The following is a 72,089-nucleotide window of genomic DNA, read 5'->3' on the forward strand; positions in this document are numbered from 1 at the left end:
GAAATCTTTTTGACTGTAGTTGTGCAAGGCAAATGGGAGCAGATATACTCAAGAAAATATTTTATTCCAATAGCAATAGTCACATCAGAGAAGAAGTGGCTGAAACATTATGTTCTGTTTTGACCTGTGTGACAGGAGATGATGAAGAGGATGGAAGTCTCAGGTTGCTCTCTTGCTTATTAATTTCTTCTTTTTCTTTTGGTGTTTCTTCCTTTTTTTCCAGCCCTTCACCTTAGCCTTCTTGGTTGTTATATGCAGAGTGTATTAACTAACTCTATTTATACAAAGATGAACTGTCAAGCCTTCATTAAGAATATCAGCTGCTCTATTCCTGGTCATTCCTCCACAAACAACAGCTAATAAATCCCCATCACTGAAAAGGGGCATTAAAATGCTGTGTAGAAGTCTCTGGGAGGTTTGATTTTGATCCCTTAAATTTGCTTGGTGACACGAAGGCTTACAGGGTGATCATATGGTCTGGAAGGTAACTGTCATGGGAGACTTTTGGCTCCTGAATTCCCATATGTTATTTGTGGTGGGTGTTCTACACATCACCAGCTGGCATCACAAAGAGGTAATGGCAAGCAAGGCATATCCATAAGATGCCATTTCCCTCGGTCTGTTCTCAGATAAGTTGCCACTAGCTATTACTCTACCATGCCCTAGGGGATCTAAAATAGAGGATTTTGGACCTAATCTCAAATTCTGTGTTTCATTCCAAGGAGAAGTGGCCCTTCTGTGTATCCAGTTGTACTGGACATCCAGACTGGTGCTAGAGCTTCACAGTAAAGGTATTATGCCTTTTCCAGAACTATTTGGCGTAGATCATGTACCTCTGCAGACATTTTGGTAGAAGCCAAAGGAGTTGCCTGTATTGATTTACTCATGGGGCTTGGAGGGGGCTGTGGGAGCTGGAGTGAACCTTTGCTTAGTAATTTCTTGGCCTCTGTAGGGGAATGTATCTGCCTGAAGGGAGAGGGAAAACTAGGGTTTTAAGGAAGATCACAATCTGACTTCTCTTCGATCTGTGAAAGTAATACACTTCTTGTGCAGAGCAGCTCTGTCTGTGGGGTTTTCACTTCCTTTGAAGATGTCTGAAGTGTTTTCTTTGTGGTACAGCATGTGCAAGGCTCTGTTGATGAATTAAGTGATGTTCAAATTTTATGTGAAAATGTGTGCAATTATCTCTCAGAGCTAAGGGGAAGGCCAACATGCCCGTCTTTGATCAAATGCACATGGTTTCATTTTCCACTCTTCTGCACATGCAAAATTGGATGTTTTTTAAATTGCTCTTGTGTGAAGGTTACTGTATGCACCATGCAAGCTTTTTGATACACGAGACTACTACATGATCTGGTGAGAGCTGTGAACCACTGATAACTTCTGCAATTTTTGATACAGAGACTAAGTGCCATGCCTTTGGAAGCACAATATAGCTGCATGAGTTTCAGTTTTAGTTTCCATAGTGTGCTAAGAGAAGATTCTTGTAAATACTGGAGATTACATCTTTGGCTAGCAGAAATTCTTGAAGCTGATTTCCCTTTGCAAACCACACTCTGGTGATTCAGACTGAAGAATGCTTTAAGCCTTTTGTCTGTAAGGTACATGTCTTATGTAGGCTTCTGTTTTAATTTACTGCACTTGTAAGCAGGTTTTTCAAACTAGTCACAGTGGTCTCTTTATATAAATCACAAGAAATAGTTCACCCTCAGTACCCTTTCCAGTCCTAGCCAATGAGTTAAGACTTGTCAAAGACCATTTTAGAAATCTTGAGTGAATCTGACATTATGTTGAGACAGCTGTTAAATATATTTTTTTCCCACCCCCCCCCGTTGTCTTTCCCTCACTATGAACAATGCAATTGTAGTGCTATTTTTAGCCCAACTTTTCATTTCAGTCATATGTATTTCTACCTTCCATGCACACTTAAGTTAATTTATTCTAACACGAGAAATACTGGGAAAGTCACTAACCTCCAAAAGAAGTTTTTACAAGCTGAACTGGAGGCTAGCTGTTGCTCATATACAGTCCAGATGCCCAAGCCCATCATTAAAAGAGTAAAATCAGATTTCAGGGTGCAGTCTGACTCTTACATATGTCTTCTCTGAAAACAAATGTCTCTTCAAAACAAAACTTTAGCAGAGGTACCTAAGATAACGTTTTGTCTGAGGGCAGTTGGCTTCAGTGTGGAAGGGAGACTGAAGTCTCTTGATCTTTCCTGTTTAATAGTATTTTACCTGGCAGAAGAGAGTAAGGGTATTGTGGTTTTTTTGTGTGTTTGTTTTTACTGAGAAACCTGATATGGAAAACAGAAGCCTGCTCCTGTTTGTCACCCAGTCTTTCTGAAGTTGTTGGGAGTGTCAGTGCTCCTCAGTCGTAAAGGGATCACTCTTAGGTTGGCAACCATCTTCTTCTTCCCTTTGGCAAGTGCCCCTTTCTACTCCTGGTTTTCCTTCATAGGCTGGCCTGGAGGTGAGAATTTGAAACTAGCGTGGTGTGCACATGGGGTGAGATCCTTGCAGTCTACCAGGGGCTTTTTCCAGCTCCCAAATGCTTGTATTCTTCAAGAGTGATCAGGAAAAGTGCACTTCTGCATGAGGGCAGGGATGCGTCTGCTGAGCTCAGGTATTTGGACAAAACTCTGTGTTCCCCAGTGATGGGCTGGGGACCAGTGCATCACTAATGGTGAGTGTTAGTGAGTCAGGAATGGGGCAAATGAGGTGGATAACAGTAACCCATCTGTGCTGGTAGTTAAGTGTATGGTATGGTCTGCTTTCAGCTTCTGAGTTAAGGAATAACATCACTTGCTTGGAAAAAAAGTGGAGAACTGTAACTCCTCTATTGTTGCCTTTCCAAAGGGGATTAAATAAGACAATAACTAATAAATAATATAGAGAGCTTACGGGTCTGTCTTCAATTGGAGTTTAAACAAAGAGGTCTGGGCTTTTTAAGTGCCTTCTCGAATGTGCAGCTTTCTGGAAATACTTCTTGCCAGAACATCCCTGGCATCTCAACAGAGACGGTGCTTCCTCCCTGAGCAGTGGTGGCCGAGCCAGGACAAGTGAGGGAGATGACGGCGTGGTGGTGACAAACTGGTGCCGCTGCTCCATCCCCGTCACGGCTGTGTGTGTGGCCAGCCCCGTGTGTGTGTGCGTGCTCAGGGGCTGCACGTGGGCGTGGTGCGACCCAGGGCCACCTTCCTGGGACACCTGTGCCCTCAGCTGCTGCAGCCCAGTCCCGCTGGCTGCAGGACAGGCTCCCACCCCAGCAGCAGTGGCACCGCTGGGGGCTGGCTGGCTCCCACATGAAGCGAGGAAACCGGGAGCGTGTCAGGCACACTTGACTGCTGGTCACTGGAGAGAATCAAAAAATTAGAGAATTAACCAAGGCTGTATATAAAAATTAGGTTTTATGTCTACTCTGGGCATTGAGAGGGATTCTTTTTTTCCTGTAGAACAGAGAGGGGAGCTCACCTGCTTTTTATTCACTGCCACCCTGCTCTCTGCACCAAAGTGCATGCTTTCTGTAACCCATTAGGAAGGGTGGAAGACTTAGGCGTTATTCATGTTGTGTCTATGGCCCTTGCAATTATAAACTTCCTGAGATCAGAGAGAATAAATCCTTGCCAATTAGAAGGTCTTTTAATGTCAAGTTGTGACTAATAAACATCTGAGCTGCAGATGTGGTACTGTAAGTGTACCTGTTGCCTCAAACTTTTCTAGCATTAATTACTCTGGTGATTGCAGGTCATGGTTATGCACCTTAGCTATTTTTGAGGATGATAATGCATTTTCTCTTTGTTCCTTGTCCATTGGTGCAATGCAGAGATGTCAGCCCAGTTAAAAAATCAAATTTCCATTTCAACCATAATTTTTAAGTTATGTTTACAACAGCAAAACAATGCTATATGCATGCTGTATGCTTTTAAAGGTGTGTTTCCGCAGTCACCATCACCAGAATTCAACATCTTAACTAAGGAAAACCTTACCATCTGGTAAAAATGAAAAATAGAGTCCCAGTAATGCACACAAACACAGCTTATGCAGAACTCAGGTGGGTTTGGATGTCAGCAGGTATCAAGGTCAGGCATCAGTGCTTCTTGTGAAGTTAAAACTCATTTTTCCCATGTCTAGAAACAGTTTTGAACATAATTGGAAACTCTGAATCCTAACTCTGAAATCTGAGACTGTCTGGCATCAGCACAGATTTTAATGACTTGACATGTCTTTGTTCACCCCAGAGTCCCAGGGCAAAACACCCCCATATGAAGCACTTTTTACTCCAAATTCATATCTTAGTTTCATGGCTGTGGTAATGACAGAAGTAGTTGATTAGTAATGGCCATCCCCTTTCAGTTTCCCCTGGCCTTGCTTCTCTCTTGAATAGAGTTTATAACTTTTTTTTTCTTTCTTTTTTTGTTTTTCCTTGGCTTTACAATAGTACTGCATCAAACATTACACATAATCTTTTGTCCTAAGCATTTCAAATGCTTTTCATGAAGCCAGGGCCTCCATGCTGTGAAACACTGACCCCAATGTGATTCCATTTGCAGTGTAGTTTCATCTCTAACAGCTTCTTGCTCTGTGTTTCCCCACTGCACAGTTGTGTGTGTGTGTGTGTGTGTGTGTGTTGGGAGGTGAGAGAAGCGACAGGGACCATTGCTTGAAATCTTGTCTTTTCTCACTCCTAGTTTTCTTCTCATCACCCCACTCCAGCTTCTTTGTAAAATTACCCAAAGCAACCCAGCAGAGTATAATGGTGCCTATGAATGAAACCTCACCTTGTATTAATGTTAAGTATTTCTTTTACTATGCTAATGTCTGGGAAGTATTCTGCAGATAGGCCACAAATTGCTTTAGAATATTTTCTTTGTGTCATTTTGCTCTCTGCTCTAGATCAGCAAGAATATGGTTCAAATATTAATTTTATGGTGTGTCTCTCAAGAGTGGAGTATAATGTTCAATTGTGCATTCCATCTGCAAGGCACTGGATGCACAATCCTGCATTAAATAAAAAACCCAACGTGTTTTAAAGAAGAAACAGAAAGAAAGGATATGGCACATAAAAACAATGGAAGAGCCTTCCATTATGCTTGCCTTTGTGTAAAATCAGAGGGAGATGTGTAAACCAGACAGAAGCCAAAAGTCTTAAAAACAGGGTTCGTACATGACTTAGGTTTTAATGGCATGACATAATCTTTCTGCAAGATACAAGTTTAGAAGTTGAATGATGCCTCAGACAAATATACTGGAGACCTTATGATGCAGACATTTCACACACTAATTCCACACACCCATACACATGTGTGTGGGTGTTCTACTTTGCTCAGTAAGTCCCTTAAAGCTCTGGCAATGCCTCTGGGAAGCATCCTGTCACTGTGGGCTGTGAGAAGTGCTTGAGTGCTTGCAATGGCATTCTCTCCTCCTCGGGGTTTTCCCTACAGCAGGAAAACCTGAACAAGGCTATGGCTTCTGTCACTGTCTAGAGACATAAAAGTATAATTATCTTGTCCCCTTACTCAAGGTTGGTGTTTCAGGGTGATATTTGCTTTGGAGTCAAATGGCTTTCTTTGGTCATTCAGCACAGTGTAAATCTCCCTGATGATGCTGCCCAGATTCTATGTGTCCTCTCAAGAACATCTCTATTTTTCTCACAGTGCTTTTTCATGTGGACTGTGAGATCTTGGTGGCTGTGTAACTTCCCACAAGGAGCAGCTGGAACCAGCCTTAGAACTTGCATTTAGGTAAGGAGTGGGCCTAATGAAAGCCCAGTGTTGAACAGGGCTCTGAAGCACGCCTGACTGGGGCAAAGGCAAATGCAGGGTACCAGGCTGAAATTCTGCCACCAAGGATGTCTTGCATAGAAAGAGATGGCCACTCTTCAATGCAGATGCTTTGAATGCCACTGAGAATGGGGCATGTTCTGGAGAGGGAGAAACCTGGTAGAGCCTGTTCTCTGCTCTCCCTTGGGATAGCAGCCCAAGTGCTTCTCTGCGTGGGCAGAGAACCATTCAGGTTTACTAGAAGGAGTATCTCAAGTATTCCTCCCCAGAGTGTCTGCTTTTTTCAGGAAAGCACACTGCTTCTTTCTTTGGCACCTCCCCAAGTGCTCTTGGCAAAGCTGTCAAATGTGTCATTGTAATGGGAGGCCTCTTTGCCGTGGTTTGAGCAGCAAGAGCTGGCTGGGAAGCGCGGGGCCGGTCTGAGGAGGACTGGTTGCAGAGAGCTCTCAGCGGAAATCCTTTGACTCTGGAACTTGTTTGCTCTGGCAAACTCCCTATGCCTGTCTGGACATAAAGAGGGTTCAAGACACATGGCTTTTGTTTGGTTTTCCTGGAGGGAAGGCTTTGCTTTTCATTTGGCTGAATTTCTGGGTGGTAGAGAAAGAGGGAGAGAGCGAGAGCGAGAGAGAGAGTGTGCTTCAGGCTGTATTGATCTGTGTCTTGTGTGAGGGTGATACTGATGCTTTTCAGTGACCTTTTGCTTTCTGAATCAGATGCAAGTACCACCAGAGGCAGGCTCTTCATGTGCCTTTGACAATGAAACAGAGGTTAAAGTACATGAGGGAAGGTTTCTCTAGTTTCTTAGCTGCAGGTAGTGATCAGATGGATGCTCTCACTCTGTAGCTCCCAGCAGCCTCTAGCTCTTTTTCTGCCAGCTCTGGGTCTTCTGTCACAGCCTCACATGGCCCTGACCCACCTAAAGAGCTCTCAAGCAGTTAGGAAAGGGAATTCATCAGAAGGTGTGGTGTGCAGAAGACCACAAGAACTCCATGAGGAAGAATTACTTGAGTGCACGGAAAATCACTGTAAGAAGACAACACACAGTCTCTAATGTATTGTTTAAAAAGTGGTTGTGGGGAGGAAAGCTTTGACTTTGCCTTCTAGAAAGATTGATTATTTATTTGTGAAATATAATCACATGAGGCAGTGCTTGTAATTCTATACTTGTTCTGAGAAGATAAGACACAACATTTTGTTAATCCATGGATTCTGGAGAGACTCTAGTTTTTAAAAACGCTTTGAAACCATGCCATGCATTGAATGAAAAGGCACACAAACTGAAACGCAATTTAGCAGCAAGTCTGATCATTTTGTCTCCCTAAATCAAATCTGCCAGGTCCTAGATCATTGCAGTATGCATTAGAGGCCATGTGGCAGGGAAAACTCTCAACTTGAAGAGCTTAATAAAGTGATGTTGCGCAGCCCCTACCAGCCAGGGATGTTGCTGAGAAACAAATCATCAAGAAGTATGTTTTCAGGAGCATCGTGTGAAAGGCTGAAGCTTTGCTATTCTGAGAAGGCTGCAAATGTACAGCTTGTAAACACTGACATGAAATAGGAGTCCTGGAATTTGAGATTTATTTTCCCCCAAACCATTTTTAGACTGTGGAAAAGAACTTCAAGAAAACATCAGCCTTGAGCACTGAACACCTAGAACTGAAACACTTCAGAGGGATTGATAACCCTCTGAAGGCACAAACTGGGGGATTTTTTCACGGATTTTTTTTCACTATGGGCAATGCCAAATTCTCAGAAGTCAGATATCAGCACACAGTAATTGCACCTTCCTCCTTGTAATAGCTAGTGTGATTTCTAACAAGTTTCACAAGGTGCTTTAAGCACACCTCTGCTTCTCCGAGCTACACTGTGGTTTTGCCAGAAATTTGTAAGTTAGATCACAGCCCCTGCTGAGCCAGTGGGTGCTCCAAGTGTGCTACCACTTCATCAGATAGTACAGAAAAGTAGGAAGAGATTAAATTACACCAGGGAAAGATATAAAAGTGCACCATGCATCCTGTGAAACCAGTCTAGGGAAAAAACAAGCCTCACCAGTGCAAAGGGAAGTCAAGTCTTTAAAAGGGATTGCCCATTGGGAAGTACAATATCTATAATAAGTCTTTAAATGTATGTTTAGCAAAATGCTTCTCACAGAAATGAATATGTGGGAACTAGGCCACGTTTTCAAATAAGCTGTAGTTTTCTTAACTATCTCCCCACAAATACATGCCTGGAAAGTGTCTTAGCTGTCTCCCTGCCTTTCCTCTTATCACAGTTCTTTGCAGGTCGATGTCTCTTGGAAGGGCTGAGATTCCTGGTTTGTGCACATGCAAGCATGGAGTGAGCTACAGGTGCTGCAGAGCAGCATCCCCCTGCTGAGCAGCAGGAGTTGGTCTGTCTGCTCAAGCCTTATCTCCCAGAGACATTTCTAATCGAGATCTTTACAGGGCAAGGGGGATAATCTGCGTTGTGCTTCAGTATCCTGGCTCAATTTGAGTTTAAGGAATTCCACTCTGACTTTTTTTTAAGGTCATCCTGCAGGGATATATTCCTTTCCAGGAGAATGTTATTCACTTCAAATGTAAAATTCATGCCTCTTGTGTTAGTGCACCTGCAGTGTTTCAGCCTATTGGAAGAAGAACAGTTTCTGTGCATGAAGTCAACCAGAGCGATCCAAACCTGCAAAGTAAATAAGGGCTATTCCTCCCAACAACAGCATCTTTGCAAAGAGTCTTTTATCTAGGAGCCTCACAACGTTCAGCCAGGGGAAATACAAATACCTGCACCTGGGGAAAGTCCCTGGGAACTGGTACATTGTGGGCTACCCAGGTGGAAGGCAGCTTGGTGAGTTGTCAGTGAGTGCTTGTGGCCAAGACAACGAAATGTAGCCAGTCTGCATTAGGAGAGATATTGCCAACAGGTCAAGGGGGTGATCCTTCTCCTCTACTCAACACTGCTTAGGACTCACCATGAGTTCTGTGTCCAGCTCTGGGCTCCCTGGTACAAAAAAGTCACAGATACACTAAAGAGAGTCCAGCAAAGGATCATGAAGATGATGAAAGGACTGGAACTCTCCTGTGAGAAATGGCTTTAAGAGCTGCTGCCACTGTTCAGCCTGGAGAAGAAAAGTTTTGGAGAGGATCTCATCTATACTTGAAGGGAAAGTCCATAGAACAGAGAGACAGGCTTTTTCCAGTGGTGCCCAGTGACAGGACCAGAGGCAAAGGTCACAAACTGAAACACTGGAGGTGCCTTGTGAACGTAAAAAGAAATTCTTCTATTGTGAGAAAGAATAAGCACTGGCAGAGTTCGCCCAAAGGGACTGTAAAGTCTCCATCCTCAGAGGTACACTCAAAATATACTGGATATGGCCATGGGCAACCAGCTCTAGGTGACCCTTTTTGAGCAGTGGGGTTGGACAAGGTCCAGAGGTCTCTTCCAACAGCAACTCATCTGTGATCTAGGACAGCTCCTACTTTTAAAAAAATATTTTCCTGAAGTGCTTTGAAACAAAGCCATGTGAAGAATGGAGACCCTGCTAGGAGAACAATTTTGCATCACATCTTTTTTGTCCCTCTGTTTTGGCTCCCCAACTGATATTTGCCAGATAGGCTGTTCAGTCTTGACTTTATGATCTTTGGTAGCATCAGAACAAGAAAGCAGATGCCACATAAATAATTGTGGAGTTTGGCTGGCTTTTCCCTGGTACCCAGCATGAGGCAGGTTGTAATGCTCTCTTCAGTCTTTGATAGAAAATAATGAGGGTTGCAGTCTGTCTGTTCTCTTTGCATTCATCTCATATGCCTGAGTCTGAGCTTGCCTGGTGTCTTATTCAGTAGCCAAATTTTTAATTCATACTGTACAAAGCAGACAAGTGTGTTTGGTTTGTGGTGGCCTTTTTACTGTCAAGAGTCCACCTGGACTGTGAGCAGGTCCTGATTGTTGTCTATATTGACAGTCTGATTTTGAGAGTTATCTTAGAGGATTTGTTAGGATGTTCTAGACAGAGATAATGCATCTTGTGATCTGCAGGGTACAAATAAGGAGGCAATCAAACCCCAGCCTCCTGCCTTAGGAAAAGAGGTCTCTTCCAGCCTCCTTGGGTAGGGGTGAAGGGAGTTTTAGACTCTACAATCTGCATACCAGCTAAGCAAGGAAAATAGCTTCCTTCCTTCCTAACTTGGACACAGTAAAGGCAAATGCATTCTGGTGACATGATTTTTCCCTGAAGCAAAATGCTTTCAGAGCTTCACCCGCCATATGGAGCTCTGCACATGCAGTTTTCCATGAATATTGCATTAATCCATAGTCCAAGTTATGAATTGCAATCAATCCATTCTTGTGCTAACCAAGCTACAGCTGCTCCCAGCTGAAAAGTCTTTTGAACTCTGCCAGACGAAATATTCCAAGTCTCGTTCCAAGGTGCAATAATTGTCATTGTGGTTCTCAGGCTTTCATACATATTTAATTTAGAGTACATATAGAAATGTGCATTCTGCTTATACTGAAGCTGGTGCCAGTGCTTACAGTGATGTTGTCTGGAAACTAATGAAAGACCAAAATTGTTTCAATACTTGTAGAATGTTGATTTGAACTTTAGTACAATTAAGCTATATTGGTAGTAAATAATTAAAAACCCAAAGTGAATGTGCTGCATGGTACTTTAAAGGAAAGCATCTGCTGCAAAGTTTCAGGGTGTATCTGGGCTTCCTCTGTATTTGTGGTGTTCAGAGCTAGGAGACAGCTTTGCCCTCTTGCAAACATAGGAGCCATTTTTGAGTGGACATGTGTGGTGACATGATAACTGGGATCCAAGTTTTCTGGTGATTCCCATGTAGTCCAGCTCTGCCTTGGCTTTTTGCAGGGAGAGAACATCACTTCTGATCTGTAGACTCTGGTGATCTCACAGGGGATTCAAAACACCTATTTTTATTTAGAGGTTTAGGGTTCTTAAAATTCTTATATTTTTAATATCTTAATATTAGTGAATTAAATTGAAACTCTCTAAATTAATTAAAATAAACATTGTGATTAGGTTATGTGGGAATTCTCTTCCATTTCACTGAATATGGACAATATAATGTTATTTATACTGAATCCTCTTTCATGTACATGGGGATAGTGGGATTTATTCACTTTATGAGCTCAGGATTCCGATGTGCTCACAGCTGAGTACCAGATCTTTCCATTTTTAGGCCATTTCCTAGAATTATTTGAATGCTAATTGTTTAAGTTTAGTTAAAAAAGAAATTCTTAGTACCTTATGATTGGTTTTTGGTGAACTTGTGCAGAGGTTTGAAAAGTATTGAGCCTGATCATGTTTTGCCAGTAACACTTATTTCTCAGCTAATGGGATTGTAAAGCAGTTTTATTGATTTTAGTATAACACAAGGGGTTAAAAATGAGCAATTTGGGAATTTTATAGGGATTCAAAATGCAGTATTCACTCTCCTCTTCCTCAAGGCCTGTACATTTCAGTGTATGTAGAATATTTGGTATATATACATATATATAAAATCAACTGGATTTCATTAAAAATTGCAAAATGGAAATGGCCCAATCGAACCTTTCCAGAGTAGTTTTCCTGAGAGCTGCTGTTCCCCGCTGGAAGGACAACCAGGGGACAAATACCAAGCAGCTCCCTTGGTTATGCTATAGCCCAGCTCCTGCTCGTATGGAATGGGGATGGCAGTGGCACAGAGGTGCCAGCAGACTTGCATCAGGCAGAGGCTCATGTCCTGAATTTCTGGTGGGTTTGAAGGTGCTTTGCATTTTGGATTATTCTGAAACTCCTAGAAGCATCCCAGGACAGTCCTGATAGCCAAATCTGAAATGCTTATTCAGCAAAATTCCTGAGGAAAGGATAATTAGCTCCTGTCATTCCTACTCCATTTCTGCTCCTCACATTCCTTTGGATGCTCCCAGGAAGGACAGTCCATTTGATGTGAAATGCTGAGACAACAGGTATTTTATGTTTTATCATAAAATGACATTTCTAACCATGTATTTGTGATTAAGCCATTGTTTTTATTAGTCACAAGGGATAATTGCATCCAGAAATTCCCAAAGAAAAAGTTATACTGGGGGAAAAATATTACACTGATGTTTCAATTATATGAGTAATTTTCTAGCACAGATCAGCAATAAACCTCCCTAAAGGACCTATTAAACAGGAAGCAGGAAAATGGAGATGGGGTGGTTGCCAGACATGAGTGTGTCTAGTACTCCTGTGTCAGTTCATGCCCTCACTCTTTTTGTCTTTTAGGCAATGTCAAGCAGTTGGCAAAATCCCATGTCACAGGTCTGTCACAGCAGATATGCATGGGAAGGCTTATTTTCTGGAGAAAAGAGACTACTGGGGCTTGGGTCTATAAGTAATGAGTGCCTGATTCCCTCCCTGTCCAAGTCTATTTCTGAATCTCCTTGCAATGGAATCAAGGATGTTCTGTCTTTCAATTAACTTTGCTCATTAATTGGGAGAATACATGATGGAATACAGGATACCAATATAAGGTGGGAATGCTTTTCCTAGGGTAGAGTCTGGGATGATGGACAGCAGGAAAGGTTCACCCTCCCATAAGTGACACACCAATGCTCCTACAGACTCAACCCCTTTTGAAATACCATCTGAGGAAGCAAACAGGAGTCAAGAACTGCCTTAATCACTTGTCAGGAGTACCAAGCACTGGTTGACCAGTTTCATTCTTCTCTTAGCTGCACTGCTGTACAAGCCAAAGCCCTACCATAAATTTCCATTATCCTTTCATAAGACTGTTTTTATTAGTGATGGCTTATTTCACACAGTGACCTGTTTTGTGGTATTCTGGCAAAGCAAACAATCCATTAAGAAGATTTTCTGATAGGGCAGTGGTAAAAAAATATGCTACTAAACATTTCCTAATGCACAGTGAGGCAGAAAAAATGGTCCTGCATCCCCCATTCCCTGTGAAAGCCAGCTCAGCTTGTGGTGCTTTCTGCTGTGCCTTCTGTGCCTGCAGAGCCCTCCTCTCCTCCACAGGTTCAGAGAGTCCCTGCAGGAGCAGAGGGACTCCTCTGCAAAGGTCAGCAGTAAGAGTTTCTAAGGGATCTGTTCAATAGCAAGCAAGAATTCCAGGGGTTAGTTAAGAATTACTGTGTCTCATGATGGGGCAGACAATTATTAGTGGTGGCACAGGAGATGCCATAGCTGGATATTTGTGGTGGGTTATGCCAAGAGGTACACCTGTGTGCCTTAATCAGAGCTAGGGGGATATGCTTGAGCTGCCAAGGATTCTGGAAACAGCACAGCTTGATGCATATGGCATGGGCTGATATCTCCCTCTTTCTCCCTGGAGAGGTTGTGATGAGAGTTTGCTTCAGAATCTTAGCAAGACAGCACGCTCTCTGCACATACTTGGTGAGGGGGCTTGGGAAGGGGTTGCTCCCACTCCCTCCTGTGATCACCTCTGCAAAGAGCTTGGGTATCTAGCCTGCCTCCCAACAGCCATTGCTCTCATTTGGATGACCCCATCTGTGCCCTGGAGTTATCATCTTCCCCTAGTATCAAGGTCACAGCTGTATCTTCCTTTTTTCTTCTTCTTTTATTTTAATTTTTAAAAAAATTTTATTTTTTAAAAAAACTTTCCCAGTAGCAAGATTAGGATCTGCCTGTCCTATTGCTTCACTCCAACTGCCCATCACACCCAAAGGCAGTCTCTCCTCCTGCTCCTCCTAAAGACCTCTGCCCCTGGCTGCCACCTTGAAGTGCTGATGGGCACAGCCTGTTTCAACACACTCTGTGTGGAGTTGCTCAGGCACTGCTTGTCCTAGGACTGAGCTCACACTTTGTTTTTTGGAGGGAGAGAGCAGCACACTTGATCCAGGAGGCTCATGCATGCAGGAGGTCTCTCCTGCCCAGCAGGTCAAACATGCTCTTCTCCAAGCTATGTTCACCACTCCTCTCTCCTCCTTATTTTTCTATGTTGTTTTCCCTTCTTACGCCTCTATTTGAGTTGCAAAAATCTGCTAGAAATCAAACTCTGAGCAGTCCTGATTTAAATACAGGCACATTCTGATGTACTTCCAGCTCTGCTTACATTTCCCCTTCAGTTCCTCTCAAATTAGCCTCCAATTATCTCAGTTGTAATCACCCAGTGTGATAAGGTAATAACGATTCTTTTTGATAGTACAATGTTTTCTCTCAAAGTTTGATAGTACAATGTTTTTATTCTCAATGAATGTTGTAGTTAATAAAGACAGAATGCCAAGCTGCTTATGGGAAACAGATTTTTACAGATGCTAAACAAATGCCCTGCATAGTTCATGTACAGATAATAAAAGAACAAAGTAACCATTCTAAGAAAAATTTATATCTTGATAAGAAAAACCCTATCTGTATATTTATGTTCCAAAACACTGCTTTTAAAGGTCCAGAACCTAATGTCATTGCTTGAGGCCAGAGCTGGGGACTCAAGATGCCTGCTCAGGTTTCTGCACCTCTGTGGCTCTGGGAGCTGGACTGCAGCTCAGGCCATGAAGCTCTTTTGCCATGCACTGCCGAGGGAACAGTTTAGCTTCTCTCATGCCTTGTCCCATATGATATCCAGACATCTTGTTTTTCTGTGGGACCCTCAGTCTAGGAGGTGTTTTTAAGCATGCCCATTGTACTGTGTGTTCACAGGAGCATTTTGCTTTCAGAAGGGAAACCAGTGTGCCTCAAAACTGAGCTAAGCTGTAGCCACAGGGGAAAGGGTGTGCTGGGGCACAGCATGGGGACTGTGACTTGCAGCACCCTTCTCCTGAAGCTGTGTCATGTCACATAAGATAAATCCTATTGCAGGTGGATGGAGTTACAAATGTGTGTGAATCAGTACTGAGTGTCCAGGGCATTCAGCTGGGAAAACAGGGATACATGTGGGGAGACAGTTCTGGGTTGCAGTCCATGCATCAGGAATGGCTTTTGCACTTTGTCTTAAGCCATCCATTTGTTAGGACACCTAGGGCAGAACCCAGAGACCTGTCTCCAGGCTTCTTTCTTTTTCCTGGCCACACTCATCATAGAGGGTGTTTGTGCCTCCTTTCTCATTCTCAAAGAGCCTTTAATTATTTTTTCAAAAGTTTGCAAGCATAACTTTTTATTTTGTTGGGTTTTTTTACCTATTCAGCTGTAAATTCTTATCAGGTGTGGGAGCCATGCCTGCTGCTTTCATCCTAAATTTACTTGGATAACGCTGGCCAGTGGAATTGTAGAAAAGAGGCTTGGGACATTGAGCAATCAAATGGCAGCTAGTATGTGGACTCTCTTCTTGGCTCAGTCAGGTTCTTTCTGCACCTGAGGCACTTCACCCCCTCTAGACTTCTCATCAGAAGAGGGGGTCATGAGGATGGGTAATGTGTGCAGTTTATGTTAATATTTGTAAGTGTTGTGTGACCTACAGGAGTGTGTCCTCTTCCTATAATAACACCAGCACTTTTCTGGAAGTCTTTGGGCAAATAATGTTGCTACAATTGAGTACTGTGATTAGAACCTGAGGTTGCACAGAAGCTTTGGGCTAGGCATGTGTTGTGTATTTGTCGTCACATCTTTGCCCTCTCTGAATGCAGGGAACTGTGAAGGCTTGGGTGAAAGGGATGCCACGGGTGGCATTTTCTTAGAAGCAGAAAATCCTTGATAAATCTTTAAAAGAGCAAGCAGGAATGGAAGCTGTGTTTAATGGTTGCTGTCTTGCTGGTGTAAGTACTGGACAAAGCAAAATGAGGAAAAGAGGCCTTGACTTTGAGGTTTATTCTATGTAATTACTAATGTAATTAACATTCATAGCTGTTTTGGTAGTTTCCCCTTCACCAGCCTCTTGATTTTTTAAACCAATGGGCACATATGTATATTTTTTAGTATCCTCAGCTTTATGAATAACTATGGGACATCTTATCAGTGGTTAGAACAGATGTGCTAATAAGCACTTTCAAACCCAGAATAATGGGTGCTTCTGGTATCTTTTATTCTAACAACAAAAAACCTTTCCAGTTCAGCATCTAGGCAGAAAAATGGCCAACCTAATTAGAGAAAGACTTCTCAAGAGCAGAGAAAGCATTTCTCACTTCTTTTGGCATGCTGCAATATCAAACTTGTGAGTTTTATGTAAAACATTCAGGGAAGAAACAGCCGTTGTGACAAATGTGCTATTAGTTCTTAATTAACATAACTAATGAGGTCCTCAGTTCAGTGAGAAAAAAACTAATAAAGTGCTGCAGTGTGTAACATTGTATTATTCAGTCTCTTTCTTCACTTGAGCAAACTTTTGCATGGCAAAGCATCAATTGAGTGCAGGACCTCTTTATAAATTTCTGAGCAAAGCTCAGTTTGACTGGTGCCACCACTGCTCGTTCTTACCTTGTCTGTAGTTAACTTTCTGCGCCTTGAAATTCTCCATGAAATGAAGGATGGTCTCTGTTTCAGAGAGGCTTCTCTGGCCTAAAGTAAAGTACCAGACTCCTACTGCATCTTCAAGTCCTTATCTGGCTGTGTGGGCAACCAGGGAACGAGCCAAAAGACTCATAGGATCAGTCTTCTAGATAAATAACATTGTAGGTAAGAGGAGGTTTGTGACTTTCCATAGGTTATTCCTTATGAAACATTTGGTAGAAGCTCCACTAATCCCTGATGGAAGCATCCAGTGTACCATCAAAGAGGAGCCTGGCTGCTACATACAATTGTCTACATGACTGTGCACTGGCACATGTGCAGTGAATATGGGATTCACATATGAGTGCCACCAAATGTGGGATCAGTCCAGAACCTGGTGGAGTCAGTGGGACCCTCACTGTTGACTCCAGTGGATGGAGCTCGGTGCCAACCTAGGGAGCAGGAGCACCTTCCCCATGTGCTCCCAGTGCTCTCCTTGTGCTGCCTCTGGCACTTGCTAGGTCACTCTGTTGGCTGATTTAGCTTGCTAGACTGACCCCAAAGTAGGGAAAAAAAAAAAAAGAAATTGGAACTCTTGTGTTGGTTTTTGCCTGAGTGATGGTGGTGGAAGAAACAGGCACTGGAGGGAAGGAGCAGTGGGGAAGCCTGGGATTGCCAAGGCTGAGGCTGGGGCAGCAGCAGGAAAATTTGGTGGGGGGAAGAGCAGCAGCCCTGGTTTGGTCAGTGAGATTCTAGACTGTCTGGGCTGCCTGTGAAACCACAACCAAATTCCTCATGTCAATGTCTTTATTTTTATTATTGTTTGAAGGAGTCTCCTTGTATCCACTTTCCAATCAAAACATCATGTACTCCCTAAAATCTGACCTTGAATGTGAGCATGCTGCACTACAGGGACTGAAGTCTACCAGCCATATAACATAGATGAGTGCCTTTGAAAAACAAATCCTTAATCAAAGTTACACTCCATTTGCTTTTTAAGTTTTCATTTTTCCATTTAAGTAGCTATTTCATTGCCATGAGAAGCATTTTTTTTTCGTGGGTCTTTTTAAACTGAATGCACCTGGTTATTAATGTCCCAGTGGAGGATATTTTCACTTATTTGCCCCATACTTATAGTTTGAGTCCAAGATTACCTGTGAAGGGTTTTAGTGTCTCCATGCAGAAATTTGTGCATTGTTGTTGTGACTATTTGAGCACTTCCATTGTAGTATTTTTTTCTCACTCTACTGCTGTAATTATATGTTAAGTTAGGTGAAGGCAGAAATTCTTTTTCTTCTGTTACGTCTTTTTTGTCAGCCTGCAGTTAATGCAACATTGACTTATAAAAACAACATTAATGTAATTATAGTTTCAACTACATTGTAACTTCTTTTTTACATAGTCACAGAAAGAAAGTAAAACCAAGTTGCAAAATGTAGGCAGTTTCAAAAGGCCAATTTCAGCATGAGAAAAATGAAGAAAAGATACCTATTCTCAGAAAAGTATACACTAGGTATGCTAAAAAGTAATTTATTTCTAAACAGGTGCTGTCTTTGGTCAAAAAGACTGAAGGGATCACTTTTCTGCTCAGACTCCCTCCTATGAACATTTAACCAAGGTGAGAAAGTCACTGCTGCAAGTTACCTCTGACACTCACACAGTGTTTTTCCCTGTGGGATACTCTTTCTGTTCGAGTGCGGTTTTTTAAATGAATGAATCACCATCTCCAATAATTCAACTCCCCATATTACCAGATGAGCTTTTTGAAGTTTGATGAGAAATATGTTTTCATTCCTGCATGAGTTTCTTCCAGAGCAAAACAAGACTTGTGGGAAAAGCTGGGCTTTTCCAACACTTCACCTCCTGAAAATGTCAGTGGTAATTTGTTTTGAAATGGTTATTGGAACATATTCAAAGCACATTATCAAAATATTTTGTCTAAAAACCCCCAACCATAAATACTTTTGATAAAAGACGGTTTCAAAGCATGACTCGACAAACACAAACCTCAAACTTCAGAAAACAGCAAAAAAATTAACATTCCAGATTTTCGCCCAGTAAAGATTTTGTTTTTAAATAATGCTTGCCACCTCTCAGCTCAATAGTCTTCTCAATGAGACAAACAAAGGGTTATCTCTGGAAAGAGGTTCACCTCAGCTGTTTCTCTGGATTCACTTCTTTCTTGGTACCATCTGGTTTTGAGGGCAGCTTTGCTCACATCTGCTCTTTTTGGATTTGCAGATCTCCCAGCAAGCTCTTCCATCCAGCTCTGTCTCAGTGTCTGCTCCTACCAGGCACATATGTGTCAGGTTCCTCATATTCATTCCTCTTTTGGCAATCTAAACAGAAATCATCCAGAGTAATTTAATCCACTGCTAGGTGCCTTTGCACAAGAGTTTGTCAAGTTCCTATGACAAATCGCTCTGGGAGCACAGCGCGCTTGCCTTTCACCTTTTTTACATTTTCCCCTTGACAAGCACCAGGAGGAGTTCAGTGGTAGTGTGTAGTAGCTGAGTATTTCTTACAAGTTAAGAAAATAGAACTTAATATTCGGTCCCATCCTCCTGCTGGCTGCTCAGCCACATGCAGGTAAATATTGCTGCATCCTTTCAGACAGAGACATGGGTGCCTGTGCAGTGTTACGTAACAGAGAGGGTTAATGTATGCTGGAAAGCCGTGAGGAAAGTAAGCAGGAACTCCTGTGTCAGGATAGGACAATGGGGTTTTTTGTTAAGAAAATCTAAAGGTATGCTTAAACCCTTCCAAGGTATCACACAGGTCATTATTACGTCATTGATGATTTACATTTTCTGCTCTGTATAATTTTCTATTCCTGGCTTAGAAAAGCAAGTTAAAGCTAGATAAATGCTGGAAATGCTCAAATAGTGCATTTAGCTTCTAATAGCTTAATAACCACTTTCTTCTCTCTCATTTGTCATTATTATGTGTCTGTTAACAAGAAACTGTTCTGCAGAATCACAGAAGAGCTGCCTCAAGTTTTACTACCAGATTTGTGAGAAGGAATAGGTTAGGACAGCGAGGAATAATTTTTAGAAGTGAGGAATAAACAGAGTCTTTGAAATCTAATTTCTAGCTGTCATCATCTTAATTAGCAATGGGTCTATTTGATGTCTCAGTTCAGAGAGTGAGAATAGTGCTATTTTCTGTCTGTCACAGTGATTAATGTCTTTTTTTGTTAATAACCCAGTAGCACATACAGAGTCATGTACTAAATCTATAGAGTATGCTGTCCCAGAGCAATTATATGACATATACCCAGTTACATCAGTGGTGATGTCCTCTGGATTGCTGAAAAAGCAGACTCATGACAGGGTGTCTGCTGAACCAGAATTTTCAAGAATAGAAACTAGATAGAAGCCATAGCCCTATGAATATACACTGAATTTAATAATAGTTTTTTACCTTCTGGAGCCCACTCATTTTGGATTGTTTTCCTTGTCACAGGAACCATCTTCTCTGCACATTCCACAGGGCAGCAGAAATGGAGGGACAATAAAATCACAGCTAAGTGCAGCATATTCATCATGGAATATCTCTTATGCTTTCCTGGAACGGGTAAGAGAAATGGGGTATATCCCACGGAATTCAAAATGTGGTTTTGCTCATATTACATGAACAATGGTTATGAAAGGCAGCTATTAAAGCGAATCACTAAATTAATATTAATTATAGTGGGATTTTGACCAGCCCTAAGCAGAAGCCTGTAGCTTTGAGGAATTGATATCTACATTTTTATTTCACTTTTAAGCAATTCCAAGACTCCCAGTGTTCATTTCTTATATTGCAGCAACCATTCTCAGTTGTATTTTCTCATGCTATGCAAACTAGGGGGTGGCTGGAAGCTTCAGAAGCAGATGAAAGAGAACATCGTCCACTTTCTTCCTAGAGCAGTTACTTCTTCTGCTGATCTTGTATTGAAGAAACATTCAGATTGCATTTTTTGTTTCTGTGAAGGAGATCAATCGTACTTAATGTGGTAGCTGACTCTTAAGAACAAATTTATTAATATTAATAAATATTAATATCTAAGTAATATTATTTTTATTATTTATCAGATAATTAGTAGAGAGTAAAATACATAATTGAAAACTTGCAAGATGCAATAGATAATTATCTGACAGACAATACAATTCACAACAACAACTTTCACCTGACCAGACTTGTATGGTCTAAAGTTTCATTTTGAGAAATGTAGCACTCTGAAACAACTGGAAAGTGATGCCAAATATTAGTCCTAGTAAGAAGTATTGAAGATTTATCATTTAGAAGGCATCACCAACACATTCCTCTCTTTTGGCTTGACTTACAAGTTACAGTAGTTTAGGGTTCTTTTGAGACTATGACACCCTCACACTGAATATACTTCCATGCTGTGTTAATGAAAGTCAGTGTTAATGTATTTGTGTGGTTAGAGTTAGGGAATTAATAGTATTTAAGGTTTGCTTTCCACACAAATAGCTGGAACACTAAGCTCTTTAAACATTTCTATGTATAATTGGCATGCATAGCCTCTGTTTTGAGAAATTAGGGAGGAATTGGCTAGTCAGGATCCCATGATCTCTGTAGGAAAGTCAAATACAGATTTTGATTCAGCTGAGTCCTTAGTGCATTAACCCCTGCAGAGCACTGTTTCTCCTTGATTTAGGGGGATACATGTGAACCATATGTTTTTCCTCACTCAAGGATAGTTGTTGAACTTTCTGTGCATGGCTGAAGATGATGTACATAAAAGGGTGCAGGTTTGCACTGATAGCAAACATCTGTACTGGTTTTGCTTCCATATAAAGGGCACATGCACAGGTTTCTGTGTTACTGCTATGTGTTAATACACTGTGTGCCAGTAACTCTTCCTCAAAAAACATGCAGCTTGACTTTTGCACAGTATTTCTTAGGCTTTGGCATGCATGGTTTCACAAAACTGTGCCTGGTGACAGGAATGAGATTTTGATCTGCCTCTGGCAATGGTCCTACTGGAGCCTGGAGATCATAGTGCTGCTGGAGCAGCACTCTTTTAGGAGAAGAATTATGTTTGTTATGTTTTGTTACTTTTTCCCCTCAGTGAACCATAGGCATGCTAATTGTAAGGTATGTATCACTGGTTAAAGGAGAAGATAAGTCCTGCTTGTTGTCCTTTTTATTTCCTTGTTTGGAAGTGGGAGTGCTGTGTAGAGCTGTGGATGATTTTGCTGATACACTCTGCAGTGCATAGTACATAGTCAGAAAGGCTCATTAGAGCTGAAATAAGCACTTCAAGTTGATTGATATGAGCTTGAAGATCCTGCTGAGTTTCCAGATTGAATACACAGGGATTTTTTTAAGACCAGTAGCATTTGACCTGTCTTGGCAGATTATTTTGAAAAACCCCACACCTTAAACTTTAACACTGCAAGCTACTTGCTTCTTATTTTTACTTTGATCTTGGGTATTTTCAGTCTTTACAACTTAGTCTCACTGTCACTTTTCACAGATCTGTGGCAAAATGTGATTTTTGTACAGCCTGTAATGAATCAAAAGAACTGATGTAGTTTACTTTGCCTATTATTTCACCTGTTTAATTAAATAATTAATCGTGATTGAAAATTCAGCAGGCATACCCAGAAATTCTTGTTGTCTCTGAAACAATTGAGAAAATTCATTAATTGCCATCTCACCCAATGGTGCTTCATCAACTAGTCTTTTTTGAATAGAACATAAATGCTGTAGGTTAGGAAACTTATTTCATATGTACTACAGGAGGAAACACATAGTTCAGGAAGGCTTTCATGTTTGATGTCTAAGAAAGGAAGTAGCCACCATGAATTGTGGGCAGTGCTCACTAACTCCAAAATATAAAATTTTCAAATGTAAAGATTTAAGAGATGAACTGTTTTTCCATTAATTTCGTAAATGAGTATATAAATTTGGTATGCTGAATTTTTATGCCAGAGTCGCCTGCAAAGTTTTGGCCTCAGATCAGTAAGGCAAAATGGAAAGAGAGAGAGAGTTGGTTGGGTTTCCCTGTGAGCCAGAGGATGATCTCTCAGTTTAAGGACGAAGCAGGTTTAATTTCTGTTGCTGCTCCTTCCTTGCAACACAAACTCATTCCTGAACATTACCATTCTTTCCTCATTCTGCTTGGTGCTGTGGCTGATAACTATTTATGGAATGAACCCAACAGGCTGAGTCTTCTGCTTGACTGATGGTGGTCTTAAAATGGAAGATAGATTGGCAAGCTGATGATATCATTGCTTTTGTGCTGGTGAGTGTAGCTAGCCTTGTGGTTTAATAGCTTGGTGAAGAACAGTTTAAAAATTATTTTTGCTGATCTCTGGGTGCCATTATGAACTTACTTAACTTCTATTCCCATTTCCAGACCATTTAGTTTTAAGTCTCTCATGTGGCATTTGTTAATCAGGATGTATATAGAATCAGAAGCAAATGAAAATTAGAATAATGAGAATGGAGTACAAAAAAATCTGTGATTTTTCCATTCATACATTTTCATTTTTATTACAGTAGTGAAATGCTTAATAATGCTTTCAGCTGGTGTAATATATCTTGAGATGGTAGAATTAGTGCGTATTTTGGAAAACCCCAATGACAATAGAAGGATACAGACTTTTATGACTAGGTAGCAAACTGGAATATCACCTGCATGCTAAGTGCAGCTAAAATAACCTAACTAATGAGATAATATGAGATAACATATGGGAGTAAATAAAAAGGTGTTGGATGGGTGAAGAAATGCCTTAAGTTAAGTCCATATATAGTTCAAAAAACATTGCAGTTCTGACTCAGGCTCATGAAATTGTGGAAAGTGAGAGTTAAGGCTGCCTCTGTACTTAATATGCCTTGGTGCCTTTCCAGCAAATATTTTATTATGTGAGCTGTCCCAGAGATTTTGGAATGTGAGAAGCATTGTGGACGTCTCTGAGGGTTCGACAGTGAATTTTTCCCATAGATCTACAAGCAAGGACAAAAGTCCACAGAATGGGGAGAAAGTTCTCCAGTTCCATTTTGGGTCTGTTGTCGACAACCTGTCTGTGCAGTCTGCCCCCCTTGTATTAAGGCATGACTAAAGTGTTTTATTTACAAATTTGGACTGTGGTTAGAATTTGAACAGAAGATCTTAATTTATGTCCCCAGAAAATGTTTAGTCATAGAGAAAGTTACTTTGCTGCCCCTCAGCATAGGCAGTCAGGCAAACCTGCAGTGAAAGCTCTCTTCTTTTTGACTTGGATCAAAAGCTTTCCCCTTAAATTTTTGAAATGTAGGCTGGTACCCCATTACTGAGCTATTCTGAGCATTTCTGCCATGAAAATCATTGTTTTCTTCTCCTATGAGACAAAAGCAACAATCAAAGCTTTAAGAGCTGGCATAAAATAAAATGGCTGGTTGGTGCTTTGGATGGTGATGCTAACAGGATGAGGCTTTCAGTCTCAGCTCTTACATGCTCCTCCTTTCTTCAGTATCTGAGCCTCTTGCACACCCTAATGATCTGGTTTTATAGCTGTCTATTTTAGAAATGGGAATGTGAAAGTGGGAAAATATGTTGCAGAGCTGGAAGATGATTCCTCTTCTTGCACGTACCTCACCCAGCGCAATGCTCCCAGGGTGTCTCTTCCCATAGCTCCAACTCTTCTGCATGCAGCCCATTAGGTTACTGATTTGTACAGCATTTCCTTTAGGCTGCCATTTTTTTCCTGCATGCTTGGGATGTCTGTTTTTCTCATTAACATCAACAGGAATAAACATAACTCCCCAATTTCTTTAGTTGAATTGAGAGTACAAACCAATCTCCCCGGCATCACTGGCTGCTCTGTAGGATCAGAGTTGATATCTCTTCAATTTAGCTGTTAACTGTACTCTGAAAACAAATTCTTTTGTTTTCACTTTTCTTTTTCTTCTTAGGTTGGAACAAAATACCATTATATTTACCACTAGTATCTCCCAAGACTTAGGGAAAATTAGCAAGGTTATAAAATCTACAGTGTATGTGGTTTGCTGTTGCAGCTGCACATTAAAGGAAAAGTAATACTAGAAAAGCATCTATAAATTAGCACTCTTTGAAAAGTTCCTAGTGCCCAGCACAATTTCTGTATGTTACAATCAAAATATGGGCATTCCATTTTTATCACTTCAATCAATTTAAACAGTCTTGCCAGGATCTGAGAGGTCTTTGCTCCAATCTTTTTCTTTATAACATTTTGTAAACTTGTCTCTGTCCTCTAAGTGTTGGAGAAATGGGGTGCCTGAGAGATGTAGAGTCCCCCCAGTGCCTTTGCAAGGGTTGGTAAGGCCAGCTGTCCATATGGCAACCTAGCAGAAGGTCCTGCATCCTGAACAGCTCCACCATGGCTGGTCGGGCTGAAGACCATCATGCCTTCAGTAGGGATGAGATTATCTCCTCCTGGGTGTCTTTGGAGGGTTTCACTGGAGAGCCTTCATCTCTGTTTCCATCCATCTCACTGGAATGAGTAATTCCCATGCTGGAATAATTGTTTATCCAAACCTCTTCAGCTCAGTTAAGGGGTTAAGGGCATACTTCAGCATGTTGCAGCATGTTGCTGCCTTCTTGCACTACTAAGAACGAAGAAGAGAAACTTCAGGCAAGTGAGAGGATTTGTGTTAACTCTGTTGCCAAGGAGTTTTTCTTAAATTCTCACCTTCCATAATATCTGAGTAAAAATAATATTGCATCTATTAAATCTTCTTACTTTTTCTTCATCAACACTAGGATGAAGCAGTTACAGTCACCAGAAATGCACGAGCGAGGCAGAGATATTAGAGTTGTTCTTGTCCTTCCGTGCCCTGTCCCCTGTGTTTCTTAATCTGCATGTGCAAATTAAACTGAAATTAAACTCTTAATTTATCACCATGTTGTGGTGACAGCAGGCAGGATCAGAACACTTTAAAAACACATAGCACCACATTAACATCAGAAACAGATTCTTCCCCAGAGAGGAGAGAAGATTTTAAAGAATGCAGAAGGATGCCACAGGGCTGTAATCCCTCTCGCTGCACAGAAAACAAGTGATTGTTGTTGAAACACTTGGAGGGGGAGGTGAGTCCAATAATCTGCAGAACATATGTAGGATAAGGCTTTTCCACTGGAGATGAGAACTTGAAATAAACAACATTAGAGGAAAAAAAAACCAGGGCAAAAGAAAAAAGAGAGGAAAATGTTGTATGATAATACGTCACTGTGACTGCCCAGAGAAGTGAACTGCTCCAAGGAGCATCCCTTTGGATGCAGATCATCTTTGCTAAGGAGGGCTGCAGGCTCTACCCACCTCCCCCTGCTCTGTTTGCTTGCTATGGTATGCTTTTGCAGGGCTTTGAGCAGCCTCCTTGTCCCTTTGTGGAGTACGAACAGGTATCCCAGGATACGTGAGGGCCATTTATGAAGACAGCCTGTGGTTCAGGTTTAGTAAAGCTCTTAAACACATGCTTAAGCGATTTGCTAATTTGGATGCTGTACTCTCTGCTGGCTTCCTCCACCTCTTCTGGCTCACTGACTGTTTGGCTCTGCAAGTCAAGTGCTTTAGGATGCTCCTGCCATCGAAAGCTGGGCCCCCTCTTCTCTGCAGCATTAGAAGTGGGGCAGGCACACTAGCCTTGCCTTGACAGGTATGTCTTTTCTCTCTTAATTTGTGGTGGGAGAGGAGCTCGCTGGCCCCATGCTCATCCCAGCAGGTGGGAGCATGCTGCAGCATGTGGGGCCACAGTGGGTCATCCTGTCCTGATCTCCGGGAGCTGACCACCCATCCCATGGACTCCACTCCAGTGCGGTCACTCCCTGCTCAGAGCAACCTGGTGTTGCAGAGGGTCCCCTACAGGGCTGTGCCTTCTCTTGGTGGCAGGGAGGAAAGGCATGGGAAAAGGCTTCACTTAAATGGTTGTGCTATAGAAACATTTCTGCCTTAAGCTTATTGCTTTTGGGGGGGGGGGGGGTGGGGGGGGTGGGTTGCCTTTCCCATGAGGGGGCAGGAAAGAGATTTCAAAGCCTTTGCAAATATGACAGTTTTAAAGCTTGCTCTCTGGATGAAGGCCTTAGACATCACTTTTGAATGCTGAAATCCCCAATCTTTGAGAGCACTAAAGTGATTTAAAACCCAGGGTCTGAGGGCATTGGCAGGAGTAATTCTCAGGGCTCGTAAGTCACTGTTCTTTTAAATTAAGTTCTACAGCCGTAGGATCTTTTCAATATGTTCCCACCCTTGTTTCCTATATTAAACTTCACATTACAAAATCTTCTTAGATGTTTGTATTCCCACAGAGACTGGGTAAAATGGGTTTATTTTTTGGTCTTGCTATGCTTCATCCAAGAGACCCCAGCTGAGAGAAGTTGGAGATCCCCATTTGTTAGGTTTTGTCCAGTCCAGAGGTGCTCCTGCCTGCAGCAGCGACGCTCCACAGGGAAATACAAACTTGCCAAGCTTTGCTTACCTCAGCCCAGCATGGGGTTCACCTCACTGACTTTGGAGACTGCCCAGGAGAGATGTATTGCCTGGTAGAAGCAGGACACCCATCCCTCCTGCACTGCCTGTGATTTGTGTGCCAGGCCAGGCCCGCTCAGGCTCCTTTGCTGAGACAGGTGCTGGTGTTCTCCGTACAGCCACTGCTCCTTCCTTCATGGGAACAGGGCAAGAGCAGAGCCTGTGGCCATGCCAGAGCCTCTTTGGAGACATCTGTACCAACAAGCCAAGGTGCAATTATATTTGCTCCACAGGGATTGGGATGCACACAGGCTTGTGCACCCATGTCTGAACTGTTGGTTCACTTCATGCAGACTTCCCTTGGGAGAACCTGATTTTGGGTGTTTGGAGAACCTATGCCCACAAGCTAGCACTGTGGCTCAATGTGCCTTTAAAACTGGTGTTTCAGGCCCCCATAAAGAAGTTGATAAAGAAGTCTGAAGTAGTAGGATTGTTTTGTTTGGAGGTTTTCTAATAAGGTTGAGGAACTTTGTAAGGGGCAGAGTCGTGACTTCTGTTAAATCACGCCTCAGATTTGGGTTTTCTATCAAAAAGTGCTGGGGCAGGGCAGACAATACAGGGTTAATTGCTGCAGCTGGGCACTGTTGCCCTGCACAGGGCTGCATTGGAAAAGGAGGGGGGCAGAGAGAAAGCTATGCCTGAAACTATTCTGCAAACCAACATTTCTGCGAATTCACCTGCAAGAAGCAAACCACTTCAAGGGCTTCATTGAAGAAAGAAATATTTTTCCCTTAAGAAGCTTTAAAAGAAAGGGCCCTCTTGACAGAAAAGAAATCCTGGTGATTCAGCTGAGCAGGGTGAAAAAAAAAAGAAAGAAATGAAAGTGTTAGCAAAGCCTTGATTATTGGTGACAGAGGAGCATTAGCCAAGTTATAATGGATTGTCAAACTAGGCTCATGTTTGCTTAGCCTCCCAAGTTCTTTGCACTGAATCAACATCTAGCCATCTGGGATGGGAGGTGGGGGGAAGTAGGTTTTTGTTTAAAAAAAAAAGTGAAAATCAGTTGAATTTATGTTTCTATTCTAACAGAAGAAGTGTTTAAAAGGAAAACATACCTTTCAGAATGAAGCATTTGTTTTTGTTCTCTACAAGTGCTTATTTGAATTTATGTTTATTAAAGGGCTTGTAGTTAGTAAATCATGAAGGTTTCCCTTGGTAACATAAAAATAGGTGTCATTGGAAAATTTGTAGCAAGAAAATAAAACTGCCTTTTACCCACTTGGACTTCACTTGACTAGGTCAGATATTTGTAAACCTGGTTTGACTTAAAAGTACATTTCTTTAAGAAAAAAAGTACCATTAAGACAGAAATTTTCCAGGAAGACACACAGAAGTTGCAGCAACAACACCATGAATCATGTGTCCATCCAAGGACACAGCCATTCCCAAGTGGTGGTGCTTACTGACGTGGGAAACACAAAACACTTGAGTATGAAAGCAAGAACAGCTCAGGAAACAAAGACAGATTTTTCTGTAGCACATATAATTAAATTTTCCAGACTTGTCCTTCTGTACACTTATTCAGTCAGTTCTTACATTTAGGACCCCTTGGCTTTGATAGGCACAGCCAGGGTGACCTTTTGTCATTGTATTTGTGTGTGAAAATAACTGTGCCCAGCTTTATACCATGCTGAAACCTGTGCTGGTCAAAAGCCCAGGGGAGCAAACAGACAGACAACAGCCAGCTTGAGATGGCTTTGGGTCAGGACCCTGTGCTGATGAAAAAATGAATGATAGTTCTGAATGCAGAGTTTTGTCTTTGTCCTGAACCTCTCCCTAAGGGAGCTGGGAACAGTGCAGTTATTTTCACACACTGACAGGAGTGCAGACATAGGAGGAGGCAGGCACAGCCACTGGGATGAAGATTTGACTTTAGCCCTCCAGTCTCAGCCCGGGCTTCTTGAGGGCCAGAGTTTACCGTGGATGACTCTGCAGCACAGCTGATAGAAATATTCCACTGAAGGTGCAGCTGATATCTTCAGAGAATTCTATGCCTGTTGGTTTCATCCAGATAACCACCAAGGTTAACTGGTGGGAGGGGTTAATCCCAAGGGATTTCCTTGAGAGTCCCTATGCTACTGCATCTGTCTAATTTTGAACAGAAAATCCTGTTGGTGACTGAGTCCCAGCATTTTGTTTTGGTGTTGTATATGTGGACAGATTTAGTAACTTGCAAAATTCAGTACATCATAATCAGTTTCTGGGTCACTAAAGAGACTTGGCAAACTCTTGGTGTACTTTGTAATGTGTTTTTTTCTGCTTTAAGTCAAACCAGAGTGAGAGCCTTGACTTTGAGTGTTCTGATTTATTTCATCTGCTCTTAGAAGATATCTTTTGTTTTGTTGCACATAGGAAAACGAAGACCCTGGTGGAACATTGCACTCACAAAACAACAACAAAAAAGAAGAAACAATTATGAAATGGGAATATTTGAGGACACGGTATGTCAGTCATTTAATTTGTATTCAAATTTTTAAAGTATTATATTCTTTTGAATTCTGATACACTAAAAAAAAAAAGGTTTTTTCAGCAAGGGTTAACTTTCTCTTGTGCACAAGGATCTAATTCATTTAACTCCCAGTTGAGTTTTTAGCACACAAATGAAGTGTTATGTGGTTATGCTGGAGCACTTGGCATTGGGTTAATTTTTCCCATCGTAATGTTGACTTACCAGACTCGTGCACAGCCTGTCCTGTGCCTGGCTGTGGCTGTGCCTGTGTAGCAGAAGGCAGCACTGTGAGCAGCCCCAGTGTAGATGGAGCAGTGCAGCTCTGTGTGCAGTGAACGTCCTGCCGCTGAGGAGGACAGTGCATTTCCCTGGGTAAATGTCCTAATCCAAGGCACTCTGCATTTTCTGAACTTCAGTGCGGAATTCACAGGTCTTTCAGACCTGGAAAGACTAAGAAAATGCTTGTGAAATTTAAACAAAACTGAGCATCTTCACATACCGTAGGTAGGGTCTTTGGTGCATGCAAATTGCTTTTGGTAGCTGCAGGGACTTTATGCTGTGAAGTATTTTAATGACATTCAAGACCAGGATTGCAGTTCTAATGTAAGGATCACAGAGATTCAGGGGTAATACCAAGCCTAGGCCTGTTTCGTGACACACATTTGCAGTAACTGAAGATGAAAAGTTGGTGTTTGCATGTGGCATGTTGAGTCCTACCCTTGTATATGACATAATAATAGAAATGTAAAAAATTCTGTAATGACAAGGGTGTATGTGGGCTTCTTGTTGTGAAAATACGCATTATTGTAAACTAATCCCATTGAGTGAGAAGGGAGGAGACACTAATACTTCATATATCAATGCTGGGCTGGTTTTCATTTACCAGGCCTTCTTTATATTCTTTTGGCAAGGTAGAAGTCTTTGTATGGTTGAAAATATAAATTTCACCTCAGAAAATGCTCTTTTTACAATGTCAAAGTAGCATAAAAGACGCTTGGTGGAGAGAGAGCCAGACTTATTGTTTGCCTTTCCTTGGCCCTTTCTCATCAACAGCTTGTTCTGAAACTATATCAGTATATGGACTGGAGTTATAACTTGGTTTGGACTGTTCTTTTTTGGGAAGAAAGTGTTAATGTTTCCAAAAGAGAGGAACTTTCTTAGGGTGTTGAAGCAACATAGCACTTGTCTTCTATGAAGTTCTTTATAAATGTGGAACCAGGTATTTAGAGTATCTGTGCTTAGCAAATATTTCTTGATTGGGAAATTTTTGCCTACGTGGTTGTCCTACAGGCATAGGAAGCCTTTAAAGATGTTATGTTAAAAAAAACCATGATTGTAGTTTGTGAAATGAATAGAAATCTTTCTTCTGGTTAAATTTTCAGTTCTGAAAGTTAAATAATTATGACAAGGTGGTGTTAGGTTATAGGTTGGACTCAAAAATGTCATAGGTATTTTCCAGCCTAGTTGATTCTGTGAAGATAGTTTTTTGTGAGGGTTTTAGACTGGGTCCCATGTCCATTGCATATTCATTTGAATACTCAGTAAACTGAATTTAGCCTGAAAACCTATCCAGAAGTGTGATGGGGTTTTAATTCTCAGTGGTAACATTGCATGCAGGTGTAAAGTAAATGAAGGGAATAAGTAAAAAGCAAATGAAGGGAGTAAAAATTACATCTGTTTTTGACCAGACAGTTCTGTGTTTACAGCTAGTCACTCATCATACTTGCATTTTCATGTGTTTTGTTTTCAGTGTTAACTTAAAAGAATATGAATCATGCAGAGAGCAAAGATTGAGGTAATTTTCCTGAATATTTTACTGTAGGATTCACAGACCACTTGCCCTCAGCAGTATGAAAATCTTCTCATTACCTTTAGGCTGTTGTGTTGTGAAAGGCTGCAGTATAACGTGTGCATCCTACATCCTGATTTGTCCATGGAGTAATCCAAAAAGTCCTTGAAAATTTAGAATGCTCCCTTTTAATTGTCACAAGTACTTTGGAGTCACTGTCTGCTTAATAAATCTCTGTCCATCCCCCCTTGCTGATAAATTATCAGTGTTTGACATAGAAGTACACTTTAACTATTTTTGCTTTCAGTATTAGGCTATGGATGATGATTTGGAGTGGTGCTTTGGATCTGGAGAAAAAAAAAAGGGAATAGAAAATGCTTTGACTTTGGTCATTATCAGTGTTATATGGCAATATTCACCTGCTTCAAGATTTTGCTGTATAGCAGAAATTAAGTCTCTGCTATGTGGGAAAATGTGCCTGAATTATGGAAGGTCAAAACCTGTTAGAAAAATGAATGGCAGCAAGCAGCCTGACATTAAATTACACTGTTGATGGGGAGGAGGGTGCATCTAGTTCTCCTTCTCTAAAAGCTAACTGCAAACTCATGTGCTATTTTAGCCACTAAAAGCTTCTCTGAACATGGCTTGTCATAGAATTATTCTTACTTTCATTTCAAGCTGCATTCTCTTCTGAAAAAGACTTATATGTAGATGAACCTGCTTGGCAAGGGGTACTTACACCCAGACCCATCAGTAACTTCAGTGCTCAGCATCTCTACATCTGACTAGCAAGCTTCTAGCACAGGAAACAGAAAAAAGAAATCCAGCTTAGAGACTTAAGTTCCATATTCAGTGAATAAACGGAAATCAGTGTATGAGAATGGGATAGGTTATTGCAAAATGTTGTCCATAAATGTCAGTAATGAGAATTGCTAAGAACTACAAAGAAATAACATAAACACAAACCATGTAGTAGATGGAAAACAGAGATGCTCTATAGACATATCCAGAAGGCTTAGATTTTGGAACAAACTTTGTTGGGAAGTAGCCGAATTGCTGACACTGAGGTCTTTCAAGAAGAGATTAGACAGAATCTAGAAGGGACAGTCTGGGCACATTGAAGCTTGATTCAAAAAAAAAGGCAGCACACATTTCATGAGATGAAATCACAGAAATATCATGCTGGAAAAGATTTCAAAAGATTAACTTATTTGGTCCTGCTATGGACATACCAACAACATGATTGCAGTAATGATTGGCTCTGGCTATTTTGTGAACATGCTGATGTTGGAAACCCACGAGCAATTCAAAATAATTGGGATGTTTTTGAAACCAAATGTTGATTTTTTTTCTTCTGAGCTAGAAGATTAATACACTATGAATTAGTGGTAAACCCCTTGCTGTATTGCACCTAGTGACTTTTGGTGTCTCTAAACTGGGGAGGAGAACACTGTCTTCATGAACTATTGTGTAAACAATAAGTATTAACATACATTAAAAAATTTACCAAACTTATGTCTACAAATGGTATAATTGGAGGCTAGTCTGTCCTCAGCTATTTGTATGAACAGAATGTCCTCTTGCATCCCTTTTAAAAGTTGTGTATTTATTTTTCAGCTGTATGCTTCAGATGAGTTCCACATGTACTCCATTAACAAATTTATCATTGGTGTCTTATTATCACTTGAAATTGCTTCACAGTTAGGTCAGATCCAGAATTCTCATTTGTTTTTCATAGCATGGATCACATTTTAAGACCAAGTGTCTTGTGTATCTCTTCTCTTCCCATTCTGCAGTTGTGAAACACCCTTGTGGTATGGATAGTTATTACATCCATGGAAAAGTGAAGTTAGGAAAGTATTTCATGCAACTTTGACTTCATAACAGTTCAACATCTGGGACTGGGGAGAGCCAGCATTGTGTGACTGTCCAGTTCTCCATTTCTGAGGCCATTTCTGAGAACATCTGACAATGTTATTTTATAGTGTTTGACTTCTGACTTGTCTGTCTGAGTACATTATTGGTTTTTTCTAAGGATTCTGCCTTCCCTGAGTGCTCTATCACTTTTCCATCTCTCTTGTGTTCTCTGCTGACAGGGCCAAAGCTAGAAAGCAGTGTGAAAGGCAGCACCCTCCAAGTCACAGGTTACTGAGACTGTGTGTGAGTTCAGGGGCAAGAGGAGAGAGTCCACAGGCCAGTGCAGTCTTTAACTCCAGGAAACTGGAAGAAGGTCTGGTCAAGTATTCCTCCCTATCCCTGCTTTTTGAAAAAAGATTTAATTTCCAGCCAAACACCTACCTCTAAGGAAACTGGTTGATTTTTTCTGGAAATTACCAGTACAGAGCTGGTGCTGTAGCTCTGCCTGTACTGGGTCCTGCCTGCACCCGAAGAGAGTTGTTGGTGAGAGAAGATGGGGTACATCGCAGGAGAATTCTTCAGGGCATCCTTCCACTGAGAGACTTCAGGCTGGCTACAGCTGTATTGTGCAGCCCCAGAGGATTTTCAGGGCTGTGTAGGGACCTCCCTCTTCCTTTCCATACAGGGTATTGTAGTGGGTTCTCCACTCTTTTGAAGATGATTAACAACATGAGAGACTCCCTCCATGCCCACTTAGAGCCATTTTCTGGCTCTGCTCAATAAAATAGGCTAGCCAGGATGAATGTATTTTAATAAGCCAATTTAACCTATGGGGTTTGTATGCATTTAATATTTCTCTCCCTTTTTCCTCATGAAGAGGTGCTGCCTGCTCGTTGTTTGTAATTAGAAAGACTCTTTGAGGATGGCTTAAGGGATTAAACTGACCGAATTTATTTTGTTTGGTCATTAGGATTGTTCAGAACACATTATAGATGTGAACGTTACCAATCCAAAATGAGTGCTCTGTTGAAATGATTACAACAACAGCAATTGAGTAAGTTCTGCCAGATATATTACTGCATTTTTATTTTTACACACTTATTTACAGTACAGCCATTGTCACAGATAGGTTGCAGGACTGGGTGGATGACTGATCTGGCCCCAGAGGGCATTTCTCATGTGCCTGCCTTGTTGAAGCCCTCAGAAGCCAAAGAGCATTCCTGCATGGCGTGTACCAGGGCATCCCTAAGCAAAGATGTGCTGCCAGCTCTACTTCAGCATATAGCAGCTGGGAGCACCACCATGCCCCTATCAGGTGAGGCATCTCTCATAGGAATACATTTCACAAGCATAAATTGAAATATAAATTGAAATATAAAAAATTATGGACTCTGGCTAAAAATACACCATTTTGACCAATATGATACAGAGATTGTATTGGGATGTCAATCGTTCATAAAATCCCTATAGGAGCTCCCTCAGTCTTTCATAAAATCCCTATAGGAGCTAAAAGTAAAGGTTCTCTTGGAAGTGTGATGGGTGGGGAAAAAGCATTCTACATTTCAGCTGTTCTTTAATGTGGATATTATGAGAGGAGATGCCATTGTCAGGTAGAAGGTTCTTAGAAGGCCAAACGCACTGTGAAAATCTGTTTCAGTACTAACATGGAAGCATGAATTTAGTTGCTCAGTGGTTACTCACCAGTTTTGAAAAAAACAAAGAAATTGTTTCCAGGTTCAAATTAGACAAAACATTGTGAGCTCTGTGACACACTGGACCTCAATTTTATGGCAAGAACTTCCAGTTTCTTTGGCAGTTCAAAGCAGAGCTCTACAGTGCACTGAAAGTTTTGTGGCAGCTTCATAAACATTCCCAAACTCTGCAATATATCGAGCAGTGAGCAATTTGATTGCACATATTAAGTAGATTGAAATTGCTCCTTGGATATAGATTAAATGAGGCTTGATCTGGGGTTTTGGCATGGTGAAGATGGAAGGAGCTAGAAACAGAGAAAGGAAGATCTTCTGTATACATTGAAGCCAGAGGACTTGGAAGAGAGGTTTTGGGGATTTAATGAATACAAGCTCCCCCTATTTTTTCTACATTTGTTGTGAGGACTAGTTTTGTCTGCTGGATGATGGGTGGGCAGGAAGTGTAGGGTGTATTCTGGGTGAGCTGGAAGATGAGTGAGTGCAGAAACAAGAGGCTGGGCCCAGGCATGCCAGATCCAGACAGGGCTGTTCTACTTGGATGGATCTCTTCTGGGATGTTGCAGCACATAAGGTAAGGTAGCCATTGGAACAGTTTCTGGGCAGTGTTTGCTAACATAGATACTCAAAATGACAAGTCTGTTGAAAGCTGAAATACGTATTGAAATGGTTTTCTTCTCTCTTTTGGACCAAGTGGGTTTTTTAGATGATAACTGAAGTATTAACCAGTGCAATTCCAGGGCAAAGAACTTTCAAATTTCATTATTTCTAAATATTGGGAACTTTCTGTCATGTGATTCAGTGCCATCAATGGCTTATCTGAACCTTTTGTTGGGGTCTGTAACTGGAGACAAGACCATTTTCAAACTCAATATATTTCACCTGATTAGAAGCAGGGTCCAAAAAATTCTTCTCTTCTCCACAGTCAGATAAGGAGGGGATGAAGATAAAACTAGTCCAAGTATTATCTCAAACTAAAGAATACTTTGCTTTTGTTTGATAATGAGACTGTGTTTTGTAAGGCAGACTATGGGAACAAAGGTAGTCAGGAGTAACTGTGGAAGTGCAAATGAGTATGTCTGCAATTGAAGAGTAGCTGGATAATGTCCATCTCATAATAGTCCAAGATATGGCAGAGGAAATTGCAAGTCTGGTAGAAAGGATTTTTCATAACCTGTGAAGTCCAGCACTTTATGGTTGGAGGATAATGCCTGTAGCACCCACTGTTACAGAAAGGAAAAAATGATCTGGGCAGCTCATTAGTGTCACCTCAGTTGTGTGTAGAGATTTGAAACAATAGAGAACAAAGAAAGGCAAGTGGAGAATGTAAAAATTAAAAGCAACAGGAGTTTTTCAAAAGTGAATTGTACCAGGTTAGATGATGTTTCTCTTTTACAAGGTAATTCCTCTGCAAAGGAAGTGAAGTGTAGAGATTCAATATAGCAGGGCTTCAGTGCCACTGAGCTGTGTAGGAGTCTGAAAGAACCTGCGGGAGATGGGAATTTGTAGGCAGACTCTCAAGTGGTAGAGAACAGTTTTAAGAAGAGGGCACAGAGTTGCCCCCTGAAAGGGCAAGGGTTGAGCTGGAGCCACGGTGTTCCTCCTGTAGCAGCTGGAAAGTGTTCCTGTTTAGTTGTGCCATTGATAACTTTGTCACCAGATGTCACAGCATGCTGAAGCACAGGCTGAGGATGCCAGCTGGGCAGCGTTGTTCCCTGCTGAAAGAAGGTTGGAATAATATCCTGGCAAAACCAGATGCCAGGACCTTCAGGATGGTGTGTGAGCAGTTGGACAAAGTTGGACAGCAAGGCAAAGGGCAGGGGGAAGGAAGCTAACACCTCAGTACACAGTCCTTCGATGAGACATCCTAACATAACCTCCTACGATGAATAACAGCTGCTTGCATTATTAAAGAGATTTAATTAGGTTATCCCAGGCTACTGTTTCTCATAGTGTGTCAACTGAGTTTCATGTAGAGTTGGCTGGAGTTGCTCCAACAGTTAGAGGTGGATCAGGCAATTTGTTCTGGGTAAGCTTGCTTTTTGTTCTGCAGAAGTTAAAGGTGCTTCCTAAAAAACCCGATTTTCTAAAAATAATATATCTAGGTGTTTGGAGGGTAGCTTAATATACACTGGTAAAAATATTTCAATATAAAAAACCACAATAATCTTATCTATATGCATACATGCTGGATTTATATTGTCTAGCTAGTACTTTTTAAAGTTAAATAGAATGATGATAAGGCATTTAATAAATATTATCATGTCTCTATTCGCAGCTCTAGCACAGGAGGTTTTTAGAGGTAGATTGTTGAGACCTACTTTGCAGTGACTATGACAAGTTGGTGTTGGGCTGGGGAATCACTCTAGAGAAAGTTTTTTGAACTTGGGTCAGTTTAATTAACTTACAATTCTAAATTAATGTGTCAGCCTATGTGGCATATGTTTCAGAAAGCCCAATCAGCCAGTTTATACTGACTCTGGGAGTAGATATACAAATTAAAAAAAAAAAAAGAACAGATTTAGGTGCTGAACATCAGGCATCTGATACTACTTTTTATCTGTCTTGCTTTAGTTTCTTCTTAATGTGATATCCCAAGTTGCAAACCAAGATTATCTTGACTTTTTCCTTTGCCTTTTTCAAGACAAAATTCTTGCTGGCTTCCATTCAGCAGTGCTTTGGACAGAGCTAGGGCTGAGAATAGAATGATTAAGCCTCGGTCAGAACCTCTCTTGCTTCTTTGTGACTTCCAGAACTCCATTCTGAGTCACTCAGATGCACCTCCAGCACCAGGAAATTAATCATCTGCTGACAGAGGGAGAGTGAAAAGTCATTAGTTTTATAGGAGCTTTTCCCTCTTGAAATTCCATTGCTGTTTGACTCTTTCTGAGAGATGATGTTGAAACTGAGGATAAATTCAGTTTTAGCATTTTCATATTCTTTGCAGTCACTGCCAGGAAAAGCGCTCAAGACTTATGCAATAATGGCCTGGACTCCTTTCAACGTTTGCTGTGGTCGTCACGGCACTGTCATGATCTCAGCTCCATACATCCCGAGTGCTGGATGCAATCTGCTTGGGGAGGCTGCTCTGCACAGGGCTGAAACTTCAGAAGCAGTCACAGAATCATAGAAAGCCCTGAGCTGGAAGGGACCCACATGGATCATCAAGCCCAGCTCCTGGCCCTGCACAGAACCATCCCCAAGAGTCACACCATGTGCCTGAGGGTGTTGTCCAAACACTTTGTGAACTCTGTCAGGCTTGGAGCTGTGACCACTCCCCTCTGAAACCTGTTCCAGTGCACAACCACCCTGTGGCTGTGAAACCTTTAACTAATACCCAGCCTCCCCTGACACAGCTTCATGCCCTGCCCTCAGGTCCAGTCTGAGTGTTGTATTTGCAGGAACCCTCCCGTGTGGCGCTGGACCAGAAGGATGGAGTGGCTCTATGTGCAGCGCAGGCACGGCACAGGCACGGCACAGGCACAGCACATGCACAGCAGTGTTCCCACCCCTGGGCTGCCCCTCCTGGCACTGTGGCAGCCTCGGCCAGCAAACAGCAAACAGTGCTGCAGGCTGTGGGCCCCCGATGCAGCAGCCCACAAAGGCTCGCTCATGTGCCTTCACATAGCACAGCCTTCCTTCCCACCCAGCGTCTTGGTGCTCCTGTTGATCCTTTTGTATACGTGGGCTTTTGGTATCCCCACAGCTCCTGGGAGATGCAGATGGCAAGAAGCAGGCTCTTCTTATATGTGTCCCCCTCTATTGTTTAGAGCACCATCTAAGCACCTGACTGGTTTTATTTTAATGTAGACACAGTGTGATTCAGAATTCACCTTTAACTCTCCAGGTTTTAGGGAAGGCTGCCTTGTGCAATAATTTTCAAGAAGTTGCAGTGGCTTTCCCATTCCCCTCAGACAGTCGTGTTACTGACTGCTCATTCCAGAAGGAGATGGTGTCGGCTAATGGCTGGAACATTGTAGCCTTGTCACCTTGTTTATAGCACCTCTCTCTTGCTATCCGTATGACCTACAGCAGGGCAGCTAAGCTGTTTCTTTATCATTTTTACTGTCTGTGAAAGAAGGTTAAAAAACCACCAACTCTGTGGGATGTTGTAAAGCTTTAATGGCTCAAAAGTACTTTGAAATGATCAGGTAAACAATTGCAAGTAAATGCTCAGACAGTTATTCGAATTCTCTAATTCTCTTCTGACGCATGATGTCTGGCTACTTTGAAGTGTCCTTTCTGTGTTTGTTTGGGGTTTTTTAGTAGCTAAATTGCCTTAGCATGGAGAAACAAGAATAGTTTGTGCAAACACAAAACCCCTGAAAATGGAAAGAAACAGTGCTTGTATGAGACAGGAAAAGAATGACTCAGTAATTAGTTTTTGGAAGAGAGCATTTGATAGGGAAAGTGGATAAATTTAAAGGTCAGTCTTGGTTACAAAATAATATTCAGATTACTTAATATAAGACCAATTTTTCTGTTGTTTCATCCCTATGAGGCAAAATGCTTGCAGTTATTTAGGCAGCAGACTCTTCCCTTAAGAAATTCAAGCAATGCAAAGGATATTTGCCTCTCCCTCATTGAAGGCATATTTCCACAACCTCTCACCTCTCTCTCCAACCTCAGGGTTACTACATGGAAAATATAATGAGAAGGAAACTTAATATAGTCTTTGTCTTCAAACTTGTAGAATTGTGTTACCCAAAGGAATCAGTACTTTGTGATTTATGACTCCTCTATTTTGTTATGAAGAAATGTTAGACATCTTTAATAGGTTAAATATCATGTTATCCAAGTTTGGCTGCTGATTGCAACATGCTCGCCCTTTATTCCCTGGAATAATTTGCTGAATACCTTTCTGTAACTTTCCACATTGCTATCAGCTTTGCAGTGCAGTGCCTTATTTGTATAATGGGAAGCTTTTCCAGTTGTCTGGGTAATTGTACCATCTGAGGGATATTACCCTGCTTTGTAGCATGCAGATTCTTCTGATTGGTTTCCTATGTTAATAAAGCCTTTCATTTTGCTATTAAGAAATCTCCAAACCTGATTTAAGCTAAATGCATAGTATGTTCTTCTCTTCTCAGAGGGGTCCCACACAGCCCTTGACTGCACTTCCATTAACACCAAGAAAAATTCCTTTTCTGCTTGAAAGGGAGTAAGTGATAAAGTGCTAAAGTGCTGTTGGGGTGTTGGTGATAGTATCAAGCTGCACAGCATTTTTAACAGATAATACTGAAACATGAGGCAAACCTACCAAAAAAAAAAAAAAAAAGAAAAAAAAAAGAGAGAGAAAAGACTCAAAATAATTTAAACTAAAATGTTGTGTAAGCCAATGACAGGACACCAAGCCAGGAATCAAACAGGTCTGTGCTCTGTTCTCCCTTTTGCCTAGAAATCATGTTCCAAGTCAACAGTTTAGCCAGGATATAAAACAACTTTTTTCTTGGGAGACAAGGAGTGAAGCTCTAAGTACTGCAACTGGTTGACTGTGGGAATGTTGCCTGATTGTCTCAAGGTGCAAAGTTTTTAAGTGTTATCTTTACATTATGTCTAATTTAAAATACAAAACTGACTGGTAAAAAGAACATTTGCTGCTCAGTCATGCCACTTCCTTTAAATTTCTTTTCAATTTGCATTTGGTTATTAGAGCAAAAATTAATATTTTTAGAAGTTTGGGGTGAAAAAAAAACCCAAAATAATCACCAGGATAGTACTATATTACTGAATCATAACTTTGCTCTTCCAGGAGAGCTTGTGGCAAGAAACGGACATATTACTCCAGGGAGATGGCAGTGGGAAGCCTTTCCCCTTTCCTTCATCTCATGGAAACACACTTCTGTATGGATGGTAGGTGTCACTTTCTGCAAGAAGGAAAGTCACCTGAACAGAGAGCTGAGCTGAAGCCTGGCCTGAGAGCATATGGGTTCTGTGCAGCCTGTTAGCCTTAGCCCTGGAGGAAGATGTGTAAGCTTGAGCCTTCACAGCTGATTTCTTCAGATTCTTCCACAAATGAGATTCTACTGCTCAGAAATTGGAGGTCTAAAAAGTCTGCTTCCTTTTGCTTACTCTGAATAAGTGATCTCTTGCTTTTCAAGAGCATGGTGACTTGTCCTTCCAGTATGGTAAAACATGCTGTTGCTTTTCTCTAAAGGTTGTAAAAAACTACAGTGACCTAAAAGCCCAGAAGGTGACAAGTGCTATGAAAATGAAAAGATGAAAACAATAGAGTATTGCAAATCTCCTTTTGTTTAGTTGAGAAAACGTGTTTAGGAGCCAGAGGGTGCTGCAGTTGTACTGGAGGCTTAGATTGGAAGAACAGAAGTTTTACAAATTTACAGAAACTTTCAGCATGTGCTTTTGTCCCATTGGAACAGCTGCTGGTATATGTGTTGAACAGGGATTGGATTATACCTGTTCTCTAAATTAAGTACATGCTTAACTGCCTAGTTTGATCAGGGTCTTAGTGGCCTGGATATGATGAGAAGTACCTCAGATCCAAGGGTGTGCAAACAAGCTAGAGAATTACATTAAGAAATCTGAATTTAGGATACAACAGATTAAAATTCCTCTGAAAAAAGTTATGCAGAGAACAAGTAAAAAACGAATGTGACTTCACAAGGGACCACTCAAAAAACCTGAGGTTAGCAAATGAACTCTGGAAATGGAAAACAGAGGTGGCAGCTATGCAAGAACATAATCTAAGTTACTGCTAGCAGGAAAAAAATGAGAGTTAAGAGCCATGATGAGTTAAAACTGGGCAAGGCAAAGCAATTCAGGGATGAGGAGGGGCATTTATAAGCATTTTAATGGTACCATGTGCAAACGTGAAATGGCCTGATAATCACTGAGAGGAAAGTAACCCAAAACCTTCCACACTGCAGATACTTAATTTACTTTTCAAGCTATGCTAGCAGCCAGATAGGGGTTTCAAGTAAAGTATCTACTGATCAAAACAGAAGAAAGATATCTCAAAACCGGAGTGCTTAAAAATCAGCAGATGGAAGTGTGTGCATCAGACAGTCTCCAGTTTATAAATAAACAGGCAATAGGGAAAATCATGGGTAAAAAAAATGAACAATACTTCTACTTTCTTGAAGCTTGGGACCCCTGAAAATTTCATCCAAAAAATGTCACTCCTGCCAAGGCTGGTACAGCCTTCCAAGATACTCTTCTGCCTAGCATGGCTATAGCAACAAAATGAGTCACAAGTTGCTGTGGGGAAATTGTTTTTTGACCACTTGGAATATGTGTCAGTGAACCACTTGTGACAGCATCTATGGCATTCACATCTCTGAACTCACAAAGCCCTCTGAAGCATCCCTGGGATCCCACACTGAATCTCCATCCAGTTGTCTAGTTGTTTGCCGTCTCTTATGTGACCATCGGCATGACAGCATTTTTCAGATGAATAAAGAAAGGACGTGACGACCAGTTGGAAGGGCAAAACTTGGTGTGTATAATCCTGTGGCCACCAAAAGTAACAGTGAAACATGGTCTCTGTGTAGTTTGTATGCTCGTGGCTTCAATGGAAATGTGTGTCCTGGTCTTTCTTCTCCTTTCTCTGTTCTTTAAGGAGTCTTCAGGCATGGCAACACACAGACAGCCACACATCCATCCACCACCAGTGAATGAGGGAGCTGGAAGCTCTGGGACAAGGAGATGGCCTAAAGACTAAAAAGAAGGTGGGTGAGGTTGGAAGTGCCATGGCAGGGAGGACACAAGAGGGGTAGGCTGGGCAGAGAGGAGATGTGGGTAGTAGGGTGTGTTGGGTCTCCAGTTCAGATTGGGTTGGGAGCCATGGTGATGTTCCTCAGGATCTAAATCCAGCACTGCTGGCATGGGGAGGCCTGAGGGGGCCTGGCCAAGGAGGTGGAAGGGACAGACCTTGATGAAAACAAGCTGAAGTACAGCATGTTGAGGCAAGGCTGTGAGAGAGACCCACAACTGCCTTAAGGATCTGCAAACCAGTGAGATTTCTGAGTTCACAATTTCTCTGCTGCCAGCAGATGCCTGGAAATTAGCATGTCCACACTCCAGGAGAGCTCTGACAACCTACTCAGACCGCTCTTTGCTTCTCCTTGCTCAGATGCAGAAGGCTGGCAGTGGTGTAGGCAGTGGAGATCAAGATGATTTGCTGCCACTGCTCATTAGGTAGTGCCATCCACCCTGTGTGTTGAGACACAGAAAAATGTACTGCTTGGTAATGGCATTCAGGCCCCATGTGTCCCTGGAAGTTGTACTTGCAAGGTCTAAAATGAAACAGCATGGATGATTTTAGTTCTGGGTTTCTTCAGCAGTATTTTGGGAGAAACCTTAATATCCTGTTTTGAACAGAATTTCTGTGCCTAATTTCCTGGCTTTACTTCCCTACCACACTCTTTCTGCAGGCTACTTGAGTGGAAATATTTCCTCCTGGACTTCCTCCTTCCAGCTGTGCCACTCTGCTTTAGAGTATGATGGATTCTTCCTTCTCAGCACCTGAGTCCAGCAAGAAGCACCAGCAGGGTGACCAGCAGGAGACAAGGCAGGTGTCTGGTGTTGTGTGTCAGCTGTGCCCAGCATGGGCAGCAGCCCTGAGCAAGCACAAGGTGGACCTGGGACAGGGCATCCCTTAGTATCTGTAATCCATACTGTTTCATAGGTTTTCCATTCATTATACCTCAGGCAGATTTGTAACATGGGAGAAGGTAGGAGTAGGATAAGTAGGATAAATGGGAGTATTTCAGCTATGGATATATTGACTTAAGTAAGCAGGTGTCTCTTGTAAAATGCCAGTAAATGAGAATGTGTTATGTAAAGCCTGATGTTCTTACCATGTACACTAATATCAGAGAAGGGCCACCTATGAATATTTGTGGAGCCAGAAAGTACAGGGTGTATAAATTCAGGCTCTGCTGTGTAACATGCTGCTTCCATGGGCTTTTGTTTCAGCATCACCACTCAGTCTTAGGAGTGAGCATATGACCAAAAATTAATTTAAGAAATAGAGGAGTTCATGGCTCTGCAGCATGGTGCAGCACATTGGTGGGGACAGCAGCTCTTGGTTACTCCCCATTTTGGTCTCACCCTGCAGTGTGTGGGCCCTTCAGCTCACATCCCACCGCTAAGCAGAAATGGCTTCTGGTTCTCTGCTGCAGCACTCAGTCATCTCTGTGAAATGCAGGTCCTGGAGCCTGTAAAATATAACCCTGGGTTTTACACATTGCTGAGAGGTTTATGAGGCCATCTGTCTTGAACCAATGACATGGCACAAAGTTGTTTCTTCAAAAATTAGGCAATATTTCCATAAATATAACTTGTGGTATGAGTTTCTGCATTTTGTTATTTATCTGTTCTGGTGAATAATGGAAATAATTTTATATAAGTGACAGTAGAGGAAAAATTCAATGCCATGAATTAAGAATAGTTTTCAATTTCTTTCAGTGTGCATACTGAAATGCTGTTGTCTAGAGTTTGCAAATTTTGGATTGTAATTTGAAGCTTTTAGCAGCGTGTTTACATGCTGTCTGTCTACCTACCTACCTACCTACCTACCTACATACCTATTCATCTCCAGGAGCCAAAGCAAAGCTCATCTTGTTGCTGCTGATCTCACTTCATTTTTTATTTGACTTTGATCTGTTTAGAATATCTTTGGGCTCTCCTTTTGCCCAGAGAGGAGTGTTTAAAGGACTTTAGGAATATGATATAAAATTTATTAAATAAATCCTGAGAGGTAGAGGAGTATGGTTCTTCCAGTTATGATTAAGGAACTGATATGTTTATGTAGAAATAAATGGGATTCAGGTGCTAAATAGTTTCCAGAGTTGGCCTGAGAGGTTTTAGGCAATTGGGACTGGCTGATATGCATGTTGAAAAGCATTGCAGGAAAGCTGTGTGAGCAATGTGTTTTGAAATGTGATACTAAAAGCTCATCCAAGGACCAACGTTCAACACTGCAAACATTATCGCATTCCTATTTTAACAGTTCAACAGACATTGTGGTTCTATTTGGAATTTTATATTTGGCTTTCTCTTTGGTTGGTGTTATCTTGTGCTGTCTTAAAAACTGTCAGCTTAGTAAGTAATTAATTCACTCAGCATGAGTTGATTTTACAGTGATAGAAGTATCAACAAGGACTTTTCTGCCAAGACTGTGATGGTGTTAGATGCTGTCTAACTCTCTGGGTGAAAGTATGTGTCACAGCAAACTGAAAAACTGGGATCTAAAGGTAAAATTTGAATATGCACGGAAGCATCTAGAAAGCAACTTTTTCCAGACATGCTGGATATTTTTCAAGTATATGTCATACAGAGAGACATATTTATCTCTTGAAAACCATGCACATATTACTGAGTTTACCAGTTGACTTGGTCGTGTATTTGTGAGAAGAGATTGATCTACAGGTTAATTATTTCATGGTTACTTAATGTTCATTGATAATCGCTAAAAGACCAGGAAAGAGGTGAAGTTTTGTACCCTAGGGCAAGAGCACAGGACATGCCTAGAACAAGGTAGAAAATGCACCAGCTTAGAAATGAAAGCAGCCATAATAATAACAAAATGTCAGGGTGCTAACATCTTGTGGCAGTATTAAGAAACAACCTAAATCAAGACCAAACATTGGTGTTTTTTCATATAAGATAATGCACGTGATAAAACTTTTTTTCCTGTTGTTCATTTTTATTGAGCAGTTGAATTTCTCAGGAGAAAGAAGTGCATGGGGATTTTGGCATTGGTGTGCCAATTTATTTTGTTGATCCAGTTATAAGTGCAGTGCAAAACTGTGTTAAAAAGCTGTAGGGACCAGCTCATGGAAAACATGTAACTGGTTCCTTGTGAAGGTTGGCTCTTCCAGGCAGGACCAACACAGCTCACAGGGATATAAATGTGCAGCACTGAGCCATCAAAAAGTTAAGGGATTCCTGAGAGCAGCTCAGCCTTCAGCAATCTGCATACTAAATAATCCAAAACTCTTGGGTTTGCAAAAGCTACTTTTTAAAATTGGTCTCATTAACTCTCTTTATTTGCATACCTCAAAAAATACTTGTTTTACGTGAAGAAGATGTTAACAGAGGTTCTCTTCTTTGCTGATTACAGATTTATGATTTTGGATATATGTTACAATACTTTGTGGTTTTCTATTTTTGGGTTTTTGGCTTAACTCAGGCCAATCAACTCAGTCTCTTGAGGTAACAGAGGAACTACAAAATATCACTTAACAGCAAGGAAAATGAGTGCTATACAATACCATGGGTGGATGATTTTAGTGAGTTCCCATCTATGAATTCATCAGACTTCTTGGAAGCAAATCAACTTTGTCCTGAAAATAAAAGCAAGTGTCCACAAAGGGCATCAAATCTCCCTAATCTGGCAATTTTAATTTCATTTTTATATTCTTAATAAATGTTCACAGAGTAATAGTGATTGAGTTCCTTTATACTTCAGACTATAAATTTCTCAGTGAGCCATTCTCTGGCGGTGTTACAGAATGGGTTTATTTTAATTGAAAACCATGCTGGGAAGCGTGGGATGTTTATATGCTCAATTCAGATTTTCTGCCTGCGAGGAGCCACCATATCCTCAGCATAACCTTTTGCCTTTCTCATTCCCCATCCCTGTGCTGGGCTGCCCTCCTGGAGGTGCTTTCCCATGCATGGGGAAGCAAGGATGGCCATCCCTGCAGCCATGGTTCCTTCTGCTCACCCTGACACAGCTGTTCCCCCTGGCTGGTGCACCCCAGAGTCTCTCAGCTGTTTTCCTTGCCATCCCACTGTGCTCTTCAGGACTGTCTGCCTCCCTGGGCTCCTGCAGCCCAGCTTTGTGCTACTGTTTGAATGTACAGGGGCAAGCCTGAGTGTCAAGGCTAAGAAGTGTCAGGAGCATAAAGAAAAAGTTAGAGGGATCTCTGTACAGCAACATGCAGCCTGAAAAGGGACAGAGATATGTCAGAATGCTCGTTTCTATGCTAGGAACAGCTAGCATATACAGAAGAAGGAAAAATTTCAATCTTTAAAGAAAAAAAGGTATCCCAGCAGTAGGAATATTTCAATCTGCACATTGATATTTTTTTACAAGCTGGCATTTGTAAGCAGTATTTCTGACAGATTACTGAAATCTCATCTCTCATTGCACATCCTAGCTCTGCTCCTGAGCTCCTTTTCTGCCTGAGGTGCTTGTGGGTCAGCAGTGCTGAGCAGCTGGGGATGCTCCTGCTGCACCAGGCTTTGTTTTGGTCTCAATGCCCTCCAATGCCATGAAGGAGAAGCCCACCTGCCCCCTCCTCTGGGGTGGTGTCCCTTGGTGTGCAGGCAGGTCCTGTGGGCAGGGTCCATCTTCCACTGCTGGCCATGTGCTCTCTGGGGCTGGCACTGGGCAGCCCCATTCCAATGCCAGCAGGATGGGGATTGTGACAGCCAGGTACCAGGAGCGGTGTGGAGAGAGCTTGTCATGCTGCTAGGAGGAATTTCAGACTTGGTTTTGCTGTGATTAGTTATGAAAGTAAAGCAAAACTAAGCAGGTTATTGGCAGGAAGGAAAACAAGTCCACGCTGAGGGTTGCTGTGCCTAGAGTCCCAGGGGCTGAATTCCCAAATGCTCCTGACTCCACAGGACTACCACTGGCCCCTGGTGTCTGCATGGCTCAGGAGCTTATGGTATTTCTAGCTGAGCACCAGGACTTCCCTGGGACTTGGGAAAATGTCTTCTTCTTGCTGAGATGGAAAATAACTGGGATAGCCCTTCAGTTGTGATCATCTGGGCAATACCTCATTCCCTCTGGCAGGGGGAGCAGGGCCACAATATGCCCCATGGGGCCCAGATGCTGGGCAATCAGGCCCCCCTGCCAAGGTGGCAAGTGCCCAGCCAAAAGGAGACCACTTCATTGACTGACCAGAGTTCAGTGTGGCCCCTGTTGGGTTTCCTATACTTAGAAAGGTCCTGGGTCACAAATAATCCATGTGGAGGGAGGCAGATCACTGGGGAGTGATCCGAGGGGCTTCAGAGGTGAGCAGGATGCTGCTGAGCCCTGCTGCTCCTTGCTGGGAGCCAGCAGCCACCTCAAGCAGTAAGTGCCTTCTGCAAGTACTTACAGAAAGGTACAAATGGAAAGCTGGTGTATGTAATCAGGAAACCCAATATATCAGGTGGAAACCACCAACCTCAGTTATAACCCAAGCTGGATTTCTGTTACACAAAGAGTTTTTAAATTATGGAGCCATTTCCAAAGTCAGCAATAAAAAGTGCTGCATATCATCTGAAGAGAAGATAGACAAATTTATGGAAAATGAGGAAACCTGATACACAGCCACTGGCTGGATTTATGTGGTTGGGAATAGATGCTGAGATATCAACGTATTGTATGATGTCTGTATTACTTACTGTCACAAATGCAGGTTTTGATGAACCATTGCTTCTGGCTCTGACATACCTATGCTTTTGTAAAAAACAATTGCTTCCATAATACAGGAAGCAACAATGGAATGATAAAATCTTTGTATATTGGAAACAAGCATTCTGTATGAAACTTGTGGTTTGCTGTCCATTTTGTAAGACTTAATCTTCCCTCTACAGCAGGGATTTTTTGGCAGCTCTGGTGATTCCACATTATGTTTGTGTATATTTTGCTGTAGGGTATAACCTCATTTTTGTTCCTAGTTTCAGCACAAAGGATGGAATAAGTAAATATGAGTGGATGTAAAGTACACACACAAAGGCGCATATGCATACACACATATATGTTTTTAGCAGTGTATTTGTGAAATCTGATAACAGATGGTTCTGTGACACTGTGAACAACCTACAGACTACAAACAGCAATTTCCTAGTGTGCATAAGCTTAAAGGTTTTTGAAAAAAATCTTTGGGGACTGTAAGCGACCATTTTCTAGTATGATTATGATTTCATTGTCTGTTTATGATTATGATTTCATTGTCTGTTATTTTTCAATGCAGCCTGCCTTATTCCTTTCCTTTCAAGCCTTGCTCTTGGTGACAGTTAATGAAGCAGGAGTTTTACTTGTTCTTGTCTTTCTGAGGTAAGTTAAAAGAACTGAGGTTTTTGGTGCTCTGATCCATTTCAAACCAGTTCTCCTGCTGCAAGGGAGACTGTGGTGTGGCCCTGGCCAGGACACTGGCCAGCAGCAAGCAGTCAAGGATAGCATAGCTTGACATGACACTTTAACCCATACCTCAGGCTCCATGTGAGCTGGTGGTGTCACGCCTTGGGACCTGGAGAGCTTGTGTTAACAGATCTAAATTCAGATGAAGCTGTATGCCCATGGCATAGCTGGGAGGCCCATGTGGAGAACCAAAGGCACTAGTGTGCACCCAGAATGTTCATATAAAATGTCATGAAAACAAGAAGTGATCCTTGGGATGAGTGTGGATATTAGAGCTGGGGAGGTCCTCTGAGATACTAAATCTTACCTTCCATAGCACGCTTTGGTTTTTATTCTTTCTTGTTAACTCATTATATTTTTTTAAGATAGGGATTATGAAATCACATTGACTGATTCCTGAATATTGCAATACATGTCATTTCCCATCCAGACAATAAAATGTATTACAAGTGCCTTTTTAATGAAAGAGAAAGCGAGACCTTCATGTTCTGCAACATCTGCTGGGAACATAACCTAAATTGAAAAAGTATGTTGTTCTTATGGGTAGAGAGAGTGAGAGGTCTTCCAGTGACAGGAAGTATCAAAAAAAGTTAATGCTGAAATCAGTAAAACAACCATGCGTGACAGGAGGAAAATGAGCACATAACTTTTTTTTTTGGTGGCTTTTTTTTTTTGGTAGCTTTTTTTTTTTTTTTTTTTTTTTTAATGAGGTGGAATGGAGATGGACAAAGACAAGACAGAAATGGGGGAAGCGGGGAAGTGGGATTATCTGTGTATTGACAGAACTGTTTATTTGCTCCTGGCAGAAATAAATCCCAGCATATATTCCCTCTAGCTTTTTCTTATTTACAGAGATAGAAAGCCTACTCTGTTGCCAAGACCCATTATCCTTCGACTTGAGTCAAACAATACATCTTGCTTATTGAATCAGGGAATAGTGTGTGTTTTATGATGACAGAAAGGAAAAGGTAAGTTTACTCTTGCAGCCTTCTCCTGTTTATTGGTGTTTATGGTTACTACCATTACCATAATGATATTTTAGACATAGCAAAACAATGCAAATAAATAAATAACATCTATTGAAAAATAATGAATTTGTCCTGAACTCCACCATTGTGGCTATGTGGGATGGTTCTGTGATGAGGAGCACAACATTTCTGAAACACTTCTGGTTTTGATGTGTCATCTGGTTAGCTTGATTTTACCTGTGTTAAGTTTGAAAATATTTCTTATGTGTGTTTTATGCTTTGCCTGGGCTCAAGCATCTATAAGTACTTCCAATCTCCTCATAAATACACCTTTGTATTCTGCCTAATATATAAACATCACGACCCATGTCTGAGAATGTTGGGAATTTTATTAGGTTCATAAAGTTTTAGTTGCGGTCTAGCCCAATGGGTCCAAAATAAATAAACGCAGAGAGCAAAAAGAGTAACAATTTTGTACTTATTTCTTCTCCTCTCCCCTGAGAGTTTCCCCAGTACTGGTGAAGTACTTGTTGCAGTGGTTTCTGTGGCTTGCTATCAAAGTATCTGCAAGCCAGTAAGTAAGAGACAGATGCAAAGTATAAAAGTAATTGGTAAGTAAGTGGAGAAAAGTAACTGAAATAGTCTTATTAACGCATTTTGTTGATTTCCTTGGTCTCTTTCCATCTTAATGATGGAAAGAAACTGTGAATAATTGTGAATGACTTGTGACAGTCTCTCTTGCTGCTCTAAGAGAAGATACTTGGTCGGGACAGCTTCCTAAGCCCTGTGGATGGAACATGTAAGCAATCAGCATGGCAGGATGGAAACCTGTCTTTCAGCATATAGGGAGAGCTGATTCTTGGACTGAGATCTTTGGTCTGGGCTGGCCCTTTCTCTGGCTCTGGACAGAGAGTGTCATTGTTCCTCAGCACGGAGCTGGCTTTGCCTACAGCATCCGCAGTTGACAGCTAAGTTTGATGCGACAGTATAGAAAAAGAGCTATCAACAATGCCAGCATCTTCACCTGAGCTATGGGTGTGTGCAGCCTTTGCTTTAAGGTATTACACTCCATAGATATCCCAGGCATCTCTTGCTCTGCAGACCTGCCATGCTCAGGACATTCAGGGTACACAGGACAGAAGCTGTTGCTCCTTCCCTGCTTGTGGAAAGGTGTTGTCTTACCTTGAGATAAACCTAAGTACATGCAGCCATCTTGCTCTTCAAAACAATTCTGTAGTAAGCCTTTAATTGGTCAGAAAAATGTAGCCCTGCAAGCTTTGTAAACCCAAGAAACCAGCAAGCCACAGCTTATGTGGAATCAAAACCATGTTTTGGGACAATTACATGAATTTTTGTCCAACCATTGCAGGAGCATCAGAGCCAGAGACACCACTTTTGCAGGAAAAACTGGGAGGTGAACCCTTAAAGATCAAGCCCCAAAGCACCTTTTGTTTGTTTATATGCACTGCACTCATTCTGTCTCAATGCTATTGGAAAATTATTTATGGAATGTATCAAATGGCATAATACATGTTACAGATCTCTTTCCTAGTTAGCTACAAAGCTTACACTGCATTATATGGGGGATATAGACAACTTTTTATTGTTCAAGAATTTTAATAAAGCAAAAGATTTTTTAGAGCAGATAACTGTAACTGAGCTACAATTGCAACTCAAGTAAAACCATGCTATTTTGTTTTTCTTTCTCTCAACTCAGAGCTGCACAGTCAACTCTTAGATTTCCTTGGAAATTTTTCAGCGAGTCAAAATTTTGTTGGAAACATCTACACAGCTTTCATAATGCAAGTTACTTGGGCTTTTGAAGTGCCTTGGATTTGACAGACTCCTGTGAGCTCAAAGGTGAGCTCCTGCCAGGTTTGGCCAGAGGTAGGAGCAGCCAGGTCCTTAACCCTAAGGCAGTTGTTGAGGAATCCATGTAGTGCAGGTAGCTCAGGGTGCAGCTTGGATTGAGCCCTGGGTGAGGACAGCTCGAGGCAAGAGGCTGTGACCTGGTGCTGCCCCTTTGTCCAACAAAGGACAGAAGGATCTTTGGCTCAGACAGGTGACCAGACACTCAGAGACACAGCAGCAGCTGAGGACTCAGGTGGAAGACCCCAGCCTCAGGGTATAAAAGCCCAGTGTTTCCTTTGTTCAGTGGAACAAGGCAAAAGCTTGAGCTGTTACTCTCTTGCTGCACTATATTAAAATTACTTAAAGGAACTAGAGGTCTGAGTCCCTTGGGAAACCTGGGATTGAGCTGCTAAAGAAATCTTGTCTGTCTGGGATGTGTAGGGAGTCGGGCAGAGCACCTGTTGTGTCACTGGAGCTGCCCTCTGTGAAGGGGCTTTGGTCCCAGCACTTAAAGTCTCTGGGAGTGGGACTGTGGCTGCCAGAGTGCTACTGAAAGGTCAGAGGGGAAAGTGTCCTCAACAGCAGATGCATCTGTGAGGCAAGGGGATGTTAAATTTGGGCTGAGGAATCGTGTTTTACCATTCTGCACAGTGTTTAACTGTTCTGGAAAAAAATGAGTTCTTGGGGACCAGTGTATGGACCAGCTCTAGGGGGACAATGTAGGGACATGGAAGCCAGATGGAGAAGGTGCCTTCCTTCAAGTGACTCCAGATGTTGATTAGACCCTGAGCACTCATGTCACTGCTCTGCACTGGCTGACTTCCACTGTCTCCTGCTCATCCTGCCAGTTCCTGAGGCTCAGGTTTGGAGGGAGGAGTGTGCCTGTGCTGGATGTGGAGCAGGGGCAGCGTGTGTGCCCTCCCTGGCTCTGTCAGGCACGGCAGTGAGCAAGGCTCTACTTGCCTCACCCTCAGCTCAGCTCCCAGCATGGAGGAGGTAGAAGGGGAGGGCAGCCAGTGCCAAGCCCCAGAGCAGGCAGTCCCCTTGCCTGCACAGAGCTGGCTGCCAGCAGTCCAGGTGACCCTGTGGGTCCAGCAAGGCTGTGGCTGCAGGCCCTCAGCAAGGTTTTAACCATTGCTAAAACTTTCTCTATCTCCCTTCTTTTTTTTTTTTTTTTTTTAATACAAGTGCAAAAGCCCAAAATTACTAATGTTCCTTCCAAGGCAATGACCACAAAACAGAGAATCAAACCCGCAGAAATGCTTTCTTTTAGAAATTACTCACATTTCATCAGGCTTTGCTTATACTGAGGTGACACAGCCAAACCCACTGACAGTTCAGCTATGTGGCCTGAGAAACTCAACTGCATTAGCAAAGCTGCTCTCAGATGTAGAGCTGCACTTTTTGTCTTTGTTAAAATACCACACTGCTACTCCTTTCCTAGCCTGTCAGCATCCCTTCTTATTGGCCCTTCTGCCTGTCCCACTGGAAATTTGGCATATGTTGCCAAACTCCTTGCAGCTATATGAGTCAAATATTCACTCTCAAATGCCTTAGACATGTGGGGAGAACTGCTTCTTTGCTCTTCCTTTTTCAGAAACGTAACTAAATCTTCCTATTGTGTGAGTTACTTTTTTCTTTTATTAAGAACACTGTATTTTATTTCATCCTACAGTGAAACAGTTGCAGGCGGCTGCCCAACACTTGTACTCTGAAAAAGGGAAAACAATGCAAAGAGAGGATGTCCCTGGAGGAAGATCATGCCCTGCCCCAGCTGCTCACACATGCAAGACAGATTTTCTTTCAAGGACAGCAACCAGTCAGGAACATGACTGCTGTTCTTGCCCTTGGAAACACCCCTCTTTGCTTGGAAAGGTAATGCTTTGGTCACCAGCAATTGCGGCAAGGTTGGTACAAAAATAACTGCCAGCCACAAAACCCAAAAAGTTCTATGAATACTGTAGGTAAGTGGAAGTCATTGGGCACTGCAGGATGTGTGCCATGAGGGCCAGAGACGTACAGGGAGAGGCAGGGAAGATGTAAGATGCTTGTCCCAGCAGCTCATGACTTCCCTGCAGATGTACTAGTCCTAAGCCACTTAGTGCACGATTCTTCCTTCACAGAGGGGTCTTTGTAAGGAGTCAACCAAAGTAAATGCATACATTATGTCCTATTTTAAAGTGTGCTGTAAACCACATGAACACTGCAGTGCATAAGGAGGAATTTGTATGACAATATATTTTTCACATTGAATACTTTAGATCACCTATTATAGCTATGACGAGAACATACCAAAACCCTCTTACTGGCAGAATATTTTTTTTTTTATTTACCAATTAGAATCATTAAATTATAGAGTGCAACGGTGCTTGGAGGTCATCTGGTCCATCCCCATGCTGAAAGCAGACCTGACTTTGCAATTAGATGAAGTATTCCAAGGCCTAGTTTGGTGAAGCTGTGCATCTCTCTGGGAGCAGGGATGCTGCAGTCCCTTTCTGTGTTCCTGTGCTCAACTGCACCCTGTGACAAAAATTTTCTTCCTTCTTTCAAGAGACAGGTAAGAAAACACCTGTTTCCTGTTTTCCAAAAAAAGGTGTAAGTTGAACACTGCACTCTTTAGGCATAGCTGTGCATGTGCGTGGAGACAAAGACATTTGCTTTTCAGAGCCTTGACCTGTTCTAGTGTTGAACAGTTCCTGACAAGGCTGGAAGCAGTCTCTGTGTTGATTTTCTCAAATATTTGGTGAAATTTTTCTTTCTGTTTGTGAATTTTTAATAATTCAGTCATTAGGACTCACTAACTCCTTGCTTTAATGTCTGGGGCTCAGCTGGTTTTTTATTTGTTTGGAGTGGTGGGTTTTATTGATTGTGAGATTTGGCTAAAAAATGTATACCTGATTTTGCTTTTAATGCTGACATTGGGAGAAAAAAAATAGACTTTTCCTGTAAGGCCTCACAAATCATAGACCTGTCACTCTGACAGGCTGCAGTGGTTTGACCTTGGCTAGTGAAGGTGCCCTCCCTATAAACAATTGCAAACCCCCATGCCCTATGGTAGACCCATGAATAAATGTTTCAAGTGGGACAACATGCAGTGTGAGATAATATAGGAGATTGTATAGGAAACCATTATAGAAAGGGTAGGATAAGAGGAAAAGTGGTACTGTTATGGTGGTTTAAAACCCATTGGCTTGGGTTATCCCTTTCTTTCAGCTGTGGCTTGAGAAGCTGTGGTGCCTGTTCATCTGTTTTCCTTCTTCTCTCCCCAGAAATGCTGTACAGTGATGAGCAATGTCCAGTAGGCAGTAGCCAGGGCCCAGCAAATTGCACAGATGAAATGAGACTGTGAGCAAAGTTTTAGAAGAATGAAAGTGAATGTTAAGTAGGCAATAAATGTTAGTTTTTATCTTTAAGAGCATGTGTTATGATTCTATCCAATTGCCTTCTATAGACTTAGATATTTTGTGTTGCTGAATATCATAAAAAAGGGTATGGCCTCCTTCATGATGTTCCTCTGTTCAGGGATGCCTCTTCTTTTATCCCTGTCTTCTAGTTTTCACCAACATTTCAAGGCAAATTTTTAGATTGTGGGCAAAGGATGGCATATCCTCTGAGACACACAGTTTGTTGTGTTCTTCTCCTGATTTGTAGGGGAATGTTATGCAGTAACACTTTGAGGTCTACAAACAGAATAAAAAGTAATCCTGATAATTCCTTGAAAAGCAGCAATTATTTTTGTGGGCATCAGTCATTAGCAGGTTTCTGGATACTACTTAAGCTGCAACATCACGGGGGAAAGTTTCTTGTGTCACTTTCATTGGCCTTCAATCACAAGTTATAAATGCATTACTTTCTGGTCATTGTTTTATGATGCATAGGGCTGTCAGATATTTTGGCCTTGGTGATTTATGGTTTTGGAAAAACAGAGCTTTCAGACAGATGGATTTTTGGGGACTAGAGTAGCTAATGTAGCGGAGAAGGCACCCATTTGGGGAGAAATCTGTGAGAGATATGATCTGCATATGAAGAGGACAAGCTACTGGCACAATAATTGTAATATTATGGATAGCTATATAAAATAACAGATGTGGAGAAGTGGGATGCCAAAAAAGCCAACAAGATCTTGGTGGGAAGCTTTTGGCATGTCAGCTTCAATGATCGAGCAAGACACCATGAGAAAGGAGAGTTTTTTCCAGGAATCAAAAACCAGGGATGTGGTTGCTAAAAGCAAGTATTCCAGGAGAGTGAAGAGAGAGAGAGAAAATGTCAGATAGAGATGTACAGTGCATTGCTGGAAGGCTTAAACCTTAAAACATTTGAGTAAAGGCATTCCAGTTTAGAGGTTACTGTGTTAAAGGATAATAACCTAGCCAGGAGAATCATGAATAAATGGGAAGTAATTGTGTTTCTCCACTCGTGCTCCAGCACTACTGCCCTAACACAGGAGAGTCCCTGTGGGAAAGGGCCAGGAGGTCATTTGTGAGGAAAGTGCCTAACTCAGAGGATCGAGGCAGGTATCTCAGCCTTCAGTGGGAGACTGCAGTAGTCTTTGTGTTTCACAGGCAAGGACACACAGGCATAGCTAGCAAGAGCAGGATGTCTTCTGCCTGTGGCACACCACTAAGCAGACATCTCAGCTTATTAATAAAATTCTCAGTAGTGAAGTACCACAGGGATATTTTTGCTGGGATAACCATGTTGGCTCTGAGATTTTACTTCTTTCTGGAATAAGGATATGATTCTAATGCACTTAAGGCAGTCACATTTCCCACACTCTAATATTGCAGCTCTACATTTTTGGTATCGGCCAATCAGATGTGTTATAAGTATGAATCAGACACTGGTTTTAAGGCTTGCAGACCTCTCTCATAAAGCTTTAATTTCCTCAATGATTTGCAATATTCATACATCTTTCACAGGGTAGTGCCAATGGGCAAGGCTGTGCCAGGCACAATGCTGTGTTATGTCTGCGGATTCTATCCAGTTAAGTCCTAAGTAGGGCTTGACAAGTCACTGGCACATGATCCAAGCCTTTCTTATTTATCAGGGGTACAAGTGGTTTGTGGTCAGTCAAAAGTTGAATTAACTCTCTGGAAGAGCTTTTTTCCTACATTTTTCACATGTTTCTTTTACAATGAGACAGTTCTCAGTCTGCAGAGAATGATTTATGTCATCAGCAAATGTCTAGGAGCAGTACATAGCAGCCCCACCAGTCTGACTGGGTTGTAGTGTTGCAGGTGGCTCTGAGTGGTTATGGGAAAGGAGAATTATGTGCTTCAGGTAGGGCTTCCACTCAGTTGAAAACATATTCTTGTATTATATTCAAATACCAGGTGATTTCATTTTCCAGGAGTTCATTACAAGGATATATTGCTACCATTCATAACCCAGTGTTCATTTCACTTTGACATAGATTCAGGAGTTTGCATTAATTTATTAGTTTCTTAGGCCAATTTACCCTTCCTCAGTCTGCCTTAATGCCTGGTTTTCATGTGTGTTATCTCAGTTGTTCAGCTAGTTTTGATGTAGCCCAGTGTTTATTGCCTTTCAGACCTGAATACCAAGTGTCTCTGGAAATCTAGACTGGCTTTTATCATATTTCTCTTCCCAATGGCAATATCCCAGGACTTTGTCTGTACAAGCAACTATCCCTTTCCAGGTGCTGCAGTAGCTTTGTCATTTCCTTTGGAATATATTGGGTGCAGTAGCAATGCCAAAAGGAAGTCTGTGGAAGGATTACCATCCAAAAGGCATAATAAAAGTAGTTAACTTGGCGCCATCTGGGTGTAGAAGCATCTGCCAAAAACCATTTGCGGCATCTAAGAGGGGAATAAAACTTGGGCATTCATCTTGGAAAGATGCTGTCCACTGTGAATACGACAGTGCTTCTCCCAAGCACTTTGTTTTGTTGATTTAGGTCAAAGGATGTGCTGACTTGGCTGTTTTTGTTAAGGCTTGTAACCGCTGGTGAATGCCATTCAGTGGGTTTGGCTATTTCCCCTGCAACACTGACAGGGCCTGGGCTGTCTGCTGCTGCTTGTTGATGGGGAAGCACTGAACTGAACACATCCTGAGCCTGTACACCGTAGGGAGCTCTATTCCATTGTGTGGTGGGGGATGAGCTTGGTCTTTCCTCCAGCGGTTTTCTCTTGTTTTCTTTAGACTGATACAGGGATGCCATCAGTGTGTTGTGTTGAGCAGTCATTTTTCTCACCTCTGGGAACAAACATCTCCCAGAGTGTCCTGTAATATTGCAAATTACTGCAGACCTTGCTGGCATGTATGTTCATCCATGAGTGCAAATGGTGGAAATGTCCCAGTCACTCATTATTTGTTTTCAACTGGTTCTTTTTTCATTTTTTATTTCTGAATGCTGTCCTGTGCCTCCTCTCAGGTACTTTGTTCTTGTTCCTGCTTTGCCTTTTGACCCAGGAGACTGCTTTATACCTGTTAATTTTCCCACTCCAGTCTCTAAAATCTGAGAGGACCTTACTCAACTTTCCTCCCTTAACTCACTTCCCTCCATTCCTGCTGGCATGGACACCACTAGTGTTGTGTCAAGGCCTCTGTTCAATTAAGTTCTTCTGTACCCTTGAAGACATGTCCTTCTTTCACTAGAAATCTGTCCTAATGTAGCAGAATATAGAGGTGTGAGGGCTCATGGAATGTTTCATCCTCATGGTCATCTTAAAATCAGTCTAAGTTTAAATCACTGAAAACTGAAAAGAAGTCCCAAAAATGCTGACTTAAGCTCCTGCTATTGTACAAAAAGCATCACAAACTCATTATTCAGGGAATGAGGCCATCAAATACATGTGTGTTTTCCCATTGTTTTCCCTGGCAAAGAATTAATTCATGTTGCAAAAAATTACTGTAAAATTTCTTCCATTTCCTCCTGGTCAATTTATCGTATTGACAGGAAGGTGGCTAAGTTGTGAGTGTGCACACTTTCAGCTGACACTTCACAGCCAATAGTGTTGCCAAAAGCCAAGCATCATCATAGTCAAAATGTGGGATTTTAAAAAATGAGAGCTGATATTGATTGCACTGCATTTCATGTGACTGGAGCAAGGGGTCTGGTTTTGAGAAATCATCATGCCCCTTTAAAAAGATCAAGGCTCAGTCTCATTTTAAAACACTTAAAATTGAAAATAAATCCTGAAAATGCTGACTTAAGCTCCTGCTATTTTACAAAAAGCATCACAAACTCATTTGACCCTCAGAACTGAAATTTCTTCTTTCTCCAAGTTCCAGACCCATATCCTGCACACTTTCTTCATATCCCTCTGTTAAGTACTTCCAGTTGGACTTCACAATGAATAAGGGAAGTAGAAGTTGACTGTATCTTTGCCTGTGTGTGCTCCTATCTGTATCTGTGATCAAGACTCATGTGACTCAGTATATATGTGTATATTCTTGTTAATTCTGCCTTTATGAGCCCACAAGCTGAGACGTTTTTGTTGCTAAAGCTATGAGGAAGGAAGATGAAATTGCTATAGCCAAGTAGAAAACTTTCCCTCCTGAAGTAAGACGCGTAAGAATATGATGCTAGAAAACAGAGGCAAAGCTAGGCAATCTAAGAGACGCTGAGATAATTTTCTCATATTTTGTGTGTTTTGTTTGTTGTTGTTATTCTAATGTGAGAAAAAGAAGGAGGAGAAGAAAAAGTGGCCCATTCCCATTTGTGAAACTCTTGCCCCTCATAAATCACAGGACTCTGCACCACAGTGAGCAGCTCTGAGTGCAAAATGCTGTAAAGTAATGTAAAAGATATGTTAAGAGAAGTGCATACTTTTCAGGTTTTGTACATTTCAAAAACATCAATCATTCATTTTTATCTGCCTGTTCTACACAATTAAAATTGAAAATTAAATCAGCAGAAAGGAATTAATAGAATAAACTACTATTTATTTTGGGAGATCCTCTTGATAGAGTGTGATTGCATCATTATTTTTCACATCAATAACATGCAGTAGGTTTTTTCCCAAAAACCCTCTTGGGTTTAGAGATGAGATTATTTTTCCCTCTAGTCCCCTTTGATGGGTATTTATGGCTCAGATGAAGGGTGGTTTTGGAAGAAAGCCCTTAGTTCTCATCTTGTCAGAGTGGCAGTTAATCTTAGTATCTATAATTGTCTAATCATTTGTATTTGCCATATGTTTTTCTCTTTAGCTTTCGTGTTAAACTTTTGAGGGGGGTCACTGAAGCTGGCACACATGCTTTTTTAATTTGACTACATCTTTGATTATCAGGAGTCAGTGTTTCTAAATACTCAAATAATTTAAAGAGGTTCAGATATCTAAACAATTGAAACAAGAATAGTAACAACAAAAACCATCAAGCTGCTTTTTAATAATGCTTTTCTTGATAATGACTGGCTCTGCAGCTACAATAGCCTTCAGCACAGCACTGAGAGGCATTGCTGGGAGAAGCCCAGTGCAGATGGAGGTTCTCTCCAAGAGGTGGTGCTAACAATTGCCACAGTTGGAATAACATATTTGTAAAATCTCTATAATCTGCTTGCAACTGTAATTAAAGGTTTTATGTGGACATGTGTGCTTGTGCAGAAGTGTGCTGTCCTCCTATTTATGAGCTGTGTAATTGTACGTTTAGTCCTTTCCTGGCGTAGGAAAGCCACACTGTAATGTGTAATTATAACCTTGGTAAGTGTAACACCATTAAAGTTACAGTCAGTGGTATGCACAGCAGAGGAATGATAGGGTGATGACAGAGTGACATGCTGTAACCAGCGTGGCATAATGAGAAGAGTCTTGTTGATGCTGCTATTCTGGCTGTTCTCTGTACCAGCTAACTTTAGGCTCCCCAGGAGAAGGGCAATGTTGCTAAGCCTCACAGAAGCACTGGCTCTGTCTGTAGCTGTGCTCTTTGCTGGACACTTACCCCCAGGCTCTTTAGGACCTAGAGTAATCAGGGCCCAGGGAGTGGCACAGCCTCAGGAGGTCCTGGCACACTCTGGGGGCAGCGGTGCTGGCTGTGCCATGGGTGGACCTTGCTGGGGTGCTTGCCTCAGGTCCCAGCTGAACCCTCCCTGAGCATGGGGAGCCACCTCAGCCTCAGACCAGCCCAGACCACTGCCCCCAGTGCAGCAAACAGCCTTTTCACAAGACAGTCTGGGGCTTGCTGGCTGCATCAGGTGCAGAAAACTGTCCCTCTCTCTGTCATCACTGTTTTCCCATAGCATGGGGAGCAAAGCAGCAGGTGTTCACAACTGCAGGGTGCAGGAAGCTGTGGCAGGCACTGTGGTGGGAGTGGGTGGTGGAGGACCCAATCAGTGCCCCATGTCACTGCTGGCTGTGGTGGGGGAGTGATGTTGGTTTCACAGGGAAGACGTCCAAGTGAAATGCTGTAGGCTGCTCTCCGACATGTCCTGTAGATGGAAACAACCAGTAGTGTCATGAAAAGCAGCCTGGGGGAACTTTGCCCAGGAGAGCACCAATGTTGCTTGATTTTTTTAATATTGCTGCCAGCAGTAAATTCCATGCTCATCTCTGTGCTGGGAAGTTTCCGCTACTCTGATACCTGTGGGATGCTGTTAGCCACATTGGAAGTGCATGCCGATTAGCACCGCTGAGGAAATTAAAGTTCTCAATGTGCGTATGTGGATTAAACTACACTGCAAATTGAATTAAATTCTCAAAAATCCTGCCAGAGAAGAGAGTATTTTATTAAATCCCAGCCTTGCAAGCACTTTTATATAGGATTGCAGAGGAGAGCTTTAAAATGGTCCTTATGGCATTTTTAATGGAAGCAAGTCCCAGGGCTGGTTCAAGGCAGCTGGTCCAGTGTTTCTCTTTTTGCATTGGCAGGAGTACACCACTAATCTGAAAGCTGTTGAGAGTCTTCTAGTGATGCCTTTTTTCCATGTTTGTGTTTTGTATTTTCTGGCTGAGTTAGACCGTATCCTGTAAACTTACTTATTGTGCTTCGTATTCATTGCAATGACATCTACTGTGGAAGGGAGGGAGAAAGTTTATTAACCACAGGCTCACCTCCTGCTGACTGCAGTCAGAGATGGCCTGGGACAACACTTTCAGCAGATGTTTCTGCTTTATAGATCAATGGAAACTTTACAGAGATATTTCCCTCTTCAGTCCAAAAGCAAATGCCAGCAAGTCAGAGATCCACTAACTTTGTGCTGGACAGCAATAATTTTATTTGGTTTTAAAATATTTTTTATATATGCACAAGGTAGCTACCAAAAAGTTGTCTTTAACATTGCTTTAAATGGCATCTCTTAGAGCAGTAAAGCTGCTGCTCTCCACTTGCAGGGAGCAGTCCTGCTGTCTTTGCCTGCAAATGAAACATCAGTGTAGGCTACAGCCTGGCAGAGACAGGCATGCACAAGACACAAACAATCAGCCATCATCATTAGTTGGTATTTTCTGGTTCTGAATCTCCATGGAACAAATATGTACTTCAAAGGATGAAAGAGAAATATGCCATTTTATCCAAACAAAGGGGAGAAATGCATCTTTCTTTCTGCAAATTATCTTCTTGCTTTGTGAAGGAGGGGCTGACAGGGGAATATGGGATAGAGATTGGAGGGAAAGGGAAAGCTTAACATCTCTGCCCACTCATGAATCCATGGGGATAGGAACACACGACCCCTTTCTCAGCACAGCACTCCTGTCTGCTACAGCTTTGGGTGCAGTTGTTCCCAAGCAAAGAGGAAATAAGCACTTTTAATATTTTGGCCAAGAAACACCCTCTATGGTTTCAGATGACCAAGGTGAAACCAGCATGCAATGGGTGCCCTCCAGGACTTGTCTTTGTCTCATACTTTGCTGTTTGTGTAAAGGAAACCAGATAATTGTGACTGAAGGAGCTGCTTCCTTTCCATGTGTGTGTGTTTGCTGCAAGAGTGATGGCATCTGTGGGAAACAGACTCATACATCCTACTCATGTGTTACAGAGTCAGGGAGAACTCTTGGCTCTACAGATGTCTGTAGGAAACTGTGAATTTAGAGACACATCTTTTAGTTATGGAAACCTCCGCTGTGTTGAAACCCCAGCTGATATTTCGGTGGTAGAAACATCAACTGTCCTGTCAAGAAAGACAAGTTACTGGGAGTATTTTTTGTAGCAGCAAGTAACAAAATAAACTCCACTGATTGCCTGCCATAAGGGAGCTAGAGATGTCCTCCGACTGAATCAGACCATAGCTGGAGATATTTAATGTTCCTTTCATGTTTAGGAATCTGTGTATTTGGTGGAATATCTGCATGAAGAAACTGCTGTGCTGTCTCTGAGTATCATCTTTTCTCAAAGACCCCAGAAGCATGTGCACAGAGTGCACAATAACAAGAGTTTCCTATAATTCAATTGGCATTTCTGTGTTGGGTCAAAAAACCCATGAGGCCATGAAGCTTGAGAGAGATTATTTCTTTTAGTGGCTGACATTTAAATGCCCACTATTGTGTAACACAGTGGTCAGTCCAAGCAGGTTGTGCCAGAGACTTGTAAATGCACAATTGCCTACCTTGTCCTTTTCCAAGTAAGCTTCATTGTTCTAATGGGATTTAGCAAGCACCATTGAGATTTAAAAGGATATGAAAAGCTTCTCATTTGCTTGTTAATCAAAGTAACCATGATCATCCAATTTACGTTCTGCCTAATCCTTGCTTCCCCATGAGCACTGGGCAGAAGTAAACAATTTAGTGCTATGGGGAGCTCAGGCTAATGCAGTTATCCTCTCTGGTCAAAATTTCTGTAGACACACTCCTCATCTTCCTCCTGCCTAAGGTCTGGATAAGGTCCTTCAGACAGTTATTTCTCAGACGTGCAGAACCACCTCTGGTTTCCTGTACAGATGTACAGAATCATTTCCAGTGCACAGCAGCAGCTTTCAGGATGGCCCATTGTGTTTTATTATTGGCTTTTCTTTAAATATTTCTTCATGCACCAGCAAGTTCCTGAGCTCACTTTCTAATGGCATAGGCAATCTTGATTTCTCATTACTTTTCAAAAAAAAAGTCTGCAGCTGACAGCCCATATGCCTCTTTTGTTATTTTATAATTTGAGAGTACTACATATAGATCTGATTACCCCTCTCTCTCCTTTGCCAATAGGTGCTTTATTACACTGCTGGCTTTGCTCAGTGGCCCATCATGCTGGTATAAAGGGGACTTGCAGCCATGTGTCTGGGACTTGACTGCAACTTATTTAAAACTCTGGATCCCTGGTGGGTGCAACCTGTTGTTATGCACCATTGTGTGGAGAGTAACATGCTTAGTACAGCAGCTCCTTGTTTAGTGGTGCTGTCTCCTGCTAATCCTCTCTCCAGGAACCAGGGGCTTTGAGCTGTCTGAGGAGGCACTCAGCACTGCATGCTCTGTGCCAGGAGATGGACTCTGCAAGGACAGAGCTTGGAGTGGGTCACTTCCCCCGCCAGGGGCTTGAGGTATGAAAGCAGGGCAAGTCCTCTGTCCCTGTGAAAGTCGGTACCAAGAGAGCATCCTAAGGATGGCTGGTTGATCTCCCCTCCCTGCCTTACTGGGAAGGAGATGACAATTTTCCTTATAACATGAAGATGTGTCTCTTGCTCCCTTTGGCCTGTTCTGCAGCCCTTGGAGGAGGAGGACTCAGCTGTTCCATTCACTAGAGGCCACTGCAGCATCACCCACCTCTGGTGTTTTCACCTGCATTTGAGTGTTGCTCTAGAGACTGTGTTTCTGACTATGATCTCTCTTCTAGGTTTTTTATTTGATACACTAATATTCTCTCTTAATAACAATGAAATCTTCACTGTTCCCAGGGCAAGTTTGTCATGCTCCTGTCAGCAGTAGCAGTAGGTGACATAGTGTCCTTTCCAGCTGTTATAAGCAACCAGTCCATGGAGACATGAAACCTTTGACATCCAAATGCCATAGTCAAACCTTGTTCTCTTTTATAACACACTGACACTTTTATTAGAATCTGTGAGACTTAAACTCATGCTTTAGGGAGGACCTCCCCAGTTCCTCTCCTGGAAGAGTCCAAGGGCTTCTCTGTTTTTCACTTACTGTTTTAGCTCTCAGGGCTGAACTTCTCCAATTAAGTCCTCTGATTAACTACCTCAGACCTTCTAATGCTACCAGCATTTTATGGTCCTGTCTGCACAGATCCATTTTCAGACTCTCAGGTCAAGTAGCTGGATTACACATAAATTTCCTTTTTGCATTTGTAATTTTGAGGTATGCCTGTTCTTTTTTACTCATCTCTGCTGGTGTACCTTAAGTGTGATGGTCTTAGTCCTGGTACTCTCTGGCCCTTTTGTTCTGTTCATTTTTTCTCCTAGGAATGTATTTATATTACACATATAGGGTTTTTTTAATTTTTCAGCTTTAGGCCAGCACTCTGTTTCTTTTCAGTCCTGTGCAGAATCTCTACCCTGGTATTTTCCCTCTGATCAAAACTTCATTTATGTAAACCTTTGCAGGCTTTCCACCATCAAAAATGTAATGTGTTCATTCAAATAATCAAAGCCATTGAACTTTCAATCCCTGTAGAGTAGAGGTCTTCTCCTTTGCTACACGAACACAAATCTGTGCTCCATTTGTGCACTGGAACCTGCCAAAACCTTGTATCAAGCACAGGGAAAACATTTGGCATCAACCACCTCCCCAAAGACTTCTCCCCTGAGAGGGGAAAATTCCATTTTTTTCTGTGTTACATTCTTTCAATAATCTATGTGTGTGAGACTTGTAAATGTTTGGCTGTGTTTCTGCCCCTCTGCAAAGTCTATGCACTCACTGCTTCTGCTCTCTCTCTGCCTCCTTGCCTCTCCTTTCTCCATTTGGTAAGACCTCTGCTTTCACTATGAACACCCTGTTTCCTGTGGTTTTCCTTGTAATGTTAATGTTACTCTTCCTGGCACTAGCCTAGTCTAGAACTTGAATGCACTAAGGAAATCTTATGATGGATCTGGCCTCTTTATGCAAAGTCAGCTCTCTGCTTAGCTTATGCCTCAGAAAATGGATCTCCATGTTCGATTCCTCCTGAATTCAGGCTATGCATGCCTTTCTGAGCTGAATGTCATCAAATGGGAACTGTGGCTCTCTGGGGTGGCCAGAGCATCATGAAATTCAGTCTTGGAGCATGCTGGGATCCCCAGGTGTCCTCCTGTGGTACCCTATTCCCAACTTCACAACTTAATAACATCTCAGACACTTGAGAATATAAATGGACATTTTTCAAATGGTCAGGCTGCCAGTCTTATCTGAAAAAGTGTGGATTTCAGTACAGGACTGAGTATCTTCAACTGGGATTGTGCTTTTGGTTCCATCGCTGTTTATTTTTGGGTATGACACCACCTTTACCATGACTCAGCTGCCTTATCCATGAAATGAAGGTACTAATCTCATCTTATTTGCACAGTGCCCTAACCAGCAAAGGAGTTGTGGCACTGCAGAGCTAAGTTGACTGAAATGGGTGAGTTATTTTTGCTGAAGTCTCTAGCTTCTCAAAAGCCTGAGCTAACTGAAGCAGTAGTTAGACAACTGGAGAAGTAACTGGATCAGGAGCTATATTTGTGAACAGGCAGGGGCGTATTACTCATGTGAATAATTCATCTGACAAAGACATATAGTTTGCATCATATTCTTAAAACAATGGACTGTAAATATTGCAGTCTGCTGAATTATTTGACGGATGAGTCAATGCAATTTAAGATCCAATTATTGGATTCCTTAGTCCCAGACACTTAGTTGAACAGCACCAGTTGCTGAATGAGTAGGTTCACACTCACTCCAACTGGAAGTTGCCTTTGCAAACTGGGTTTGAGTACTGGCTCAAACATGGTTGACAGAAATCTGGTCCTTCCAGGATCGCGGGCTACTTGGCTGCTGTTACAGGCAGTACCTCAGCAAGTGTTAACTGCTGCAGTAAAACTTGTTTTAAAGAATGGGGACTTGTGGTAAAACCTTTCCTTGTTGCTCTAGGTAGCTAAGTTGGCTTGGTATGATCTTTGTATGACGCTAAAGCTCAGGTATGCACAGTAACTTTTGCTCACATGAACATTTCTGCTCACAGTGAACTTCTTTGAACTCCATAACAGCTAGCCTTCATAAGAGATCATTCTGAATTTAGCTTAGCACCCTTGAAAACTTTCAAACCCTGTGTCTGTTGGTTCCTGGATCCTCACTGTCCTCTGGTTAAATAAGCCTTTGTGGCAGAACAGTGCTCCATAGTATCTGAATGTGTTTGAATGAATGGCTTTAGTAGTTTCTGAATGTTATTCTTTCATTCATAGTTGCAAAAAAGTCTGTATCTCATGGGGACAGTGACAACCACTCCCTTCTGTCAACTCCTCTCTTTTCCATTTGATTTCACAAGATGAATTGAGTCAGTGCACTGAATGGCCATCTGTTTTCTGTAGGACCTGCTGGAAGTGGCTCAGAACACTCCAGTTATGCTGAATCAATTCTCTGGAGGGGAGAACAGCATCACTGGTAGACAGGACCTTGCTGGGGGCTGCTGCAAGATGTGGCTCAGCATCCTGTTTTATTTCTTTAGAGAGATAATGTTCCAGTGAGATTAACTATGTCTTGTACACCTCAAGTCCCCTTGATCATGATCAGATCTGTGCTCCCTTCCTACTCAATGGGTCAGAGCTGCTCTTTCACCTGGTTGGTTGAACCACATGGTACAACCCTCACAGCTTGGGCAGATCCTCCAAATCTATTTGTTCACATCCACTTAATTGTTATCAACTTCCCATCTGCATGGCCCTTCCTCTTCCAGACAGCAGGGAAGGCAGAGATGGTCATCCTTACCAGAGAGGAACAGGTTGGACTGTCATGAGTTCCCTTTGCAGGGAAAGGAGTGCCAAGCAGATATTTCAAATGGAAAAAATAGCATGGGATGAGAAGGACAGTGAACTTAGAAAAGAGAAATTCAGTCAGATAACACAAAAAAAGAGATGGAAAGAAAGAAAAGTTAAGTGTTGGGAAAAGAGGGGGTAAATGGCTTCTTAAATGCAGCTAGCAAGGATAAAGACTAGTGTCTTCCCAGACCTCTCACTGCTTTTGTGTCCATCCTGGAAGTAATTATGACCCTGGTTTTGGGGATTCAGTTTTGGTGCACCATATTTAGATTTTTCAAACTACCTTTTTCATCTCTGGGTTAAATAGGACACAAGACATGGTCTATTATGTGGCACTTGGAGTCAGGGAGGAGAAGACTCCCAGGGAATCATGGGCTGCTTGCGCTGTTAATGTGCTGCCCCCTTACTTACCCACAGATTGTCAGTGAAAATGCTGGTATTCAGCCCTGCCATGGCACCAAATACGGAATTTCAGGACTGAAATTGCTGTCCTTAAGTGAACACTACCCATGTGACCAGAGAAAGGAATGCATTTGCTTGGTCAGTAAACATCTCTTTAAGGCCATTAACATAATTTGGCTTCCAGTTTCTCCTCACCAGGCAGATTTCATTTAGTCAATACCAGAGCTATCATAGGCTGTGCTGTTTTATTCTGAACAAGACCACTGTTCTCCATGTTGCTGCACTGGAGCTCTTCTTGGGGGTGCTTGAGGACAAACCCAGGCACAGGGCATGAAAAATCTCAGCTGCTTTACGGACATTGTAGCACCCTCAGCAACCTACTCGGAAAGCTTAGAGCTGACTTTGCATTTTTGGCCTTGATCTCTGGCACTAAAGTTAATTGGGATAATTCAGAGTTCACACCCATCTCCCCGAGGGTTTGGTTTAAAAATACATGTAATGTGAGGTTTAAAATAATTTCTTTTGATTGGAAGTATTTGGAAATGTTTCTCTCCACTGGTTTTAAAAGGTGTCATTTTTTTATGAATGCTGAGATGTTGATTAATAAAATTCCGAAAGCATTAACTCAATTGAGTGAACTCCAACTTTTCCCTTTTTTTATTGTTATGATTTGTGAAAATAAATGCAATAAAAAAAAAATCCCAGCAGCTCTGTTAAACTGTATCCTCAGCAGTCTCCCTCCTGACAGCCTTACCAGATGTTTTATGATGTTAGACACGGGGCTGTTTGCTCTTGGGGGAAGGCTGAGTAAAGCCTTTGCTTAGCACCATCAGGCTTCAGCTGGTGACCCTGTGTCTCAGGCACCTTGGACACCAGCCTGAACCCTGGTTAGGAACCAGGTGGTTTGGTCTCCCTGCTTTAAGGAGTCCTCAGGGAGGAGCAGCTACCTTTGGTTGCCCTCTTCCACCCTCCAATGACAGCTTATAGAACATGGTGCTCAGGTCCATCTTCTTCATATCCCATCATTTTTGGGGCTGGTGGATGGAGGCTCTGGCTGTACCAAGTCCCATGCAAGGATGGCTATGACCACCCAGTGCTGAGAGACCCACCAAGGGAGACCCCTCTCCCCAGAGGCTGAGCTTCTGGTTTTCTTCTTCCCAGCCCTGCCATGAGTTGTGCCCTCTGGATGGAGCTGAAAAGGCTGCAAGCCTTCTGTTTGGAAGGGACGAGGGGGCTGAGGATTCGGGAGGCAGAGGCAGGGACGGCTCATGCTCCCAGCTGCTGGCCAGGGAAGGATTTATTGCCCTGGGACACAGACCACTCAGAGCAGCCATCCATCCTGCACGTCTGAGTGAGCTGCCATGGGAGATTCATTTGTAAGCTGACCTTCCTTCTTCCTGAAGTTTCTTTCTCCCTTATACTGCAAAGGCTAATATATTGTTCAAATTAAAGCAGGCCTGGGGACTGAAGACAGAGCTGGTTATTGAGTGGAATAGACTGATGAGGAGTGGGCAATATATTTAAAGACTGTGTAGGAGCCACCAGGGATGATATAGTCTGATTTATTTGATTTAGTGTAATTTATAGTACACTAGACTATGTTGTGATTCTTCAGGATTTTTATCAGGAAATTTGCATTCAATATTTAAGTATCTCTGGGCAGAAACATTCTCATTCTTCTATTATTTTGGCTTTAAACGTATCATGTACCACAGAAGAATTTATAAGTGTATGAAGGATTTTAATAAGTTCACATAGAAAAGGAAAAACGTTTGAAATCTAAGATCAGCAAGGGAGAGGGATTCCTGCTTCACCCTTTCCCACGGGCATGGGTGGATTTGTTAAAAAAAGGCAACACTGTATCTGCATTGATTTTGCTTTTTTTTTTGTCATTAGGATAGACCCAGCCTTGGTAGAGTCACTGGCATCCAAAAACTAGTGTATCAGCTGGTGTAAATGGGGACTGAACCTCTCTACTTGTGCCCACTAAAAACCACAGATGTGGTCTGTTGTGCACCATCTTCTTTTCTGAAATGTTCCTTGATTTTCAGGCTGGAATTTTGCTTAGTTTAATAGATGATAGTCCATTTCTTTGATGCTCTAAGTATGATTTTTGCATGGTAAAAACATTGTATTTTGTAAGTTAGCCTTCTAATAATTTCATCCCTTTCAGAGATCATCAATAAATGAAGATAGGTGAAACTAGGTCTGTCATTAGGGCAGAAGTGCTGTGGCACAAGATCAGGTCTCTGAGCACCACATCAGGGGAAACTCCATTGTTTTTCCTGGAAGTTTAAACTTTTCCACTGGAACTTCTCCTGGAAGTTTAAACTTTCTGTTTTCCAGAACAGGAAGGTGAGGTAGGGTGGCAGTGCCCAGTTTGTGCCTTGCTGAAATACCTCATGATACACTGAACATATCAGCAGATGCCATATTCAAAACATCTTAAATGTTCATAGCAGGATCTCATTCTTAAATTTGTGACACATCATGGTTTCAGCGGCTCTGCTGGACCTTCCCCTAATGTGATTTATTTCTAGGAATGTTTCATGTTTTTGTGGTTTGCATCTCATCAAAGCATAGCGGACTGCAGCCCTTGAGCACTCAGCCTTAAGGTGTTCAGTTGAGAAAGTTGAATCCCTGGTGATCTGCAAACTGCAACACTATATAAAACCTTTGTTGACAGTCAAGCACACTTGAGTGTTTAAAGTTTTAATAGGCTTAGAGTTAATTCTGGACTCCACCAAGATCTGCATACATCTGTAATTTCAAGCACCTCTTACTTGGTTGATTTCATACATCATACCTGAAAGTGTTTTTGAAACTTTGGCAGCTCCGTGTAGAGTTTCACGATTCATCCGTGTCTTCACGAGCTGCTTCAGTTCTTTTCATTCTGTTTCTTACATTTTTTCTTCACCCTTTTCCCCACTGGAGGACATTCTTAAATACTTAATCAGGACTGTGGTTTGGAATGCACTTTATCACACACCTTTTCTGTGCCAAAACCCTTTGCACACTCTATTAAGGATAACTTTCCACATACTAATGCATTTATTTGTGAAATGGCTTTTAAAGATGGTGTAGATGGCGGAAGACAAAGTGTGATGGGCTAAATCCCCATTCGGAGGGAGCCCTGCCCCTTTCTCCCAGCTTACACCCCTGCTGCAGAGGCAGGGCTTGTGATCCTGCAGTCTGTCCCTCCTGCAGCCAGCAGCACAGGCAGGGCAGCCCCACACTGTTTTGGGGGGAAAAGTGATGGATTGGGACCTGTGGGGGAGGAAGGTGTGGGTGGGTGTGCCCCATTTCTGGCAGGTCCCAGAGGTGTCATTGGGTGCCTGATTTCTGGCCAGGGGCATTTGTTTCAGCTGGGAGGATCCTGTTGAGAAAATATAGGACAGTTGCCTGGAGGCAGATGGAGAACACTGAGGCTTCCAAAAAACCTCTTTGTACCTTTGCCCTGGACAGCTCTTAGGAGCTGGGCTGGGAGCCGCCGTGCTGGTTTGTTGTAAATAGAAGAGTCAGTCTTCCTTGCATGTATGAACCTTTTACTTCCTGGCAGCTCTTGTCAAAATAATCCTGTTTTCCTCAACACATGTAAGTGTCTCTGGGCTCTTGAGAAGGCTGAGCTTGTCTCTTCAGGCAGCTAGAGGTGGCGGGGGCACAACAGCGACGTTGGCTGCACTAGCAGCTCTCAAAACTTCCCGTGTTATTTTTATTGTTCCAACCCCCAGAGTGCTTTGATTAGGTTGGAATCCTAGCTTTATGGGATTTTTTCTTTCTTTTTTCCTTTTTTTTTTGAAACAAGTTTCTAGCTCTTGTGGCTGTGGTAAAAGGAGCTTGAAAACATGCTTTGGATGTGCTAAAATCAGAAAGGCAACAAAGAGAGCTCTGCTGGGACTGTGGGGCTGGGACATGTCTTTATAAAAACTCTGGATTTTTTCTCTGGCTTGCAATAGTTTCAATCCTTTTACGAGGTTTTTAGCAGAGGTGTGAGGCCATGGCACAGTTTGCCTGAGGTGACATGGCTGGAAAGGAAGTGAAGGACAAGCTCAAGGTGTCCTTGCCAGGTGCTGTGCTGCTTCCTCACTGCCTCACATGGACATTTCCCCAGGGCTAGGCTGGTGTGGGCCGTGGCCATGCTGGCAACAGCTGGCCACAGAAAACCATAGAGCTAGAAAAGGGGTGCTTGAGTCTCAGGCCAGCTTGCTTCCACATCACGTTTCCTCCCCAAAACACTGTCATGGTGCATTTTTAGTGTGTCAAGTTTTGGTACCTCCAGCCTTGTTGGCACATGCCAGTAAGACCCAGTGCAACAGTTCTGCTGCAGCTGGCAACTCAGTAAAATTTGCCCTTTTTCACCTGAATTTGGCAGCATTTATCTGAGAGCATATGCACTTTGTCCCCCTCAGTTGTCACTCCTTTCTGAAAGAGTGGAGCTTTTGGCATGCCTGAGCAGTAAAGCAGTGACCATACAACAA

At 42.1% G+C, this 72,089-nt stretch overlaps 2 long non-coding RNA genes across 2 annotated transcripts; both read left to right on the top strand.

Moving 5' to 3' along the window:
* Positions 1–25,704: 25,704 nt before the first annotated feature.
* LOC118686649 (uncharacterized) lies at positions 25,705–42,127 on the top strand. The gene is made up of 4 exons (XR_004980198.2): positions 25,705–25,790; positions 29,012–29,100; positions 40,216–40,316; positions 42,043–42,127. It is a non-coding gene; the product is annotated as an uncharacterized LOC118686649 (long non-coding RNA).
* A 6,287-nt stretch (positions 42,128–48,414) lies between these two features.
* LOC118686712 (uncharacterized) lies at positions 48,415–53,799 on the top strand. Its single transcript, XR_004980218.1, has 5 exons — positions 48,415–48,483; positions 49,420–49,535; positions 51,253–51,395; positions 53,062–53,261; positions 53,727–53,799. It is a non-coding gene; the product is annotated as an uncharacterized LOC118686712 (long non-coding RNA).
* Positions 53,800–72,089: the final 18,290 nt, after the last annotated feature.

The sequence above is a fragment of the Molothrus ater genome, chromosome 4 (genome assembly GCF_012460135.2).
Source record: "Molothrus ater isolate BHLD 08-10-18 breed brown headed cowbird chromosome 4, BPBGC_Mater_1.1, whole genome shotgun sequence".
NCBI lineage: Eukaryota > Metazoa > Chordata > Aves > Passeriformes > Icteridae > Molothrus > Molothrus ater.